Raw genomic sequence first — 72,089 nt, 5'->3', positions numbered from 1 at the left:
GGGTTAGGAGGGGAGAGAGAGGCTAGGAAGAGGGTGAAAAGTGGCCGCCACCAACTCCAAGCCTGAGCAAGGAGCCGACGGCTAAGATTGTAGAAAATTTAGGGTTTGGTTTTGGGAAGGAAAGTCGGGAATAGAGCGGGATTGCAAGACATCAATTTACTCACACGAGTTAAGTCGATAAAGAGTCAAAGATTTAGGAAGTAGTGGGATCTGCTAAGTCTGTCACATCACTCATAATGTCTCTAAATTTAGAGAAACAGACAAAAATACCTCATTTTCTTAATCTTGGGATAGAAATAAGATACATTGGTCATGCACAAGCCATTCACACCATGCACAAAATCAAAATTACTAAAATACCGATATACAGAAACTAAAAACCATCAGCTTATTGCATCACTTATCTCATTTGGAATAGAAGGATGTCGAAAGAGCTCTGGGTTTCTGGGTTAAGCTCAGATTTCGAAGAGAAAGAAGTCCAAAAAGAGGTGAGAAGAGTAAGTTGGGTTTTTAGTTGATTTCATACCTCTGATTTCGAACACATGAATGTCGAGAGAGAGATGAGAAGAGTAAGGTCATGGTTTTTAGGTTTTAGCTCAGATCTATGAGCTATGTGTGTTATTCTTCCATAAACATAATAAGTCGTTCCATCCTAAAAGATAGGATGTTTGTACCATATTTTCCGTTTGGCCGGAAAATTCCATTTTTTTCTGGCGACTACAACTTCAGCAGACATAGTAAGGTAGGGTGTTTAGTTCCAAGTTCCTTCATCAATGATTTATGGAATAACTGAGTTGTTTATAAGGTGAATTAATGCTTAGAAATTAAATTAGGGTTTGTATTTCATGTTGGGGCTTTGGGTTGTGGAATAAATTTTAAGTTTTGACATGCTACAAAACTGGGATGGAACAATTTTTGGTTCAAGTGTTCAATTGCAGAAATTTGTGAAATTTTTTCCTACATCTTAACATGAGAAGCAGGAATGTTCACTAGTTATGATGCACATATGTTGTGCTTCGAAATTTAGCAAGTATGACCACAACCTAGTTGGCATTAGCGAAAAACAAAATCAAGAAAAAGCTTAAAGGACTTTAGGGGTCATATGTATCCATGAAATAACGACAACGAGTATCATATTTTTCACGTGCATGGTTAAGCAATGGTTGATATACGTAACAAGACTTTTCAAACTATCACTGTAACCTTATATACGTAACAATTATGTTTTAAAGCGAAATGCAGCTCATTACTTGATCTCATTTTTTATGCATATCATGGTCATGTACTATACATATAATGTGCATGTGGTGTGCATATAGTGTATATGGTGCGTATTTACATGTTTTATACTCTTCGCATTAACGTAAACTAGGACATGGTAGGCACTGAAGATAACAAGGATACATAGTCCTTATGTGATTTATTATCATATAATAGTTAGCAATATTCGAAAAAAGAGCTGTGAGCTTTGGGTTTTTGGGTTGAGCTCAAATTTATGAGCAAGTCATGTGCATGTTATGTACCTACAATGTATAAGTGCGTATTTTGACTATTTTTTTCCTTTGATTCAGAGGCAAGCCCTTCAAATACAAAGAAAGCAAACGAGTTCGCTAAACAATTTCCTTTGATTTAGTTGGGTTCTTTCATGTCTTTGATTCAGTTGGTTCTTTCATGTCCAATCAAACTGCAATTTTCAAATCCTTGAAATATTTGAACCTAATCAAATTTGATACCAAATTCAAATTAATTAATCTTCGATTATTTATATAAAGTTGAATCCAATAAATTAAATCAAGTTGAAGATCACTTTGGTGCCGCGGAGCTTAAATGTTGCTCGATCGTAAGCCATTGCTACCTCTATCACCATGTTGAAGGTCCCCAGCCAGACCCAGGAGCTTCTGCGGTTCGGGTCCCAGATCTTCATCGTGTATTTGCCCTACAGCCTTTGTAAGACTCCCTGGTAGTGCTTCTTCTTCTATTTGTTTGAAATCACTTTCTAAACGATAGCCGATTTCTCATCGGCTTGGTCCGAGCTCGCGGACTGGATCCAAGATCAAGGTGGCGGGTTTTGAATTCGTTTGCTTCAGAATTTAAGGCTTTTTCTCAAATTCAAAGTACTAGCCACTGACTGGAGGCTTCGAATCGAACTCAAACGAATTTTGCGAGCTCAAATTTGTGGATTTGGGAGTTGTGAGGTCGATTACTTTGGTGGGGAGAGAGAGAGAGAGATAGAGCTTAGATGAAGAAGATAGGTGGGTTAGAGAGAGAGCTCTTGGATGAAGAAGATGGATGGATTAGGTTCTTCGAGCTATGAATTGGGTGAGAGAGATTTTCGGAGAAAGGTGCAAATGACCTATGGGTGGGAGGAAATTACCCATTTATATACGAGAGCAATTTGGTCATTTCAAGGTGTAAAAAAAATCACATTTAAGTGCTATTGTTGTGCATGGCATATGCATGCTCTATGCATATTCAAAAAATCCTATTTTGGTCCCAAGATTAAGAAAATTGGTCATTTTTGTCTATTTCCCTAATTTTGTGCACGGATAATACTTAGGCACTCGCTAACGAGTAGATTATACACTTACCTTTTGAGTTTAGCCCATAATATTTTGACACATGTTTTATTATTTAAAAAGAATAATAGACTTGTTAGGTAATTTGAAATAATACTTGGGTACTCACTAATGAGCACTCACTTTTTAATTTTATTCAATGATATTTTCACATATGTTTTATTGTTAAAAATAATAGACATGTTAAGTATTGCTTTTTTTTTTTCCTTACAAATTAAAAAAATGAGTATATGGACCTAGTTTCATATTGCTTTTTTTCACCAAAGCTGATTCACTTTATAGTTAATGACACACCCGACCTAGATCAGGGCATGCTGCCCGTCACGTGGAAGTGACGTAACCATGTGCACAGTGCAGAAGCTAATAAAATAATAATAATGTAAATAGTACGGACAAATAAAACTAGCTTACATAAAGTAATAAAAACAAGTGCAAGCGTAAGTGCGATGCTAAGTTCAGAGCATAAAGCCTAAATAGTCCAAGAGAAAATGACGCAACAAAAGTACACCCGAAGGTGGCCCTACGATGGTGATCATCTGTCAGATATGCCGGGAAAACCCTCAGGGAAGCCACCAAACGCGCTAGCCAACTAGAACCTGGAGGGGCGCAAAACAAAAGCGTGAGTGGGCAAAAACAAAGCTTTTCAAAAACCATTTAATAAATAAGTTCTAACCCCTCGCCGTAAAACCTGTATACTTCCCAGAAAATAGAGTATATATATATACAAATCATGCTCAAGGATATGTTATGCCAAGACCTCAAAATGAAATGCAAGTGCTCAGGTAATATCACGTCCAAATCATATAAACCGTCAGCCGGAGTCACCTAACGTGACATGTACGTCTGAATCTAGAGCTCAAATCTCAATCTGACTAACTGGACCCGCACACAAGTCGAAACCACCTAAAGTGGTCTGTACGACATGCCTGGGTGTAATATATATATATACGCTCAAGTGCTACGATCACGTGAAGGCTGGGCGAATAGTCGCAGGTCACCTACGAGTCGGAACCACCTAAAGTGGTCTGTACGACAGGGCTGTGCACCTAACTTGGATCCAAGCTGAGCGTGTGGTGCGGGAGGTGAACATCACGTGAAGGACTGTGCCCAACTCTGGGCGGGAGCACTAACACCGGGGGTGCAGGTTATGAGCTCTCTATGTATCTCAAATCACTACTGAACGTAAATATAAATCACCACTCACCTGGCACTTACCTGTGCGTCCGCAGCACCAATACACACACATATATAAATGCAAGTAACCATGCCTAACAAACGGCAATATAATATATGGCATATGACGAATAAACAATTCAAATCATTTTCTGGGAAAATATAAGTATATAGGTATATACGGAAAACCAAAAGCCCACTTACTAGTAAGTGGAAGGGTCGTAGCCCCCCTGCCTCGAGTGACCACGCTCGTCCTTGGCATAGGTATCACCTATATGCGAAACAACTACAAGAACGTTAATTTTAAAGCACATAACCAACCTTTAGAAATAACTTCTCATACAATGCTCAAATGGGGTGTATGAATACACCAACGTGATCTACTCAACCTCAGGAACATCCCCATATTTTTAAAATAATTTTTCACCGTCGCACGCGCCCCCACGCGCCGGCCACGCGCAGGCACGTGCCTGGCACACTGACGGCGTCAGTTGACGCCGTCAGGAATATTCCTTAATCCCTAACGGTAACCGTCAATGGCGTCAGGAATATTCCGTCAGATTTGACGGAATATTCCGTCGTCTTCTCCGGCGAGGCTCCGGCGCCGTCGCCGGCGCCGGAAAATCGTAAAAACTTCAAACCTTTGTAACTTCTTCGTTTTTCAACCAAATTTCACAAAATTGGTACCAAAATGAAGCTTACAACGAGAGGAACAAAATCATACTACTTTCAAGTGCTAAAATCCACGGAATCTCACTGGAAAATCACCCCAACTCCGGCCAACCTTGAAACTCGTGATCCCGACGTCCAAAACCTTCAAACGAACCACCCCGAGCCTCCTAGGGACCACACCAAGCTTCCTACAAGCTTGAAATTCCCAAAAACATGAGAAATTACGTGTGCATGAACAACATCCCGAGTTCGACGTTAAAACGAAGGTATTCTTACCTGAAATGGGTATGGTTGGACTCCTACGAGCCTCACGAGCATGGATATGTACTTTGTTCCTTCGATCTGTGACGATTTGGGTGGTTTGTGTGTGTGTTCGTACGTTGTATGGAAAATGGGATGGGAAAGGGAACTCGGGATAGGTGCAGGGATAGGGAGAAAAGGATGTGGAGTGTGGGAGAGTGTGTGTGGCCCAAAACATGCCAACAAAACCCAAAACATAACACAAAACATAAAGAAATCAAACCAGGGGTAAAATCGTCTTTTCATGCGTACGTTTTAAAATTTCTGGGACGGGCTGTCACAGTTAAGCAATAAAAAAGTATTTGGTAAAAATAAATTATTCTACTTCTTTCAAAAGCAATGGCCTCTAGACATCGACTTTTAAAACTAGCATGTAGGTTACTTTTAAAAATCACTTTAATAAAAAGCAAAGTTAAGCCTTTAATTAATATTTTTAATTCCTTTAATTCGCTCATTAATATTTAAAAAATGACATTATTTATTCTCATTAACATATTTTATCCTTCAAGAACAAAGTGATTACCACTACCTACCACTACAACCCTGACCTCTTACACCACCATTGTCATTACCACCGCCATTTACTACCACCAGCACCACACCACAATTGCGTCGTCGCCACCACCACCACAACTATAACCGCCACCATTATCACCACAATTAGAACTGCCACTACCATCATTGCCGCCATTGCCGCCATCGCCGCCATCGCCGCCACTGCCATCACAACAACAATCGCAACTATCACCATTGTCGCCGCCCACTAATTGTTACCTTTGCAATCTAACCACACACCCCTTTATTGGCACCACCACCATCATAACCATTGCCTACACCATTGTTGTCATCGTTATCGCCCACACTATCATGTCTATTTTTGTCATTATATACAAATATATCACCTTCACATTAATATTTACCAAATTTTTTTACACTGCTTTTTTTACACACGACACTTTTAAAAATACAATTTATCAAATGCTCAACTATTTTATTTTGTAGCTGATTATTCTTAAAACACAACATAAACATTTTTTTTTTTTTAAGAAAAAATAGCAATCTCAAACTGGCCCATAGAATACTCACTTGTGAATAACTAATATAATATTAATTCTTTTTGGGCTTTAAAAAATGAATTGTTATTAGCACTCCAAAAATCTCATTCTACACTCCAAATTTTCTATATTAGGAAAGAGAAAATACACTTGTGAGGAGTGTAGAATGAGATTTTTGGAGTACCAATAATACTTCCCTTAAAAAATAAGGAACACATGCAATCTTTTGATTGAATCAAATTAGAAAATGAGTATATAAGGTACTCACTAGTAAATATCTACGTATAATCATTCGTGCATTATTTTACTAAATTATTTTTAGCTACCCCCGTGGAACTCAATTTTAATATCATTTTATTTCTTGTAACTCAAAAGTTGCCACTTTACTTCTTGAAACTAAAAGTTCGTTTCACTTTGCCCCTTAAAACTCGATTTTGATCCCATTTTGCCTCTTGAAACTTCATAGTCGTCTCTATAAAACTCAAAATTCGCTTCACATTGCTAGTTAGATATGTTAATTTCTTATGTCGGTTTCATATGAGTGCGACAGGCTAATCAATTTTTTTTTTCATCTCTTCAATTTCTTTTAAATTTAATATTATCTGATTGTTGAATGTTAATGCATAATTAAAATTATTGCACATGTGGCACATTCTTATTGGGTATTTGGTCCCACATATGTTTTAAGATGCAACCTATAAGTTTTATGGAAAAGAAAGAGTTCACAAGTTAAAGTATAATGAATTTTGAGTTTAAGGGAATATAATAGTGAATTTTGAGTTACAAAAGATAAAATAAGATAAAAATAGAGTTCCAGAAAGTATAGCTAAAAATAAACCTCTACTAAATAATGTGGTACTATTTAAACTTATTCTTTAATTTAAGTTGAAATTTGATGAATAGTTTTTCTTTTGACAAAAATTTAATGAATATAGTTGTATAATTTGACACACAAATTTTCTGTACATAGCACTGCTCTTTTACGGTCCACATAGCAAAGATAATGATTTTTCATTCGCGAATCCAGATCCTCACCAGATTCTTTTTATGAGGATTTCATAAATCCGTGAATTGAATCCGTTTATCGTACATCATACGATCAAAAAATATTTTAAATATTTTTATTTAAAATTAAATACAAACAATACCTGACAAAAACTAGTGGTAGGTACAGTTCAATTCGGCCCAGTTCCACCCTCAAAATGGAACCGGAACCGGAAAATTTCAACAGTTTGGTTTGGTGCGGTTCTGCTTAAATTTTATTACTAAAACCATACGGTTTAGTTCATAACGGTTCCGGTTCGGGTCATTTCGGTTTACAATTCTAACCAAAATTATATATATGTTTTTTATAATTTTCTATTTCTGATACCAAACATATATTTCAACCACAAATTCAAGTAAATTTGAGTTTCTACTATTAGATCTACAAGATTTGTGATTGGAAGATAGAAAATGTGCATATAAATGTAAATCAAAAGATAGAAAGACTCATATCAAGACCAAAGTGTAGATCTTAAATTAAAACTAAAATGTACATAATGCATAATATATTGAAAAAGAATGGAAAAAAATAATGTAGGAGGAGAAAAATGATAAAACAACAAAGGAGGGGGCGAGAAGTGAAGAAAAATATTAGGCTTATGCACATGATCTTCTTGGAAAAATGTCTTATTTATATAAAAATAATAATAAAATAATAATTTCTATTAAAAGCTGTTCGGTTTTGTTCTATCGGTTCTTAATATTTTCAAACCGGAACCGGAACCGTTTGAAACGGTTCGGTTCAATATTTGTTCTAGTTTTGACTTTTTTGGTCAACGCGGTTTTTTATGATTTTTTTTTGTCACGGTTCGATTCAGTTTTTCGATTTGGTGGTTTTTATGTCTATCTTTAACAAAACTGACCGTACGATCTACGATAAACATATATAATTCATAGATCTCTAGAATTTTCTTCAAAAAGAGCCGAAGAGGATGCTGTTGGTTCATCCACCACTGTTTTGTGAGATGGGACCTACTAACGGACATCTACTATGCTGCCACGTCAGATCAAGTGACCCTTGATGTGGTCGCGTGAGCCAGTGGCTCTCGTGGGGTCCTTGCTGGTTGCTAGTGCAGATTGTGGGGGAGGGCATTGGATTCCCTACACCTCTCTTCTTTTCATGTTTTTTTACTATTTAGAATATTGGCCCTAATAAATTTGAAAATTATGCCAAATCACTCATCATTAATTGCATCTCAAATGCGCTCCACACATTTTCATTGATTTTCCAGAGGCATCTTATGTTTACAAAAAATCGTATAGAAAGATGTAATTTATCCAACATTAACCTACTTTATTTTATAATTGATTATTCACATCACACAAGTCTTCAGCTACTTAAGTTTATGAAAAATATCGAGCAATGTACTAATCAATGATGGTTAGGTTAAGAAAGCACAGCGAACTTGTTTAGTAAACAATAATGATTTCAGAGCATTTTAGTCCCTTCATATAACAATGTTCACATAAATAACGCAGGATGACGCGACTCAAGTTCTTTAACAGCATGTTTCAAAAACGTTTTGTCAATATTTAAAATACATCTAGGTTATCAAATGACGATAGACCTTCCTCTTCAACCCATTATGTCTACTTCATTGTGTTATACAAAGTGCATAAAATTGTTTCAGATGATGATATTCGAGTTTACTAAGAATGTACTACATCACGCATCCTACATACGATGAAGAAGTTTGTTCATGTTGTTGATCTTATCTGGCCGAATCACATTTTTCATGTAAAATGCCAACGAGGTTGGTTGATAGGTAATCATCGTTCTCTTCACTAGATCAAGACCTAAGTTTCAGTCCCGCTATCAGCAACCCCTTTTCGAGTGATTTGTAAAAATAAAAAATAAAAAGACTCAAATCCCATATGTAAGTCCTCAAGAGACTTGTGATATGCCATGACCCTCAAGATGAATAGCCTCCCCTCCCCCAAAACTTTTCCCGACCTCCACATTTTTCATGTAAAATATATGGAAAAAAACTTGCATTTTTAATTTTTAGAAAACAAGGTAAACATTAATTGGAGACTTATTTGGATCCAAGTAATTCAATGTTTTTATATCTGATGATTTATTTTATCATTATGTTCTTCTATGTAGGTTTGCATGAAGGGTAATTAGAGAGACTAAATATGTGTTGAGTAAAGTAAAATAATTTTAGTGTTGGGAGAATATAAAAAGTAAAGTGATTTTCTTTTTTATTCCTACGTTATGTTAAAAAGTGAATTTTCTTGCTTTTTTTTTGGGTACAAAGGAGGCCCAGGGGGGTCCTTCCATTGTCTTCATTATAAAAGCTTACCTTCCCATGAATAAAATGAGTGGTATAGTATGCTTACAAGCTCTTCGCGTCGCTTGTTTTAATTTGTTACATGATTCATGATTGGATTAAAAATAACTAATTTCAAAGATCATACGAGATTTGTCTACCATGGTAGAGTTCGCATTGAATGCAAGAGAGATCCATCATCAACTTGATATTCATCTATATCTTAATAGAGAATGATGAATTTTTCAATCTAACAGCTATAATTGCGTTCACATACAATTCGGGTTCAAATTGAAGTAAAGTCAAAATATATGCTAGTCGGGGGTGGGGGCCTAGCGCCTATGCGTCTAGCTAAGCGGGACCTAGGCGAGGTCTAGGCGGTTTTTTTTTCAATTTTAATTAAATTAATTATATAAAAATATAAATAAATGTCTACTTATTCTTTTAAAAAATTACATAATTATACAAGGATCAATGTTTTAAAAAAAGCACCCTGAGACATGCCTACACAGCTTTCGAGGCTGGACGGCCATGAAATCGCATTTGCCCAGTGGTAAGCGAAAACTCGCCTAAACACGGTTGAGGCGTGCCTAGCCGACTAAGGTGCTCTTCTAGGCGTTCGAATGGCGTCCTTTTTTCTTTTTGAAGTTGTAGAATCCAAAATTGTTGAGTTGTAGAGCTGGGGTGCCCAGCGAAGAAGAATGCGATGATGAGGGTTTTCTTTACGTGACTTTTCATTTTTTTATACTTTTTTCTTTTAAAATATAAATTGACCCCACTTTACTAACATTTATTAACCTACTACCTTTTTTTTTTTTTTTTTTTTTTTGTTCCTCTTTTATTTTTTATAGATATTTTTTTCCTCAAATGCAAGATAGATTGATAAGTATCTTTTTTTTCTATTATTATTTTTTTTAGGATAGATAAACATCTTTTCTCAAATTCTCATGATAACCTAGAATAAAAAAGGATAAACATCTTTTTGTTTTTATTATTGTTAACGTTATATTATTCTTTCGTTAAAAGAAACATTATATTATTCTTATTTCTCTTTTTTAAGACTACATACCCCACCTCAATATTATTCAAAACTATCATATACGTAATATATATATATATATATATATATATATATATATATATATTAAAAAATTTAGGTCTCGTTAGGCTTCGCCTCGGTGGAGTTATCCATGAATCGACTCTTCTTCGCCTTCGCCTTTTAAAATATTGATTGGGATACATAATGGCAAAATAAAATGACATATATATATTATAAAATATTAAAATATATTGAAAACATAATGAACAAACATATAATGAGTGTTCATCCACTTCAACAAGGCTCCTACAATTAATTGAAAAAATAAAATGCAAAATAAAAATTATCTATTTTCTCTCTGAGTGAGAGTTGCGACCTAGGCGGGTGCCTAAGCGGGTCTAGGTGGGCACCTAGGCGTGCTTTCATAATTTTTAAACGTCTGGGGATTAATTGAGGCGTTGATCACTGCCTAGCACCTAGGCAACGTTAGGTGGGATTTTTGTAATACCCCGTACTAAAAAAAACAAAATTATATATTTGTGTGCGTATGTGCGAAGTTATTTTTATGTAATGATTTTATTGGATTTCTATTTATACTCTATGTGTACAAGAACTTATACTTTTGATATGTAAACTAGTCTCAAGTAAATTCATTTTGCTACAAAATTATTTCAAAAACTAGCTAGTATTATTTCATGTTCATATGCAATTAGAGATATTTTTAGTTTGAATTAGAGAAAGGGATTATGATGAGTTTGGCTTGATTTTTCTCACAAAGGCACAATGATGTGTTGACAATCATTAGAGAGTAAAGCGTAGGTATTATTCATCACTCTAAAATAGAGGTGGAAGTCTACATAAGGTGAGTTGGCAAGTTTGTAATCATTAGGAGTCAATGATTAGTGATTATTCACCACTCTAGAATGTGGAGGTGAGAAGTCTATAGCTTATACGTGTGTCTAAGTGCATGAGTTGGCAATATTTTGTGGTTTTAAAGTGTTGATTCACTAGTCTAGAAAAAATCTTAATCATTTGGTTGCAATATTCTCTATTCAATTTTGTTCCAAATCTTCCAATGAGGTGAGAACATATGGATTTGAAATGCAAGTGCAGATGTGTTCCAATATCTCCTTGACATCTAGAAGTAGCAGCCTTGATATGATTCCATTCTCTATAAATGAAGGAGAAGAGCTAAGATAAGAACACACGGGAAAAAGTAACAAAATCAGAATGTGATTGTTTACTTACTAGTTTTATTTTACCATCTGCTTTTTTACCCTTCCAGCAAGAGCTATGAAAACACACCATCGATCAATTAAAAAAAAAGTAACTTGTGCAAGTCATTCACCGTGAACTACAACTGAAAGAAAGACAACATTAGGAAGGAAAGGAACCAACAATGGATACTCTTGGTGATCATGTCAACCTCACCAATAGGAGCCATGGCTGACGATGACAATGTTGGGGTTAAGACTCGTACAACCGAGCAAGCTATATTCCAATAGAATTGCTCTATTGAACCCGAATGGGGTTATGCATCAATATCACCTAGAGACATAGAGTAAAATGGTAAAGTAATATTTCTCAATTATATTGTTGTGTGATATTATTATTTTATTAAAAAAAAAATTATTATTTTATATTGTTGTGTGATTTTTTTTTTTTTTTTTTGATTTCAAAAAAAAAATTATTATTATTTTATTATTGATAATGTAATATAATTTTGGCTACTAACTATTTTGATTAGTATTGTAGATTCTATGGTTATTATAAAGCATAATAATTGATACATGGCATACACATAAGCATTAATGCAAAGCAAGAAAAAAAAGTTGTGATGTGTCAAGTGCTCACTTGTGTAAAGTGTTTGAGTTGTTAAGATATTCAAAGGCTAAAGAATTAATGTTCTAAAAATTGGCCTAGGCGGCCGCATAGGCACTGGACGGTGGGCTTCCGTGATGATTTTGGATAAAACATTCAATAAATCGGAAAGGATCTAGGTGGCCAACTAGACGAAGCTAGGCAGTGCTAGGCTGCGCTAGTCTTTCCTTGTCTCTTCGCTCTGTGTCTGTGCAAACTGCAGACTTGACTAGTGCAAGCGTGCGGCAGGGTTGAGTGACGTGACTGTGAAGTACCAGCTACTGAATGAGGAACTCGACTCGTTGATCCCTGTCACCACCGAAAAGGACGTCGACAACATGATGGAGGAGTACGACCGCATCGCACAAAATCAAAACTCAAAGTTGGTGCGACTCCATCTCTTTCCCAGAACTTCTGTGTATGAAAATGGAGAATTACCATGGTGGCTTAGAGGGAGTGAGAGGGAGATGTGCGGATGAGAGATGGAGGGTTAGAGGGAGTTGTTTTGATTTGTTGTTTTTCAAAAGAGAAGAAGATGAAGGGTTAGAAACGGAGAACTCGAGGTGAGAGATAAAGACTAGGCAGCAGGGAAAATCAGGAAGGAGGAAAAAATGCCTAGTTTTGTGTGAAAACCCACTAGCCTCATAACAAAAAAGCATAAACAATAATACCCACTGTCCACTAATAAATATATTATATAAATTATTCAGTAATATTTTATTATTTGTTCTATTCTACAACAACACTATATTATATTCTTATAATATAATATTTTATTATTTTTTCTTCTTAAGACCAAATTATATTATTCTCTTGCATCATACATGTATATCTTTTTCAAAAATAACATGTTACTCAATGTTTATTTATCTATTATATAGTAAATTTAACTAATTTATATAATATATATAATTATTTTAATCAAATCCGCCTATGCTTCTTAGGTCGCCTAGGCACTAGATCCTTACCCGCTGCCCGATTAGCGCCTAGCGCTTTTTAGAATCTTGTGGAGAATGCCTTAAATATATAATAATGAAATCTTGTATATGTCAAGCGTCGGGAGAAGGGCTTGAATATACCATTTGGTGCCAAGGGAAGTGCCTATATAATAAAGTGGAAATTGAGAATTTAATTCTGAAAATTGGGTTTAAGAGATGAACGGGAGTTAACTCATATTCTAAGGTATTCGGAGCCAAGTGGTATAACCATGGTATGAGACGTGCAGGCTTGGATGTCGTTGGTATGTGTTAGTGGGATTAGAAGGGAGTGAGTACATTCATCCATCTCATTTGCATATATTTCATGCATTTGAAAGAATTGTTACAATTTAATTATTATTTAATGGGTAGTTTTTGTTGTGAATTAATTTGTGCACTATTGTTATTCCGTTGCGTATTCGATAGATTTTATGTAAGATTTTGTTATGTGATATATGGTGTAATCGTTATAATTTAATTTAATTTTCCACCATATCTTGGTTGTAGAATTTATTTTTATAGCTAAGATGTGGCTCACACCCTAACTCGTTAATAGTCTTTATTCGCGGGTAGAGGTGTGACAATTTTTTTAACACTGGTAGTAAAGTTTGAATATGTTTCCTATTAATTCCCTACTTGCGGACAACTCAACTATAAGGGTGTAGTCAAATTAGGGTTTGATAAGATTTTAATAAACTTCAAAATCCGGGTATAGTCAATTAGATTTTAAAAATGGATTTTAAGGGACTTTGAAATCATAGTGTAGTCAAATTAGAATTTAAAAAGATTTTGAAGAATACATCAAAATTCAGGAGTAGATAATTTGAATTTTAAAGAATACATCTAAATTTAAGTGTAGTGAAAATGTCAAAGATTTGTTAGAATTTTAATAAGTGAAGGATTTGGATGGATTTGTAGGTGGGTGGTATATATACATGTTTGGACCCAAAATTACACAATCGGCCCGAACGATCGAGGCTATTGAGTGAATGAAGTTCTAAGCCATTAGGTGTCTGAGTCAGGATAGTTTTAGTTATTGTTAAGGGATAATGTTGTGATTTTTATCATAATAATTATCTCTTAATAATATATTGAATTATCTAGAGCACAATTGGGTGATAAAGTCATGGTGATCTGATACGATGCCGTGTGAATTAATACTAGTGCAATCTCGTGGATAGATGGCATGATTATCATGAATGAAGTTAGGAGTATGGCAGACTATCTTCCATGCATTTATACAAATACAATGGAGATAAAGATGAGATCGTATTATCATTGGAATTTGGTCAAAGATAGCTGGCTTAGATAAAGATGATCTGATAACCATTGTTGGTTGGTCAACAAGGTGGAGGAAATTGGGTTACTCATCCAGCACGGGGTAACTTGCCTAGATAATTAGCCAATAAAGGTGCTGTTTATTTTATGAACCCATGCACGTGGAAATATGGGATAAAAGATGGCATATGCCATTTTATCCCGTCGTGATTTCACCTGATGACACGGTAATTGAGATTGGGATAAAAGATGGTTGTGATTTAATCAAAGATGGTTGGATGTTCACGGCTTGGATTCTACAACACGTCTATGAGTTTGAGTTGCAATTGAATTCTACAAATACCATCAGGCTGTGAGCAGAGACTTCACTATAAATACAAGAGGTCGTACAACATGGAAGGGACCTCCAATTCAACACACAAATGCCCTGCGCAAAACCTCTCAAAACATCTTGAGATTTTTTATTTTCTTTTTCTCGCCAACACATCTTCAGTTTGGATAAACAGCACTGTGAAGGCAACCGGCGAACATCTTCAGTTTGGATAAACAGCACTGTTGCCGTAGAATCAGCCGTTCTCGAAGCACCTTCAGTTTGGATAAACAGCACTGCATCGAGGCCGGCTGGTTATCTATCCAAGTCTCGGTCGAGAAGGATTTTCGAATCCTTATTGACAGAGGTCATCTCATTAGCCTTCTGGGCAAAGTGAGGTGTTACCAGGTTACTACATTCGGCACCATAAGAGCCGAATTTGATATTGAACTTCGCAAAATTAGTAGCCTTGTCTTCAGGCTATAGAACCCAGAGACCGAGAGTGTTCCTTCCTCGGTCGCAATCGCAAGATAGAGAAGTCAACGACGCGCTCAACGCGACATCAACAAATTTTACTCCTCGGCCAAGCTCGGCCGACGAGTTGGCACGCCCCGCATTCAACCAAATGACGTAGTTAGCTTATTAGTTACTCGGCCTGCGCGCCACGTAGGTTTTGTAATTTTTAGAGTCAACAATACCAAAGGCAATCAAGACTCCAACCCTTGCCCAACATTTCTAAGAAATTCAATACTCACTTAAAATTTCATAGAAAATAATTTAACAAATAGCTTCACCTTTTCGTACCAAAGCTAGGGCTTTATGTATCGAATTTTCTTCGGTACTATCAGCTTTTGGTGCTTTAGCCATCGGAAGGCACTCTCTTTGGAAGCCATTGAAAGGCACACGAGAGAGGAAAATGGGCAGAGGAAGAAATAGATTTCTTGAATTTTTGTTAGTTGAAGTGATGAAATCACTCTTTTTTATTTAATTTTTTGACATAAAAATTATTTTTTTTTCTAAAAATCCTAAAAAATCTATGGAAGACGTCCATACAAATCCATAGAATATTTATATGGAAATCTATATAAATTTGCCAAAATCTATGTAGAATTGTAGAGTATATTAAAATTCTTTAAGATCTATCACTTAAAAAAAACATCTATTAAAATAATTTGAAATTCAAATTTACTACACCCGTAAGTCCATTGCATACAGTACACCCAAATGCTCTTCAAAACTTTGCGTTCTGTTGAGGACTGTCTTCCTCTTCATAACCTCCTCTTTTACGAATGAAAGGCAAAGCTTGGCACCTTTCACGTGGCTTTACTGCTTAACTTGCGTCCTAAATTTGGAAATAAAGAGAGAAGGACTACAGATATTTAAATAACTGTGGTTCTTTTTAAGAGCAGAGGTTAAAATAAAACTACCGCCCACGTAACATGTCCTAAGCCAATTCGACAAGTTCACAGTGTCCCCGAACACGGATGAGGATTTTCTTCTGTCCTTTTTGTGAGGATCTTCTCCGAATTGTGTTTGTGAGAATCTTAGAGATCAATTCATCTTAATCGTTCATCGTGCATTATGCGGTCAGCTTTCGTTAAATACTATTTGTGTTTAATTTTAAATAAAAAATTCAAAATAATTTCTGATTGCAGAATGACTAATGAATGGATATGGTAAACTTATCCCTAAGATCCTTACAAAGAGAATCCAGATAGAATCTTGTTCCCCCAAACACATGTAACATAGGTCCCCTTCATATGATATTAAAACGCATTCCCATGTTAGATGATCGATGAATTTAGACTTTATGAAACTGTATTAACATTAATAGCCAATTCGGGTGTTATAATGGACTTGTTCACGTAGCGAGTGGTTTGGTTGGCTTATCCATAGCGAATGGACTTGTGTAAGGCCAGTATAGCCCAAGATGCCTTGTGCAGATATCTTTGTGTCCATTTCAATCCTATCCTGGAAAGTGTATAATTTTCCTTCACTGGAACTTGCAGTTTTTCAATTTAAGAACTTTGGAGTTTCTTTCTTCTAATATTGCACTCATCTTTTGAAGTAACAAGTTATCAGAGGCAAAATTCGAACAGTCCTACGTACATACGACTTCATAGGAGCGATCAACTACACAAAATTCGAACAGTCCTATGTATATAGGATTTCATACAAGATTTTCTTGGAACGGTGGAATTTTTTCCACTATCCTTACCAGTGAACTAATGGCAACTGCAATGAGGAAGTTCAGGCGTAAAGCTAGTTATCGACCGTGGCACCTGCACTTCACCCGGGATTTGTAATACTACCTTCCTGGAAATGTGAGAAACAAGGTTAGTCATAAAGCACACAAATAGAGACCGAAACTGGAAAGACCAAATGTGTGCTGCTGCACATGCAGTAGAGGCAGAATGAACGATTAGAGGCATCCAGACCAGACCTGTGGAAGCACCACTTGCATGGTGGCTCCTTAGAAGTACATCATGGTCTTGTTAACCAGTGGTAGCGCTGCCCCATCTTTTCGAGCTCCCAACACCTTTAGACTGAAAATTCCAGACAAGGCACCAGTTATGTTCACGAGACTTAACTCAATTGCGTAACGTGATAGACTCAACATATCAATTGTTCATTATGCATTGGAATAGATGAAGCAAATTAACAGAACTCCTTCAACTACCCTAAGTATAATGCACGGGGCATGGTCTATAGAACTCGGTGTCTTCCTCACAACCACTGGTGAAACTTCACCGATAAGCAATAGACAGGACACAAGTGTACATTGCAAATTTATAAATTCAAAGAATTTGATTAGTTTTACCACAGATGTCGCAGCACCAGTTTAATTATATGAAGTAGTGACAAACCAGACACTAATAAACAAAATGATGCGGTCGTATAATCATGTACAGAGATTTCTACTTGTAACTACAAACTATATCTTAGTTTCTGCTGTACTGACAACGTTGTACTCTTAAAACCTTGAGCCAAGACCCTGAATTAACCAACAAGTTTTGGTCATTTAGAAACAGCCCCACTTGCACATCAACCTTCAGGTTTGTCTTCTACATTGTTCTCTGTTTTTGTGGCATTGAAACAACATATTGGCAGGATTTCGAGGACGCCGAAATCGCTACTATTAGCTCTAAGCAACCCTTGGCGCATGAAAAGGTGCAAATTAGGGAGCATGCACCCCGCACCTTCTGCATGCCCATCATATTCAACAACTCCAATAACTCATAAAGATAATTGAATAATATCCTAAACCCTAACCAAGTTAGGTTACGACATTTTCGGACAGTTTGACATGTTAGGTTATAATATCATCCCGATATATGTACAATATGAACAAATTAATCGTCTTCGAGTAACCTCCTAGGCTAATACATTTAATTTTTTTTTCCCCTAATTATATATGAAATCAAAAACACATCTCGTGTATGTAACATGAATAATGTTACCTCGTATAAGGCAAGGGGCAGAATATGATGACGTAGTCGGCGGAGGCGCACGTGTAAGTGCTAGTCTTGTCGTCGTACGCGTAGCTATACGAGCGTGGGCAAGTATGCTTGAAAAACAGCGAGTACGCCGACGGTTGACACGTGTCGGGCGTAGCGTACCCCTCGCTACAACAAAACTGTGGATCCCCAAACGCCTCGCACGCGCTCCTACACGCCACGCTCCCCCATCCTCCCTCACGCACCCTCAGCGCCCTGGGGCACTTGCGGTTCAAGTCCACAAGGCACCCAGTCGGGCTGCACCCCCCTCTTGTTCCTCCACGCGGCACCACCAGCATCGGCAGGTTGTACCCGTCCACCAAGCTGACGTCATAAAAATCCAACCCGTCGGCACCGTTGAGCGTGAACTCGGCCAACGTAGCCGGCGGTTTAGCGCCGCCTCCGGCACACTCGATTTTTCCCGAGCCGCAGTCGGCTGTGACGCAGGAGAAGTTACCGGGCGAGTATTCGGTGCACAGAGTCCGAGCCCAGATCCGACCCGACCAAGAGTTGGGTACGGAGAGGGTCCGGGACTTGCCGGGCTTGAGCGCAAAGCCAGTGGGGGAGAGAGGCGCCGAATTGGCGCCGGAAAGTATTCCGGGCCATACTTGGTAGCGGCACTTGTTGACTAGCTTGAAAGAAGCTGAGTTCACTTCTGCAAGAACCAAAAAAATTTAGAGAAAAAATGAAATTTTGAGAAATGGGTTTTGATTTTCCGGGAAATATAAGAATTGGGTGGGAGAGATAATTTGAATTTAGAGATTTACCTGAGAAGAAAGAGAGTGCGAGAAGTGTGAGGAGAGAGGCAGAGAGTTGAGGACGATCCATTGAAGAAGAATGCCAAAGAAGCTTACTTTTCTTGAGAGAAGACTAGAAGCTTAGAAGGATTTTTCTTTTGCTTTTTGTGGTTTTTGGGTTAAACCAGTGGGGGAAAGCGGCACCGTGTTGGCGCCAAATTTTACCGGTCAAATTTTACTCGACCTTTTTCCATTGCACCCGTCAACTGTCTCCAATGCCTTTGTTGGGAGAGATTTGTATGAATATGGAACGGAACGTCAAGCCAAGCCGATGGTGTCTCAAGTAGAGTCTATGGAACGCCAAGAAATAGTTGAGGATATTATTTGAGACACTTGCACTTTAGCATTATTGATTTATACAAGCCATTGTTTATCCGGTTGATTAATTGAATTGAGAGGAAACTCTAGTGTGTACTGGTCCAACCAGGCTGTGTACATTTGGCATTGTCTGGGACCCGGAAAAGGAAAAAGAAAAAAAAGGAGAGAAATGCAGTGGCGACAGAAGCAAGCATGAAGCGGCACATGGCGTGAGTGTGATGCTACGAGAGGATTTTGTGTACTTCAATTATTATGGTAGGGCCTTTCTGTAATCTACATTTATCTCAATTACTTTTTTTTTTTTCAACGAACCCTCAATTACTATACATGCCACGTTCTTTTCATTCAATGCCCAATAAATAAATAATAATAATAATCATAATAAATATATGTCCGTAACTTGTCATCAGTTGTTTCTCTTAAAAAAAAAAAAAAAATACAAGTCCCTTTGTGTAAGTGGTTTAAGATCAATATCAATAATCAATGATTCTCTTTCAAGGCTTGCTTGGTAATGTTCTTTGTTTTTTTTTGGGTGAAACTAGAATATTCATTATTAGAGCAAAAGCCAGATGTACAAGGAAAGCCTACAGTAAAGGCAAGCAAGCTGCAAATAAAAAAGATAAAAGGTAGTGAATGAGGTTACATTTGCTAAGACGTTGCAACTAAAGCAAACACGTCATCCCCCAACACCACCAAAACAAAATAAGCATTACGGAGGATAGGGTAAATCATCTTTGTTAAGCACATGAACCAATCAAGATGGACGTCGATTGACCCAAGTGTTTTCGCACATCTCCAAATTACTTAGCAATGCCAAGCAATCTGCCGTCTAATTGGCCGATCTTACAGTCCAAGACCAGCGACAGTCTTGGAAAGAATCCCTAAGCATCTTGATTTTCACCAAGATCGGGCATCCTTCCCAACTGCCATTTGTTATATCCCCCATTAAGGGATTGATTACCTCCAAAGAGTTGGACTCGAAGATGACCTGTTCATAAGCAAATTCAATAGCCAACTCACAACCATAGAGCAAAACCAACGCCTTCATAACCGCTACTCTTGGTGCCAAGATGGTGAGCTTCCTTGTAGCCATGAAGCAATCCTCGTGGTCACGAACAATCACGGCAGAACATCCACTACCATTGGTAAGGAACTAGCTGGCATCCACATTGACCTTCAGGAAGGCCTCGTCGGGGGAAGGGGGCACCACCAAGAAGGAGCCTGAGTGGTGCTCATGGACGCCTGGGGGGGGGGGGTGCAACGGAATAGAACGATAGGCTTCCTAGAATGCAATAAGGTTGTGAGAGATACAAAGCACAACTTGGTTAGGAGTAATGGACTTATTATTGAAGATATCATTGCATCTTGCCTTCCAAATCTTCCAACATGTAAAGGCAATGATAGATAGCAGTCTATCCTTGTTTGGCATTTGACTATAATTCGAATTAACCATTGTTTAGAGCTAACCAACAAAGAATGTGCCCTGGTGTCTATCAATTTGAAGGCTAAGAGGCCCACCAAACTAGATAGGCTCCACCCAAGGGCAAAAGAGGAAAAGTTATGCCACTGACTCGTCATAGGATTTGCAGATAGGACACAACGAGGAGGGAGACGATCGGCGCATGAATAATCCCTCTATAGTTGCTAGTGCCTTATAGAGCGCCCGCCAAAAAAAAAAAAAATTAAAAAAAAAAAGGTCTGATCTTAGGTGGGGCTTGGATTTTCTAGATACCATTCCAAACCCAACCATGAATAATGCTGATGGGTGATGTTTGGTGTTCACTGAGGGCAGTGTTCTTAGAATGGATCCAGTGGTAATCGGAACAGATCGAGAAGATACCACGACGATCAGCTATCCAAATTAGATGATCACGGTGAAAAGAGTCTCCAGTATGGGTATCCAGAATGGTATTCATCTCAGTATTAGTTATAAACAATCATAAGAATTCAATATCCCAAGTCTGAGTGGTCTGGCAGATGAGTGAGGAAACTCGAGTATTAGGAGTAACATGCCCATTATATTGGGGGATGGGGCGACAAGGAAAGAGGGCAATAAGCCACCTATCCAACCAAACCCGATTGTCCTTACCATCCATAATCTGCCAATGCATCTCCGCTAAAATAACGTTGGGGCCCACAATGAGGCTCAACCAAGCCCAAGAAGCACGATAACATTTCTTAGCATCAAGGAAAGTCGAGTGGGGGAAATATGTAGCTTTCAAAATCTGAGCCTAAATGGGACTTGAGGTTTTGGATAAGTCTCCAACATTGCTTTGCTAGCAACGCATCATTGAAATCCTGAAAATTCCTAAATCCCATTCCATCCTTCTTTTAGGGCAGCCCCAATTTGCACTAACTAATTCAATGGATCCGTCTTTCCCCCTTGCTATCCCCACCAAAACCCAGCAATAAGAGAGTCTAGTTCTTTACACAGTGATACAAGAAATTTAAATAGGTTCATTGGATAAGAAAGAATAGCCTGTATCACTGATTTGATGAACACCTCATTCCCAGCAAGCGAGAGAGAGCCCTACTTCCATCCCTTGATTTTGCCAAGGACTCACCCCTTAATGTAAGCTAGCCCCTGCCCTTTTGATTTTCCCCAAATAGATGAAAATCCCAGGTAGACCCCGAGGTCGATCATGGAGGGAATTCCCAAGATGGCTCAAAGCTGAGTTCAGGTGTCAGACGAGACATTGGTGCCAAAGTACACAATAGATTTTTGCAAGCTTATTTGTTAACCTGAGGCAAGGCAGTAGGAATTTAGGATTTGTACCAGGCTTCTCACAATTTTTTTGGTTGGCCTAGAGGAAGATGAGAGTATCATATGCGAAGAAAATATGAAAAATAGAGGGGCCATGAGGGTTCATTTGTATATCATTGAGAGACTCACTCGTCATTACATCTTGGATAAGTCTAGACAGTATATCGCCAATCAGGAGAAAAAAGTAAGGAGATAGGGGGTCTCATTGGCAGATACCCGAGAGGAAGATAACTTATTTCCCAACTGCCCATAACGATAACTGCAAACTTCACTGTTGAGACGCAGTTCATGATGAGGTTTGTTCACTCTCGACAAGATCCCATTTTTTGACATAACCGCCTCTAGGAAATTCCACTCTACTTGATCATATACCTTGTGTATATCGAGTGTGATACCCAGCTTAAACTTCCTTTTTACCTTTCTAAGCTTGAGAAAGTGGAAGAACTCATGAACAATTCCAATGTTATCCTGAATTTGCTTATCCTCTACAAAGGCATTCTGCATAGGTGAGATTAACGTAGATATCAAAGACTTTGGAGACGATCTTAAATGAGTAATTGCAGAGATTGGTTGGGTGAAATTGATACACAGATTCTAGGCACAACACATTGGGGACAAGGACCAAGTGCATAGAGTTTAGCTAGCTCGTATTGCCCATCCAGACATATAGTCTTTCACCAACCCGTTAACCTCATTCACTATTATCTCCTGAAAAGAATGATAAAAAACCCCTGAAACCCATTAGGGCCAGGTGCTTTTAACCCCCCCCCATCTGGTAGATAGTAACTTTAATCTCTTTTTCTAACACCAGCCTAGTAAGTTCGCCGTTCATAGTCTCGGATACAGAGGGTAGGACGCAATCAAGGACGGTACCCTAATCCCTATGCCCATCCAACGTAAATAAGGTTTTAAAGTTATCCTCCACCAGGTTGGCAATCCATTGCGAGTAGTAATGACTCGTCCCAAATTTTTACGAATTTCAGAATAAGGGTAAATTGGTAATTTCAAGTTAGGAGATATTATTTTGTGTTTGTTTTTTTTTGGGCTTGTTTAGTGTGCCAGTAAAGGCCCACCCCTGCTTTTTGGTACCCGGCTCTCTCCCTCTATTCTTCTCTGTAAACAAAGAACATACTACCACCACCACTCGCCATTCTGGCAAGCACCTTTGCCAACCACCACCACCTTAAGACTTTCTCATTCACGATCTCAAACCCAGGCCAAAGCTGCAACACTCGACAGTGGTACAAACCACTGTTCACTTTCCTCCCTGACAAACCCCCAACGATGTCTCGCCACTCTTGATGTTGGTAATTCCCTAGAACATTTTAGAATGTATTTTAGGGTTTGATTAAGGTAGGTTTTAAGTCGTCTTCACTTGTTAGATATAGAAATCCGGGGATCCTAAACCCAGTTTTTGATGAGGGATTCTGTGACTTGCAAGCCGTTTTCTGGCCACAACGCATCTCCAAATTGGTATGAATCTCTTCTTCTCATTCTAAGCTTCATTTCTATAGCTAGAACGCTGAAAATGGTGAAGAAATGAGTTCGAACGAAGTTCTAGAACCTCTACCCAGATTCCAAACGACCCATGGCCTGAAACCAGGTTGACCCGACCCGTAATCCAAAATCGGATATAAAACCGAGCAACCGGCCTAACCCAGAACCCAAAACCTAGATTCGACCCGGATCCGACCTGATCATGACCCAATTCCCAGATTTTGAAGGTCGGCATGTAGGTGCGGGTGGAGGGTTGTCATGGCTGACATATAGAGCACATGTGCCACTGCTGAAAGTACTGTGGACGGTGGCGTTAGTGACTTTCCGGCCAATTTTTTCGGTGTGTGGGGGAACTTGAGGTCATTCTTTATGATTTTTTACGTCCTGAATCCGATAACGACGTCTATTTTCCCAAACTCAATCATTTTAATAGAGTTTTATTAATTGGTCTCTTTTAGGTGCGTTTGTTGTGACGACCTCATCCTCTCTAGTTTGAGCGGCTTTTCGGTGACAGAGTATTTGTGACTGGACCTCTTCCAAAATGCATGTTTTAATTACTAGAAAAACATGATTTTATGACTACGTTTTATGAAACGCTTTATGAAATATCATGCTATATCGAATTTACATTATTGAGATATTTTATAAATATGATTTATGATATGATGTTTGAGCTATTGAGCTCCGATGAGATATATTTTGGAAAGATTATGTTCATGATTTTCTGTGCTTATTTAGTGGTTATTCATACTATGTGCCTACGGGCAGAAGATTTATATATGCCTTCGTGTGAAACCCTATTCCAAATTTAGTGTATTTTCATATTAACGGACTTATGAAATTACCTTTTTACCCTTGAGTTGACTTTGTTTGACCGTCTCGTCAAAATGCGTAGTCTTAATTCAATTAATTTATTCTTATTGAATTTATCACCATGAACATGTAGGTGCGAACAAATTTGGATTTGGATTTATAACGAAGATTTTACGTTCGAACGTCGAACGTTTTCGGATATTTTGTGGTTCATAGTGCACGTTCTTAAATTGCGAACCAAGGGGACCCACATGGAGATTTTTGTCCTCTATCCCCTTACTGAATCCGAATCCCCTTCTACTTTTTGGATTTCCTCCTAACTCTCCTTCTCGTTTTAGCTGCCACATGGCAACTCCCATTCCCCATTTTTTTTCTCTCATTCTCTCTTCTCTTCCCCTCAAGTACATTCTCTCTCATTCTCGTAGATCTCTCTTTCACTCTTCTCTCTCCCCCGAGGACACACCCACCCACAAAGGCAACGACACCATACTTCACCATTACCTCACTCCGTGCTCTCTTTCTCCCTCATCCTCTGTGAAGCACAGAGAACTCAAGAAGCTCTTCGGCGAGCCGCATGGCTTTTGAGCCAAACTCTGACCAGCTTCGGTGACGACGAGGAACCACGAAGGTACGAACCTCTTCCTCTCATTCGTAGCTTCATTCTAGGGTTAGATCATCAAGTCTAGTGAAGTATCGGAGTCGATCGGAGCTCAGGAAGCTCCGATCTTTTCCCTCGCCGAAATAGGGTCAAACCCTACCAACCATCCAAGTCTGGCCCAATTTGTTGGGACATAGAACCAGCCCAATTGGCCAACCCAACTGGCCAACCTAACCTATTAACCCAATAGCCCAACCCATTAAACCTAAAACCCAAAACCAGGCATTTGGGCCACAGAACATGGGCCCAGGCCCAACTCAGAGAAACCCTTTGGCCTAGAACCATGAAACCCAAGCCCAAGCCCAGAACTGGACTGACCCAAACCCAGAACCAAGTTGACATGTGAACCTACGCGTGGGAACGCGTGAAGGGCTGCATGTGCCGGCGCATGGAGTAGACGTGCCTCCGCTAGAGGTACTATACTCCGCCGCCATCTACGGCGGCGCCGATGACTTTTCCAGCCAACTTTCTGGCGACCCATCTCGGCTCGTGGCCGTTGGGGCTGCCACCTTGGGGCAGCACATGAGAGTGCATGAGGGTACCATAGGTGCCCCTTTATGTTTTTCGACTTCCTGAATCCGTTTATGATGTTCGTTTTTTGAAATTCAATCGTTATAGTAGAGTTTTATTAATTAGACCCTTTATGTGCTTAGGTGCATTTACTAGTGACATTTTCGTCCCTCTTATTTCACATGGCTCTTCGATGACGGAGTATTTGTAAGTGGACCCCTTCTAAAATATATATTTTACTATTAGAAATGCATACATGAAAAACATGATTTAATGGTTCTGTTTTATGAAACGTTTATGAGTAAATTAGATTTACACTTTATGAAATATTATGCTTTATTGAATATTTTGGAATTCCATACTTTATCGATTTTTATGTTATTTGTAGTATATATGATGGATGACGATATCCTATGAAGATGTTTTAAGATATGATGTTTGAGTTACTGAGCTCCGTTGAGATATATGTACTTATGTTCGAAAATATTATGTTCAACGATTTTTGTGCTTATCTAGTGGTCACTATATGCTTTCGGGTGCTGTAGGAGCCTATGGGCGATTGATATCTATATATGCCTTCGGGCGGGTGTTGTAGGAGCCTACAGGCGATTGATACTTATATATGCCTTTGGGTGGATGCTATAGGAACCTACGGGTGAATGAAAGCCATCGAGCAAATGAAGTTCTATATGCCTTCGGGCGAAGGAAGAGTTCTATATGCCTACGGACGATACTGATACCAGTGTTTAGCACACTATATATGATATATGTTCTTGACAGGTTTTATGGCATGCTAGAGTTTTCGGTAAGCCTACTACTTATTATGCTATATGAGTTTTCATAAACTTTGGGGGTTAGTACATTGTTGAATAATTATGTTAGTACTACTTATATATCAACTTGGTCAACTCATGTTTGTTTTGTGCCCCTTTAAGACATAGGAACAAGGCATACAATCCGAGCTACGAGGCATTCCCTTACCAGTGATATTGTGCCATCCTCTTTGTTTGTCACATCACATGTAATAACACTTTCTGTCACATATTCCGCTTGTATTCTGAACTAGATGTATGCTCTAAACATGTCATGCATTATCACTATCATTTTATTGACAGCTGAATAATATTATTATATCATTTTGGTAAGGTTTGTATATTAATATTACATTACGTAGTTATGCGCAAAATTTATATCCATGTTTCACATGTTCTCGGTATATGCATTCATTAAATGGCTTGCGTCACCCTCGAGTGTTGGCCAGCACGTGGCCATCCCACTGTTCCTCAGACATCGGGATCGGGACGTGTCACTTCGGGCGGGTGATGTAGAGCTTACGGGCGGAAGATTTATATATGCCTTCGGGCGGATGATGTAGGGCCTTCGGGCGGGTGAAGTAGGGCCTACGGGTGAAAGATTTATATATGCCTTCGAGCGAGCGATATAGGGCCTTCGGGTGAATGATATTTATATATGCCTTTGGGCGGGTGATGTGTGGCTTTCGGGCGATTATGAAACCACTACTAAGCACACTATATATGATATATGTTTTACGAAGGTTTTATGGCATGCTAAGGTTTTCGGAAAACCTATCACTTATTATCTATATGAGTTTTCTAAAACTAGGGGTTAGTACGTTTGAAGAATAATTGTTTTAGTATTACATATATTTCCACTCATGCTTTGTTTTGCACCCCTTTCAAGACTTAGAATCAAGGCGTACAATCTCGGCGTCAAGGCAATCCCACATTGGTATCTTCAAGTCCTCTCGGTGTAAGACCCATTCCTTTGTTTGTACATTTTCATAATATTCTTTCTACAATATTCTTGATTAGTTGTATGCTTTGAAATGTTCCCACATTTGCATATTCATTATTAGTAAAATTTACGTGTTTTATTTTACGTTCATTCTTTCTTCATATTTGTACATGCATGTTAATATGGCTTTGTCACATGCGAGTGTCGCTAACATGTGCCTACCCTGGTGTTTGGAGTGTTTAAATGTATAACTAATCTCCTCTAATTAGCTAGATTTAAGTCCTAACCTGATTTGAATAAGATAAGATAGGATAATGTTCGAGATAGGAAAGGATAAGGTTGGTTAGGATAGGATAAGATAAGGTTGGATAAGGTTCCTTATTTCTTGCTATTTCCTTATCTTCTTTGCATTAGAACTTCTTTCTCCAGATTTGTAGCCTTTCCTAGCCCTTCTTGAGTTCAATTTCGTCCATCCATTTTGCTCCAAAGTTAAGCTATCTAATCCATGCCCAAAACTGCTCCATTTAGCTTCACAATGCACTTTTTTGCTCCTTTTGCCATTAGGACCTAAAAACATACAAAAATAGCTTAAAAGACTAAAATAAATGGTAATTAACTAACTAAATGCAAGGAAACAACATAACCAAGTAGCATAAATATGCTCCTATCAAATATCGGGGTTGGGCGTGTCACGAGCCTTTTACCCATACACCGTTACCATCTTTAATTTTTTTTTCTACCTTATTTTGTCGCCGGCGTTGTAGGGTAGAACGATGGAATAAGGTAGTATTAGCATTTCCTTCTTGAACCCACCACATTCTAAAGCATTGCTGCCAATACTATTCCTCATGCTCCTGAGCATGTCAACACGGTTGGTCACGGTAGCAATCTCATCCTGATTATCCTCCCAATTTTCTTGCAAGGCATTGAGCTATTCTACCATGTGTTCAATTTCTAGTCCCCACTTTTTAAATTTCTTTTTACTCCATTTGACAAGTTGAGATCTACAGGCAGTTAGCTTTTTCTACCACGTTTCCCTTCAATTCCCAAGGCTACTTAAGTTCCAGCACCTCTTGACAATATATTTGCATTCTTCATCTTTGGCCCAGAAAGCCTTATAGCTGAACAACCATTTTCCTAAATGCACGCTAGGTTCACATTGGACAATGAGTAGGCAATGGTTCGAGCCCATCATGATCCTGTGAGTAACCAAGGTATTTGGCCAGAGTTCTTGCCATCTATTGTTTGCAATTGCTCTATCCAGCTGTTATTCAATGAGGTCACCATTTCGAGTTCCATGCTAGGTGAACTCTAGGCCTTTGAAGCCCAAGTCCATTAGCTCAATTTTGTTCATAAAATTCTGGAGGTAGCATAGACGGTTGTATAGAACTTCCGCACTTTCCTCGGCCGCCCCCCTCCCCAATTTCTCATGATCCTAGATAAACTCATTGAAATCACCCCCACACAGGCAGAGTATGTTAGTTAGGCTGAAGGCATTATCCATCCAATTCCAAAACTCAGCCTTTTCTGCACGATAGGATGTAACATACACCCAGGTAACATGCACCCAAAAATTTGAGTCATTCATACGGATGCAAGCATCAATAATATGCTGGAGGAGAATAGAATGTTAACTTTCAGAAAGACATCCCACCACATACTAAGACCTCATGCTCTTCCAATTCGAGTGACATTAAAACCTTCTAATCTATGATCTTTCTTTTTTTATCTCAGATACAAAGATCATAGAGGGTCTATACTTCCAGATTAGCCCATGAAGGGCGCAAACTACCCTGTCCAACCTAAGACCACGACAGTTCCATAAGGTCGCGTTTGGTACGTGGGACGGGACGGAACAGAGTGGGACGAAGCGTTCTGTCCCACGTTTGGTGTGCCTAAAATGAGTGGAACGCGCTGTTCCACGGAACAAGTTTTGGATGATTTTTTGTTCCACCTCCCCCACTAAAACGGGTTGTTCCACGTCCGTGGGACAGAAATTTCCAATATTTTAAGACAAAAATGCCCCTTGTCTTTTTCAAAATTTACAACATCAAAATCATATAACAAACCCTAAAAACTATCTTCTCTTCTTCTTAGTTGTTCCTCTTCACCTCTGCATCCCTCTCCCCTTCACAACCTTCCTGCTCATCTTCTTCTGTGTAGCCTCATAACCTTCCTCCTCGTCCTCTTTCGTGTAGCAGCTCTGCGAACTTAGTGGTCCTCAAGTCTTTCTCTCTCTCTCTCCTCTGTATTTTTGGGTAACTTGAATGTTTAAATTGGTGATCACAAAATCAAGATTTGTTTGTCAGTTACAGTATTAATAAGTGCCTGATTTCATTTGTAAACTAATTCTGTTTACAATAAATCCAAGTTGTTTGATGGGAAATCTGGTAAGAGGCTGAAAGTGATAGCCTTTCTGCTTTTAGCCAAGAGTACATGATTTCTTATGCCATTGTGTTCATCGGATTAATCCAGAGAAGAGTACATGGCCTTCCTACACGCCGACACGGCTTGGACATGGGGCAGGGGCCTTTTGTAAAATATTTTGGGAGTAGTTTTGGAAATATTGAATGTAAAAAAAAAAAAGGAGTCCCCGACCTCAACCTAACTTCAGTCATCTTTCTCTCTAATATCCCCCTCCCTCTTCAATTCTTTTTTTCTCTTCAGTTCCTTAGTCACTTGGTTCTAGCATCTAGCACGAGTACTTCCCTATATTATAAATTGATATATGTAATGCTGTTATATTATAGTTGTTGTGTCCTAGTTGTGTCAATCTGTGCAACATAGCCTTTGACACTGATTATTCAAAATGTTTCATTATTAAATTGCAACAATTTTTATGTAAGGCAATATTAGTATTGAGTTCTACTTCAGTTTGCTTTCCTTGAAAGAAGTTTCCTTGGCTTGTAATTTTTCTGGAAGCCTACTTACATAAAGCACACATGGAACTACAAATGCAAAAATTGATGCCTGTCTAATGTAAAAGTAGAAAAAAGCACAATACAGCCACATCATAGACACTAGTCCTGGATGACCTAAGAACCATTCTTCAGAGTAAGAAGCCTATTTAACGCACCAACAGGCAACCATGCCAAAACAAAAGACAAAGGACAAGCTAATGAATTACTGAAAGACTCATACGAAACCTCATACTGCAATGCTCAAAAGTTGTCACATAACACTGCCAAAGTCGCAAAAATTTCTAATGAAAAGCTACATTAAATCCACTAACCATCAACTTTACTTCACAAGAAAAAACCAGTAATAATCCAAAATGTGCTAAATCACTTTCCCTTAGCTATATATATATATACATGAAACATATACATGTATATATGAAATTTCACCCATACATCTAACAGATTAATACATATGGATATAGTAACCCTTTTACTGGTAATTGCCCCTTCTGCTCTAATCAAATGAACCATAACCCGAAAAAATAAAATCATTTTCTTTCCAACAAATTACACAAACTCTTTAGTTTCTGGAAATGTTTCCTTTGAACCAAGAACCTCTTTTGTTAACACAAACTCCACAAAGCTGGTTGACTGTACTTTGTCTTTCTTTTCAAAATTGTTAAAAAGGAATTGGTATTGAAGACACTTTTAAGGGAAGATGATTACCATTAAACCGTAATATTATGTGACTATTGAAAAGAAAAGAAAAACTAAAAAAAACAAAATGAAAAAATGATTTGATGCCTCACACCTAATAAACAACAGATTGAGACATTATGTGGCTCTAAGTAACACTAAATGAGTGCTTGAAATGGACAAATATATATATTTTTGTAGGGTTTTTTGTTTTTTACTAACCCCATGATCTCTTGTCAACCAATATCTCATGTCAACTATTTTCTTATGCAATCAATATCTTATTTGTTCTAAAAAACTTAAGGTTTGTTATCTATAATAGGCTTATCAAGAGTCAACCAAAGAAAAGCGGCGTGCTCAAATTGCTCAAGGTTTCACTCCATCTCCCTTCTATTTTTCTTCCTTCCCATTTCTTGTGGAAGTTCTCAAAATTTTATTATTGGTTTTATGTGTTCATAATTCTTTAGATGGATGGAAACGTGAATAGAATTTGAAGTTAGAGAAAATTTGATATGTTGTTGAGTAGACCATTACCCTTGTAAAAAGTGTGGGACCTTGTTGTCATATTTCTCACTGAGCATTTGAGTTCATGATGATCATATGGCTCAATGGTTTCAAGCTAAGAAAGCAACGTCCATAAACATTATATATTATTACTTCCTTTTAATTTCAATGACTTACTTCATTAGTCTAAACCAAACCCTCCAAGTGAACTATTTTGCGTTGTATAGGTTGTTGGTCCTTGCTTTTTATTATACATTACATTATCATTATTACCAAGTCCAAGTATCTAAAATGAATTTAGCGTATGTTGATGCTCCACTCATTCATGTGTTGTTTTTTTGCATGTGAAGGTATGGATGAATATGAGACTCAATTCTTTGTTCTTTTGAACATTTGGATTATAATGGCACAAGTCTTTTACTATGAATGCACAATTGTTGAGGTATAGACAACAACAAAGGAGACAACGGGAAATAGCTAGTTTAGAGTAGAGGACATTTGTTAGACTTCATGTTAGGAGAGATGAAATAAATTGTATCACGCGATTGAGTGATACTAACTGTTTGTGGGAGCTACGAATGGATAGGAATGCATTTGCAATTTTATGTGATTTACTACAAACTCGTGGTGGATTGGTAGATGATGGTCATGTTACAATAGAGGAGCAAGTAGCTACTTTTGTTAACATATTAGCCCACCACAATAAAAATAGGTCAATGCAAGTTAGATTTATTAGGTCTGGTGAAACTATTAGTCACTATGTCAGTAGAGTATTGCGTGCATTGCTCAGTTTGCAAGATGTGTTGTTTGCAAAACCAACCCCTATCCCAGAGGATTGCACGGAATCGAGATGGAAATGCTTTAAGGTAATAATCATAGTAAAATCATTAATAACATAATTATTTGTAATTGCTAATTAATATAAGTTTTTCTTTTGTCTAGGGTTGCTTAGGAGTGCTAGATGGAACATACATAGGGGTCACTGTGCCTGATGTCGATAGACCAAGATATAGAACAAGGAAGGGTCATATAGCAACTAATGTGTTAGGCGTATGCACACACGACCTCAAATTCGTATATGTGTAATCCGGTTGGGAGGGATCAGCTACTGATTCGAGAGTTTTTGGTGACGCTGTTACTACAGCTAATGGCCTCAAGGTCCCAACTGGTAAGATAGACAAGCACCTAGTATTTTTCCTTACCTTTGTTGGCCAACAACTAAAATTTATTATCAACTAATATAGGTACATATTATTTGGTTGATTCCGGATATATGAATGGTGAGGGTTTTTTGGCACCGTATAGAGGCACTAGATACCATTTGCAAGAGTGGGAAGACAATTCACGTGAATCTAGGAATCATGAAGAATATTTTAATATGAAACACTCACGTGCTAGGAATGTCATTGAGAGATGTTTTGGCCTCCTCAAACGACATTGGGCTATCTTACGAAGTCATTCCCACTATCCAATCAAGATTCAGGGACGAATAATCACTGCATGTAGTTTACTTCATAATTTTATCAGAATGTATATGGCAATTGATCCTGAAGAAAATGCAAGGCTTGCATTTGATGAATTACCTATAGGGGAAGATTTACTAGAAGTATTAGCCTACATTGAAACCGTTGAGTCAAGCCAAATATGGACTCAATGGATGGATGATCTTGTAAGAGAATTATATGATGAGTGGAGAGGAAGGAGGGCTTGAAAATTGGTTAACATGGTCGTTGTTGTAATTGTCTTTTATTGAGATGTGGACTCAATGCAGTTGTTGTAATTGGCTTGAATATTCGTAACATCAAGACTATTGAGATGTTTGTTATTGTAATATGGTAATTGGGAGTTATCTAGATTTTATGGCTTATTTGATATGTTTATTTGTGTTACTAAATTTTAATAAATTTTAAAATTAGGGTGTAGTTAGTTAGGATTTTGAAAGAGGATTTTATAAGACCTCTGAGGATTTTATGGCTTCTTGCATTCCTATTGTTGTTCTCTTCCACGTAGTTGTACTCAGTCCTGCAAACCTAGTGCTAAAACCTCTGAGGTTGATAAACCTAAGCTTTGGGCAAACCCTAATTTATATCTGTTTTCTGTGAAATTGGTTTTCAATTTGTAAAAGATCTATGCATTTTTAGGGAAATTTGACTCATCGTAGAAGCTTTTCTGCAAAACCCCATTCGTTAATTTGGTGGCTTTCAATTTGTATAGCTAATAAATAATTTTGATTTGGTAATTGATTAGTACAACTAATATAAATTTAGTCATTGTCATTTGATTGTGTTTCTAATTTAAAGATTTCAATGGAAACAACAACACATGAATGTGGTTTTCTATTCATTATATCTATGTTTATTTGTGTTACTTATGTAATATATGGCTTCTTTGATAGATTATATGGCCACCTCACGTAATTGGATTGATCATGAGGAAGATGTACTACTTACCATCCTCGAGGAGAAGGTTGCTGATGGTGTTAGGTGTGAGACCGGGAGTTTTAAGGCTGGTACTTTTGTAACGGTTGCCTCCAAGATGAGGGAACAAATTCCTGGCATTAATATAGAGCCGAAGCATATACAAAACAAATTGAAGCGTCTGAAAGAAAAGTATTCGTCAGCATATGACATGATGAATACATCTGGATTTGGTTGGGATGATGAGAAAAAATATGTTGTTGTGGATATTGACGAAATACTATAGGAATGGGTGAAGGTAAATTTTTTTTCTTATTCTTTATCAATTAGTTGTTTTGAAAGTCTTAACCTTGATTTCTTTAGGTTCTTATTGTAGAAACATCCCAATGCATCTTGCAAACCAAATAAGCCATTCCCGTTGTATCCACGGCTATGTACGGTGTTTGGGAGAGACCGAGCCACGGGTAGCATTGCTGAATCAGCAGCAGATGCAATTGAAAATATGGGTTTGGAAAGTGAGGATTATGAGACTTCTGAGATGCCTCCGCTTTCACCTACCCCATCTCCTTCTGTTGCTACGTCTAGTGCTTCTCAACTTGTTAGGAAGAGGAAGAGGAGCAGGAATGATGGTGATGCAAATATTGTATCTATTATTAGTGAAGGTTGGAATAAAGCTGTTACTGAAATGAAAAAATTAGGTGAAAGTTTTACTTTTAGAGAAGCAAAAGCTAGACTACCTTCTGAGCTTCAGGCCATGGGTCTCCCATACGATCAGGTGTTAAGAATTTCAATGAGCTTAGTGAAAGATACCGATCTGATGGGTATTTGGACTACCTTGGATGACTCACAGAAGCCAGATTTTATTAAAGTGTTTATGGAGAGCCTTTGAGCATTTGTGGTTTTAGTATGGGGAACTTTATCAACTTCTAGTGTTTTCATTATTGCTTTAGCAAGACATTATTTGTTTTTTAAGTCAGGACGAATGTTTGATTTCGGATATTTCATGTTTAAGTTATGCATATTTCATTTTCTTTGTTTAAGTTCTAAATGTTTAAACCCTAAAACGTTTACGATATGCATGATCATTAAACTTATATATTTTTCAACATTTGTCATGTGCTCTTATGTGGTTTGCCTTGTTCCTGCAATGGGGAATATTTAGAGGGGTGTCCTTCTAAACAAGGCCAATTTTAATGTTTGTAGAACCTGAACTCCCTGAACAACAACCTACAATTGAAAGGGCCAAAATTAGGGACTAAAAATTGAATTGGGGTGTGGGTTTTGCAATTTGCACAATAAAATTTGATGGGTTTGTGTGAAAATTCGAATGAAGGTGTAGAAAACGAGAAAAATTACAAATTTTAAAGGGGTTTGCATGTGAAACACAACATATACCTATTAAAATTTGGACCAAGAAAAACAAATAATGGATAATAGTGTTCAAATTTGATTAACTTATAAAAAATATATATATATAAAAAAAAAAAGAAAAAAAAAAGAGTTGTGCCGTTCCGCCCATAAAATTGTACTAAACAACAGACGGAACATGGGTATTTTAGTCATTTTAATCTTTTGGTTCCGTTCCGTCCATGTGCTACCAAACGCAGGACGGAACAACCGTTTTGTTCCGTCCTGCGCGTACCAAACATAACATAGAACATCCATTCCGTCCCGTCCCGTCCCTTCTGCGTACCAAACGCTCCCTAAGAGGTGTATTATGGTGGACCTGCAGTTGTTGAAGGCCAGCCGCCAACACTTCAGAGGGATCATCCCCTTTTTTGAGCTTGCATCTCCTTCTTTTCTACTCTCTCAATGTCTTCAAGATATTCCCAATACTCTTGGCACTCAATGGAAACCTCCTGTAAATTTTCCTCCGCATAAATGGCACGCTCGCCTTTCAGGCACATTTCTCTTATGCTCATATTTCGGATGCTCTATTTCCCTTTCTCAGATTAGTTACCCAGATCACCATTTTTTTTTATTTTTTTCTTGGCTGATAAAGTAACTTCAGGCACCTTTGTCTCAGAGCCCCTCTTGTTTCCTAAACTCATGAGTCTCATGTGTTTCCATTGTAGTTGAGCCAGAAGCTGGGTTGGGAATATTCCCCTCTTGATTTATTGTTTCGGATAGAAGGTCTTGATTGACGATGTTGCCCATCAGTAGTGAGGCTTTCTTGGTTACAAGACTTGGCTGGTGGATGAGTTTCTCCTAGATCTCCTACATTTTCATGGATGGCCCAATGTCCTGTTGGATTGGTAACCCAACCAAGTAGGTGGGTTGGTGGTGCAATTACCTTAGGCTTATGAGGAGTTGGCTATTCAAGCAAAGCAGATTATTATTCATTATCCATTGGATAGATTACCTTACATTTCCCATGCTTCTGATGTTTTTGCTTTATCCTGTTCTCTGCACATTCTTTGTACTGTGTGCCTCCTCTTGGTCATTGGGCCTCCTCACATGCCCAGCTTTCTCCAACCTCATATTTGCGTCCATGTTGCGGACTCGCTACTGCGAGTCGTCTTTCACCACCAATCTCACAACACCAGCCAACCTCCGCTCATTCGGGTTAATAGTTGTTGTTCTAGGGGCTTCCTAAATATCATGAATAGACACCGTTTTGGTCCGTTCTCCATACGCAGCAGCACCGCCCTTGTTAGGTTCAAACGAGCATTCTGTGTCAGTATGCCTGATTCTACCACATCGATAACAAAAGTCTTGCAATCTTTCATACCGAAACTCGATCTAGGTATGTTTGTATTGTTCCCTTGGCAGCCAACAACTTGCAGTCAAGGGTTTGATGGTATTGACTATAACTTTCACCCTCAAGAAACCACGAGCCATGGAAAGGTCCTCCATTTCCTCAAAGTACACAATCTCCTTGGCCAGGCGCTTGATATTCGATTCTGTACTTAGGTTCAGAGGGGTTCCCTTTATTTAAATCCAAAGGGGAACCTGATCCATTTGGATTTCTTCTAGAGTAAGTTCATCTGACCATCTCTTCACTGAGAAATTTTGCTTCATGACCGCCCAAGGTACCTGAGTAAGGATCTTGTTCGTCGTGTTCTCATCCGAGACAATAATGATGAATGTGTTGTCTCTGACCCATTTTATTTATACCTCTCCCAACTCTCTCCATAAGGATCTTAAGATATTCCTGACCCCCATTTGTTTAGGGGTCTACCAATCAGAGCAACACTCACCAGTTTGACCCCGTACTATTTTGTTGTTATCTCCGTGGATTCTTCCAATTTGACCCCCTGACCCCCCATTTTTAAAATTTTGTTTTGAAAAAGAACAAGGAAAAATGAATAAGAGAAACGAGCGAAGAAACATACCTGAATAATTAACAGAGATGAAAGGGATATGGATTGGAGAATTGTAGCCCTACCAGTTTAATACCCAAATTTAACCCTAAAATCAAATTGGGGAAAGATGAATTGGTATATTAAAAACCTTTGACATCCATAGTCCAAGATCGAATACCTAACTCTCGAATTTCTTAACCCATGACACTACAAGATAGGAGAAGAAGAGAAAATGGAAGAAGATGGAAGGATTACCTATATTTTTGCCCTACTGTTTGAGCATCTTTCTCGGAAACCAAATAAGGGATGTCCGAGGTGAAATTGGCAAAGCTATTGGAAGCACAATCGTGATTCGCAAACACCTAGTCCTGGAGGTTGGAAGCACAATCGCTTGCAAGCATCGTGCACTACAGTTGAAGAATTTGAGAAATGGGTAGACCAGCAGAGAGACAAAGTGACGACGGCTTGTTTTGTTTATGAAATTAGGGTAAGAGGCTGCAGGGCACGGGTTAGACTTAATCTAAGTTCTTTTATTTTTTTATTTTTTTAATTAGTTTTTCCTTCTTACACTTGTTCTTGTTTTAAAATGTGAACTTGTTGTACATGTGTCATTCTACAATACTCCCCACTATAGTTATATGACATATATGCTTAATTTGTTTTTAAATTTTGGACTTGTTGGATACTATTTTTGCATTTGATCATTCTTTATTATCTTATCCATGGATTTCATACAAGTATAATTTTTTGTAAGTGTCAATATGCACTTATTTACAAGATATATAAGAAATTTACCTAAATCCGTCTAGGCTGCCTAGACGTCCACCTAGACCCTGCCTAGCTGCCCGACTAGCGCCTAACGTTTTTTAGAACCTTGGATTCTTCCGGATGAACCACCAGGTCATCCACTTACTGTTGAGCCATTTGTCCTCTGCTTCTCTTTGTTGAACTCTTTCCCTTTTTGGTCTTGTGGTTTGTAACGATAGTGGGCTCTTAATCAGATTTTTGATTTGTTATGTTTGATTATGTATCTCCTTTTGGCCTTCTCGGTTGTGATATGTGGGGTAGTTAGCAAATTTCTTGTAGTCTGATTCGCATGTTGGTCGAAGTTATTTCCAGATCTATTGGTGGTTGAGGCTAGATTCGTTTCAATAACTGACCAAGGAGGTTGGGGGTAATTACTCATTCGAATCTTTCTCAAATCATCCTCCCATCGTTTGCAACACCAGGTTAGAGTCCATCCAATCCACTAGGGTGTGAAACACGTAATAAATAGATAGAATGGGTCCCAGACTACAAGTTTCTCTTCCTTGCTCCCATTGTGACCCCATCCTAGGCACCAACACCAAAGGTTGCAGAAAAGCATTTCGGATTAGGGATTATTAGGGTATAAAGGACACATAAACAGGTGGGTTAACACCATCTTTTGTGAGTAAAATGTATTGACTGAAGTATTTCTAAAAATTGCAAAACTCGTGACATTAACATATTGTCCATATCGGCGTCAGGTTAGTACGATTTTCCTGCTACTGATTTTAAAAATAACTTCCACTCCTTCATGCTTTTCCACTATTTCTCTTGTTCTATCCTAAATTGTGAATGAAGGGACATAATTAAACAAACTGAGAATATGACAACAAAATAGAAGTGCAAAAATCTTTTCCCTACTAAAAAAGTGGTCAGAGTGGAGTAGTTCTAATTGGAATAAACTGTCATTTTATTTCTGAAATTGTCATACAATTCTCAATTTATTCGTTATACTTATTTTTCAGTAAATTAAGGTCACAAACTACATTAAAATACTCATGCGGACAACTGTCTCATTTTTTGAGATTCCTTATTCCAGTGATCCAATTATTATATTTTGGGCTGCAAGGGAAATGGACAATGTTCTTCCACAAACCTTATGCATCTATGTTAAAAACCACAAGCAACATCATATTCAAACTATAATTGTGCAGAAAATTGTTATACTTTAGGCAAGGAAAAACAAACTAAGGCAATTACTTTGCTTAGATGCATTCCAAAAATAATAGATCCAACATACAATTATACTTTTCATTCCGTTTTTCATGAGTTGTACAATATTGTCAAATTGCAGCTTTAACCTGTGTTACTAAAGTTGTACACATTTTCTTTAATGATAGAATTCTTTGGCCCTAAAAATTGGTCTCAGGAAGGAGGGCCACAAAGCCAATCTAGCATTATTGTGTTTTGTGACATATATGTTCTTCAAATCAATTATTTTGCAGCAATAAATATAAAATTTGACCCACTTCTTGTATTTTGCTAATGGGGTTGACCACATTTCAATTGATTCTTTAGCACAAAACTAAGGACCCATTCGTTCTAATTGAATTTCAGGTCAATGTAGGGTTCCAAAAAGCCAAGTAATTCTCTGATGAGCACAAAAAAACACCCTACAAACTGTTCATGAACATATCAAGAAAAAAAGAAGAGCAAAAGTTTGACCAATTATTGAGTTTTAATCATTGGTAAGGATAAAGCAGTATGTAAGAGCTTACTTAAGCATATATTTCCCTCAGTAGAAAAAAAAAATGTCTTTAACTTGAACAAATTAATACACCCACAAATTCTAAGTTAAGTTTAAAAAGAAAACCATGTTCATGTGTTTTCAGTTCATAGAGATACAACGTCTACGAATTAATGGGTTAATAACGTAGTTGGAGAGGATTTCAGACTGTTAGATAACATAATATATTTGTGTTGTTGGATTGTGAATACGTAAGTAAACTTGTTGTTTGATTTAAGTAAATGAATCTAATAAATATAATGGAGATCTTAACAAAAAGAATTGATGGGTAAAATGATGATTCATCATAATTAGTCAGCATTACTGGTTAATCTCAATGATATGGCTTTTGTGTTTTGGTCCCCCACCTTATTTAGACTCCAAAACATTAATGTATGGAAACAAAATTCATAGCAACTAACATGCTTTGTCTCTAGATTTGTCACACAAAGTAACGTTTCAAGAGATGAAAATTTCGGAGACAAAATTAAAAGGGATAACCATGCTTTGTGCCTTTGTCTTGGTTTTAGCCTTCTCGTCGTACTATAGCTTTATGAATATTAGAATTCAATTGTCTTGATTTGCAGTGTTGTTCAAGACCAAACTACGCAACTAGCAACTTAAGAATTGGGTAGGGATTTTGACAGACGCAGAGGTTAGCTTTTGGCACTCCCATTGCGAGAGAATCATAACTATAGTTATAAATTACTTAATTTGGAGTGTTAAAAGTTAAATTAAGAGTATAAAAATCAGTACCCTGACGTATTGATAGTACTTTTACAAATAGTGAATGCTAAAGATAATGGAGCAAACACGGCAATCTCATAGAGATCAATTTATGAATTCGGTAATATACGTAATAATCGTTGACCTGTACGACTATATCATAATGGGCACAATTTGATGGAGTTATTTCTTTGTTGATTTCACATAACAAAACTACAATGGCGACCTAACTAGGGCATCATTTTGCTCTGAAGTTGCTTTCAAACATTCTACCAAACCAGTACTAGACTGCTAGTATTACTGATCTGAAGGGGAGTGCTAACCCTTGATATATATACATATATCTATCTGGTATCTGCCTGCGGTACTTTAGATCTCATATCATATGATAAACAGTGATACCACCAAGGGGTCTGGATGATAAGATGTAATATGTGAGAATAAGCATGCATGTATAATATGCAGAATCATATGGTGCTGAGGGCTCAGTCAAAGGAGACACAAGTCACAGGGAATGTTTCTGGTTATAGAGACTAGGAAGCATGCCCAAACAAAGAATGGGATGTACGTGGGTGCCCAACAAAACCCATGAATATGTTGCCCTGCATCCAAACAAAACTTTTTACACCTGATGAATTCGTGGTGATTTCTTAAAATCATTAGCACTACTGCATAAATGGGTTTATAATCCTAATTATTTAAATAAGGACAAACTCATCATCATGCTTCATCATCATTAGGTGGAAGATAATCATGTAATCTCTCTGGGTGACTTTGTTGTTCGAATTCAAAAACCCTATCAATCTTCACACTGCTTTGAAAAAGGTGAAAAAGTGGAGGAAAATATATACGTTCTTGGTGTAATATTATTACCGATAGTTACCCAAATGTTTGTCATCTGGTTAAAACGGTGAACTATATATATAATATACTGGACCTTTTACTCCTTTTTATTTTTCATTTATTTGATTAATCTAGCCTTTTCCTTTTGTTTTTGTTAAGAATTATTGTAGCATGGTTTAGGAAGGCTGTCTATTTCAATTCACATGTTTGTGTTAATGGGGAAATTAGAGGACGGTCAAAGAATCACATTGACGTATCAAATCTGATATATGTTAATACATATGCTAAAATCCTTTGCTGCTAGGTTAGCCAGCAATTTGGTAGGTCACGGGGTGTAATATATGCCTAATTTTTCTTATATTTTCAACTAAATAAAAAGGGATCTAGTTGTTACGTAGTTCCTCTTGCAAGTACAAAGAGCTGAAAAATAAAATAAAATCTTATATATAGTTAGAGTTCAGACAAATTATAAATGAAGGCTTTGCATTATTTCCATCAAATACTTTACATATTATGTTGCTATTAATCATATAAATTCAAATAACTGTGGTTATTAATGATCATTTTGTTTAGTTATATTTGTTATTACGATGTTGGAGAAGATTCTCGGTTTAAATCTTTTAGCCGACAATTGTTGAATAACTAAATTAAAATACGTGATAAAACTAGCTAGCTATTAATCTAGAAATACTTCTCATCCTAATGTTGAAATAAGTCACAAATTTTAATCCCTACAATCACATTACGAAAATGCAGCAGCAAGGAGTGATAATATGAAAGGAGATGCTATTTCCAAGCGCATGCACATGATGCAGCAAGCAAAACTGTGGAGACTGGTGTTTTATATTGGCCACATATTTTGTCCACAATGTGAATTCTAGTGAAAATAATAAGGAACCATGTGAAAGGCTGTGGAGTGAGTAAATAAGTAAGATTTTTTCTGTTGCAAGGCGGTGAGATTTTCGATTGGAATTTGGGCTTTGTTTTTTACAGCAGCAGCGGTGGTGGTGGGAGCGGGAGTGGGAGTGGGGAGGTTCTGTTCTCGAGTCCACCACACCAAAAAGCAATTGAGGGAGGAGGAGATTTTGAGGTTGGCAAATACAATAGATAGCAAAAGCCATGTGAAAAAAGCAGCTTTTCTTCTTCTTGTAAAGTGACCACGCCCGTTTGGCTGCAATCATGTGGTCTACTTTGTTATAATTTCCCCCCTTCACTGTTTCCCTTGCCCTGTGTCCCCCTCCCTCCTAAGCACCTTGTTCTTCTACAGAAATTATGAAAAAAAAATTAACACGACTTGCATTTTTTGGTTTTACTATATTACCCTTGACCAAACTAAATCTTTGCTTGTTTTAATTTCCTTCCAAAAACACTCCTAAAATGTAAAAATATGCATGCATAGATTCATTACGGAGCACATTCCACGCAAAAGAGAAAGCCAATGTAATTTGTACACATCCCTTGTTTGTTATAGGGCTACATAATTCTTCACTTGGATGCGTCTGTTATTCTACATATAGGAATTTTTTTACATGTAACTTGGTCCCTATTGCCTTTCTCGATCATGTGATGACATATGCAGAAAAAAGTGACATCAAACCTATATATGTAAGCGCAACTTGCCATTTTTATAAATAACATATGCATGTTTTTATGTACATTTTATACATGATATCACATTATCATCTAAAATTCATTTGCAAGACAAATACAATAACAATTCTCTTAAAAAATTGCAACGAGACACTATATTTAGAGAAAATCTTGCCTACCACAAATTTATGACATCTTTATCTTTATCTTTATTCACGCTATGTGTCACAGAACGAGAATATGAATATGAACGTATTTTTCGTAAAAGAAATTTTATTATCTTTAGGATCCAATCAAGAATGCCATTGTAAAGATTATGTATACTTTTATCTAAAAGAAATTGTGTGGCATGAAGGTGATTATGGATAGTAAATAAGGTGATTATGTAACTAAACAAGTGTAATAATCATCCAGCCAGCTCGGGAAGCGGGTAGACCCGCTCGTGCGGACAAGCCATTCACGCTCCACATAATTAATTAGTTTACAAACAAAATTCTAATTAACATCACATATTAATTTAATATTATGAACTAAACAACAAAAATTCCCCTAATTTTAATTACCAAAAAGGGCCCGAGAACCATCAGGTTTCGTCAGAGCCACCCACAAACCCCCAAAAGGGATTTACTCTCTTCTCAAAAATGGAGGCCGGTTGTCTGCCTTCCTATTTGGATGTCTTTCTCATCTTTTCTTATTTTATACGATCACGATTAAGTTACGTTAATATTTTATATTTTTATTATTTTTTGTCTTATTATTTTTATAAAAAAATTAATATAAAATATTAACATGTTTTAACCGTGACTGCACAAATAAGAAAAGATAGAAAAGGCGTCTAGCCCCTCAAAAATACCCCCCTCACAAAGACAGAGATAGAGAGAGGAGAGAGAGGGGAGAGAAAGAGAGAGAAAGGGGGGGGGGGAGACTTTCTCAGGCTTCCGAGAACCAGAACCCACCTCGTGCCTTGTATATATATACCCCTCTCCTCACTCAACTTCGCCACCATTCAAATCAAAACCCACCACATTTCTGTGTTGAACAAATTAAGACAACCAGATTTTAGTTCAACCCATTTGAGTAAAGGAGGGAACTTTAGCAATGGAGTCATCAGATAAGGCGGTGGAAACAGTGATAGTAGGAAATTATGTAGAAATGGAGGCAGATGGGAAGGCCAAGAGCTTCAAGAGCAAGCTCTCCAAGTTCTTATGGGATGGTGGGTCTGCTTATGATGCTTGGTTCAGCTGTGCTTCCAATCAGGTTTGTGAAAAGTCTGTGTTTTTGAAGAAAAAAAGTTGTCTTTTTTTTTTGTTTTGTTTGGTAAGTAATTGTGTTAATGTCTGTATGGGTTTTTGTTATGTGTTTTGCAGGTGGCTCAAGTTCTGCTTACTTTGCCGTACTCATTCTCGCAGCTGGGAATGCTCTCTGGGATTCTCTTCCAGCTTTTCTATGGCTTGTTGGGCAGTTGGACTGCTTACCTGATTAGCACACTCTATATTGAATACAGAACCAGAAAAGAAAGAGAAAAAATTGATTTCAGAAACCATGTCATCCAGGCAAGAACTTCATCTCACTCTCTAATTATAAATGTCAACAATAACGCGTCGTGTAATCGTTTATGTTATGTTGCTAGATTGTGAATCTTTACGACATTTTCCACGCAACCCATGTTTTTTTTTTTTTTGCCAAATTCTGACATGGGTTTTGTTATTTGGTGATTAGTGGTTTGAAGTTCTTGATGGATTGCTTGGGAAACACTGGAGGAACGTGGGTTTGGCATTTAACTGCACATTTCTTCTATTTGGATCTGTCATTCAACTCATAGCTTGTGCAAGGTACCTAAGCATCTCTAACCCCTATCTTTAACTCCATCTCCATTTTTAAATCAAATTTTCCAATAAAAAATAAGTGAAAAGTAATAAATATCTGGTCCTTTTTCAATTTCCATGCAACTGTGGGCATCTTTCTAAATGTTGTTGTTAATTTGCAGTAATATATATTACATAAATGATAATCTGGACAAGAGGACTTGGACTTACATCTTCGGAGCTTGCTGTGCCACCACTGTCTTTATCCCTTCATTTCACAACTACAGAGTTTGGTCATTTTTGGGTCTTGTTATGACCACTTACACTGCTTGGTACCTCACCATTGCCTCCTTCCTCCATGGCCAGGTAAATAAATTTGTTAACTTTAATCACCTAATTACCCTACAAAATCTCCATACATGTTCATTGTTCATGGTAATTTCTGTGTTGTAAAACTGTAAAAAAAACTTATGATAGGTTGAGGGAGTGAAGCACTCTGGTCCGACTAAGCTGGTGCTATACTTCACCGGGGCCACAAACATTCTATACACCTTCGGGGGACATGCTGTTACTGTGTAAGACGCAAGCCTCAGATTTAGAATATTGGCTTCTATTTTTCTGCATTTTAATTTATGTTTACACATTTAATTAAACCTTAATTTTCAACATCAATCCAGACCAGGACAAACTTGAAATGCAGTATACAATTTACACTATTTTTCAAATGTTGAGAAAAGAAAAACCCATGTTTTTTTTGTTAATTACAAAATTACACATGCTTATGTAATTTTTTAAAATTTTGAATACTGTTCATGGGACAAAAATAAGCAGAGAACAAGGGGCTTAACGTCATTTAAAAGTGACTAAACCTTCTGTTGTTGGGGACATGATCTAACCAGGGTATCTAATGATCAATCCTTTTCAAGAAAAATCAGATCTTCTTGTTTCCCCTGCTTGTACTCTCCCCAGTATTTACAACTATTTTTCAGAAAATTCCCATGATGCCCTCATTTCTTGTAGAAAATTATTATTACTTGCTGAAGATGATGATTTAATTTGATTAATTTTGGTGGGGGAAATTGAAATTGCAGGGAGATCATGCATGCTATGTGGAAACCTCAGAAGTTCAAGGCCATATATTTATTTGCTACCCTGTATGTGCTGACACTGACCCTTCCCTCTGCATCAGCAGTGTATTGGGCATTTGGAGACTTGCTTCTTAACCACTCCAACGCTTTCTCTCTCCTCCCTAAATCTCCCTTCAGAGACATGGCTGTCATTTTAATGCTCATCCACCAGGCATGTACACATATACTTAACTCGTTACGCTCTTCAATCACACTTATGTTGTAAATCCGACTCATTGTAGTTTAGATTCACAGTATTAGACGGTCCCTATAATTTTTTTATTGATTTGTGTAATCTAAACTGTGGGTTTTATTGTGTGTTTGCAGTTTATAACATTTGGGTTTGCATGCACACCACTATACTTTGTGTGGGAGAAAGCCATTGGCATGCATGAATGCAAGAGCTTGTGCAAGAGAGCAGCAGCAAGACTGCCTGTGGTGATCCCCATCTGGTTCTTGGCCATCATCTTCCCATTCTTTGGACCAATCAATTCCACCGTTGGATCACTCCTAGTCAGCTTCACAGTCTACATCATCCCAGCCCTGGCCCACATTTTCACTTACAGATCAGCTGCTGCAAGAGAGGTACCCCATTACACCCTCACACGTGCTCATGAATTTACAAATTTACCATCATAACTGCATTGCATAGCGTATATTTTGTCCAAATCTGCAACGCCAGATGGAAAGCCTGAATCAAGTACTTTTATCAGTCTCTGTGTATTGAGTCATAAATTTTGACCAAACAAAAATATAAATTCATTAATCAACAAGATAATCATTAAAAGAATAAAATTTTAATTAAAAAAAGAGAGAAAAAAGAACAGAGGGGTAGCGTGTGGTCACAGTCTAGCAGACCAGACCCGGCTCTCCCTCCTTAATATTTTAACCTGTAAATTGTATGATCCTTTTGGATAACTGGGGAATTCATTATTTTTCTACTTTCAATTGATTAATCCAACAGAAAAAGCAATAAATATCAATATCAATATATGTATGTATGTATGCACAGTTCAGAAAAAGCACAAGATTCTTGCCGCATCAATTGGAATATCGATTTCGTACCTGATACAGAGTTGTATTGATATTTGATGCTCCTTTATCTGCGGAGGACTCTAAAAATCACCAACTGGGTTTAACTTTTTATTGATAGTTGATGCATTATATGTGCCGTACTCTCTGCGTGTAGTTAAATACTCAGATGCCAACTGTATGTGAAACCCTTTGTGTTAAAGCGGAGAAATTCTTTCCTAGGGTAGAATTTCTCCAGAAATAATTCCCTAGGGTAAAACTTCTCGAGAAATTCTAAAGAGATTATTTCAAAAGTAGAATTCTTCATAAATTTTCTGTTACCTCATGTTTTTGACACAATGTTTATTATGTTGACACGAAAATTAACATTAAACTGTGAAGTGGCAGAGAATCTAGTAGAGAGCTCCACTTTAAGAGTCTCTTTAGCATTTCTCAAATTTCTTTGTTGGTTTCTGGTATCAATTACAGTATATGATTTATGGCAATGTTGTGTTCAGGGTCTACAGCAATAAACTTGTGAACCTTAATTGTTGGTCTATGCTGATATATATATTGATCATGTGTTGACAACGTGACATGTTTAGGGTTTACAGTCATAAATCACTAAACTTGGATAATGCCTCTATATTTTTCTAATATCGACCATATATTGGAAATTAGGTAGTCTAAATTGATATATTATACCAGCCAATCGTGCCCATTTTGTGTATAAATTGTGTATACAATGTTTGTATGTATACACTTTGAATTTGTATACAAGAATTTTTTGACATGGTAGGCTTAACTATGATAGAGCAACTTGTTTTTTGCAATGGATTTGTTGTTTTAATCACAATGTGACTGATGGTTTTGTGATGAATGGTTGTGATGATGCAGAATGCAGTGGAGAGCCCACCGAGATTCCTAGGAGGATGGATAGGATCATACACAATCAATGTGTTTGTGGTGGTGTGGGTGTTTGTGGTCGGGTTTGGATTCGGGGGGTGGGCGAGCATTACAAACTTTGTGCACCAGATCGACACATTTGGCCTCTTCACCAAGTGTTACCAATGCCCTCCGCCGCTGCCGCCCATGGTCTTCAACACAACTTCCGCTCCTCCTCCTCTCCGCCACCCTCTGCCTCGCAATCACTCCCATACCCCTTGATTTATGCACTCCCACTTTTGGTTACTCCACGCCCGGTAGTAAGCCCAAATGGACACAACAACAAAGATGTGGAGTTGAATGAAAACCCATCAAGGGAAGGAAGAAAAATGCTTGTGGCCTATATTACGATTTCCACACCTTCAAAGTAGACACCCCCTATTTTTGTCTTTAAATTTTCTGCCTTTGTTCTTTGGGGTTTAGGGTCATTGCCATGAGTCAAGAAAAAGGGGCAACAAATGTATGAAATATTTTGTTGTTAAATTCGTAATCTTCGTTATACAATGTTCAAATGGTTGTCCTTCACCTCTCCAATGTGTTTAAATATGGGTCACTTGATACTTTTTTTTTTTTTTTTTTTTTTTTTTTATTACATCGATATTTTTACACTAAGAGTAGGGGGAATTCGGCCAAGTCACACAATGGGTAGCCTAATTTGATATTGAATTCGTCATCCACGAGATTCGAACTTAAGACCTCTCACTTCTAAGCGAAAATGAATATCATCAGACCGTAATATTGAGTAGCAAATAGTAGTAGTTCACTCAATCGAATGTTGCAAGAGGTCTGTCAAATGGTTCAAAGCATTCTTTGTATACATCTGAACTTACGTGTTTGATTTTATTCTCGCCGGAATATTGCCTCGTAATGGAATAACGAAATTAACCTAGTGTCACAATGTGAAAAGATGATAATCATGGATGCCAATTATGAAAGTGAAATACATACCAAGGCTATCAGTAGGGCACCTTCACAAATTGTCATGCATGACTACACTTTGTTACTCTTTTCTTCAAAACAGAATAATTTTTATTTTTTTTATTTTTATCTTTATTTTTGAGAAAATCAAAACAGAATAAGTTGAAAAATGTGAAGCAGTACAAGTGGAAGAAGTATAATGATCAAACCCCACCCCACATTTTTCCTCTAATAAATAACATGAATTAAAGTATTTACTGTAATTATTAATTTAAACATTGCTCCATTCTGCCCAATATTCATAAGTACACAATAAATTGAGGCAAATAATGCAAGATTATAATTACGTAACAACCTTGCTTCATCGAGTGTACTTTACAACCATGAACCAATGCCATACATTATCGATAGTGTTCTTTTGTCAAACATATATTGTCATGAAATTACTTAGAATTCGAGACTAATCAAACATTCAATAAGAGTCAACTTAATTATGGTTTAGATTCACAATACTATCGAATCCTAAACCATAATGACGATCATGAATAATATGTTGTTCTTTTGCGATACTTGCATATGCTGTCGTGAAATGCTTACATTCGGAGACTTACCACACCTTCTAGCAATAATCAATCCAATCCAAATTCACACTATTAACGACCGATTTCCTTTGATTGTTTCACTCAACAACTTAGCTTGTGTGTATGTGGATTGTCCTCTTGGAGCTCATGAAATTAACCTCTTAGATTCTGTTGTACAGTTTCCAGCACATCACTTTTGGTTTTAAATTTCCTGGAATTCCAAATCCAATGCCTCCCACTTTACTCAGACCTTGAAAACGAAAATTCATCGAGTAAAAGCACATTGCATGCAGCATGCAAGCTATCCATAAGGTACAGAATATTGCTGAAACAGCTGATAGCTAGCTTCTCTCTCTCTCTCTCTCTCTCTCTCTCTCTACACTAAAATCTGCGTTAATTCCCAGCTCCCAGCAGTTTCCATGATTACGAAAGAAAGCCTAATCTGCCAAGAACAAAGACAAAACCCTAACGAGCAATACAGAGAAAAGGAACAAGAAAAATAAGAAGTGTGCCTGACGTAAGGGAATGTATGATACAACTGATAAGGCTGCATGCATTGCAGCTTTTTTTTTTTTGGTTGTGGAGACGAAATAATATTGGATTGGTGGGTGTGGTGTGGGAATCTAATAATCGAAAAACCCTGATCACAGAGAGAAGTGTCGGAGAAGAGAGAGCTACAAAGTTCACTTTTTTGAGAGACCATATATATACAAAAACTTTAGATTAGCATGCGGCCGGCCCCTCATGAAAAACAAATGCTTTGCACCTTTTTTTGGTCTCTCTTTGCATGGTTTTGTTCTTGCTTTATTCGCTAGAGAACAAGACAATGATTCAATCTGGAAGACAAGCCTTGTGATATATATAAGTGTCGATTATTGGTGGAATTTGATCCGCAGCTTTTCTAATGTCATTAGTTATATATATATATGGTTGCCACTGATCCAACAAAAAGTTTGTGATATTTTCTGTTAAGTTTATTACTTATAATCAAAGCATTTCTTCTCTTGTTAGGACCACAATACAAATGGATGAGAGTTATTTTCCCCACTGGAGATGGACATTTGATACTAAATTTTTTTTTTTGTTTTGTTGAAAAAATAAATAAATAAAATTTTGTATTAATTATAAAATAGTAAAATCAGAGAAAAAAAAAAGTTTGGTAGGAGCGCCATGTGACCAGGCTTGAGGAATCACCCAATAATAAGATACCACGTTGTCAAACTAAGGAGTTATGATATAATCTCAAAGACACTTTGGCTAAAAGAACCAAGAAAACATCACTACCAATAAGAAACCTTTCAAAAATTTAAAGGAGAAATCTTATCCTTTTTTTTTTTTTTTAAGGGGTTTTAGAGATAAGGACTTATTAAAGATGATTTTTAGAATATAACTTGCAAGGTTTTTAACATTTAAAAAAGATCCTTCATTTTAATGCAACATGACATGTCACCTATAATAATACCACATATTTTACCACAATTTACATGGTTGCCATCTTAATTTTTTAGAATGTAACCTACACTTCCTGATTTCAGAAACGTAATAGAAGGGGTGTGAAAACATTCATATCACATAATTGAAAACAAGACATGAAAGTATGTTACAAGTGCACATGTAATCAATGAAAATTTTCAAAATTTAAAGTGGCAACTGTCACAACAGTATTTTAGGTATTGTTACCTTCTACAACTCCATAAAAATATGTTTGAAGCTACAATAAAAAGAGAAATTATTGTTCGGCTTCACGATTTGCTACCTTCATCGGAACCCAAGAATCACTTGTAAGCTACGGTTTGTATTTTAATTGTTTTAATCAACAATGTTGTTGTTGTCGTCTTAATCATAAGCTATATGGTGTGGAAAATGCATGTAGCTCTCATAATCAACACACTAGTTGATACTTGTGTTGCTTGTTGGTACAATTGGTATGTTTAGGTTAGATAGTTTTCATTGTTTTAGCAAGAATAGATTATTTTGCAATGCACACCATGTGTTTGTTGAAAGCCTATGTGGTAAATTTTCATTTGGTGGTTTTGTTTTTAATTTAGGTATGGCCAATTAGGTCCGATCGATTTGGTACAATCAATTAGGTACATAGGATGTGAAGCACAGATGGAAACATTGTAAGTAGAATAGGACATGATGTGAAGGTGGGGGGGTGAAATCTCATTGAAAAATAGTTTAATGTACATCGTAGCTAGGTAGGGATTTAGGATATGGCCTAACGTATTTGCTAGCTGTGAAGTGCCATCATTTTTTTGAATTTTTATATGGTCATTTAGGTCCGGTTGATTCGGTATGATCAGTTGGGTATGTTACTTAGGATAGATTCAATCGTTTCGGTACAGTCAATAAGGTATGGAAAACTTATGTTTGATTCCAAACAACACCTGATGACTTATATTTGATTCTGAACAATACTAGATTAACCATTGCTACAATTGAAAAACTTATATATGTTTGCTCAGTTCTATGAGCTTGACAATGATTTTTACAACAATGGGTTGCCTTCAAATCCAACACCAATCAACAATCCCAGATTGGATTACGGGTTCAAAAGTGTGGAAATTGCCAATCAATATCACAACAACTGTAGGTGCAGTTGACGATGAGTAATAAAACTAAAATCACCAAAAAAAAAAAAACATAGTTCTATCGATTTCGAGTTCAATATATAGAAAAGAAGTGCGAACATCATCATCAGCAGAGAAGGAGGAAAAAACTTCATTGCCTCCAAAGATGGGGAATTCCATTGTAACCAAAAGAGGAGAGATGTGAAGAATCAATAAATACAAAACATTAAAACATTGATGTGTACCTAAGGGTAACTAGGGAAACTAAAAATACAATAATTCTATAAAAGATGATTAAATATGACATGGAATACTATAATCTGACGTGGAGGACTGTTTTTAGTTTTTAATCTTCCATACGGTATTACTAAAAAAATAATCTTATTTAGGGATTAAAATGAAGTTTTCTATTTTTTTTAATTTGTCATAAACTAAAATTTTAAGCAATTTGTCATACCAACTTTTCGAAATCATGAATTTATCATCTCTTCCTAACTCCGTTAAGTTTTCCATCCAGTATAAATCATGTGTCTCGCACATGACTTGTGTTTAGGGTTATTTCGGTCATTCCAATACCTTACTTCCCTTTTATTAAGTTGTATTCGACAAAAAACTCTAAGGTTTCTAAAGAAACAAAAGGGTGTACTGAATCCGAATGATTTTTTTTATTTGATTCTTTGTTTCATTCGAAAGATTTTGAACATAATTAGGCAACGAAAAAAATATTTTTGATGTGATAGCATTGAAATGATCATGCAATGTACTCTCTTTTGATTGCTCAAAATATGTAATGATAAACAAGTGGGAGTTTACATTTTAGCATGTCACGAAGACAATTTCATATGGGCTCTATAAATGAGAAACAAGTTACGTTTTTTGTGATAAATGAAGTTGTAAATGCATATGCGCTAAAGAAAAATAAAAAGAATTTAAGTGTTTGTACTAAAGAAAAGCAAAAAGCTTGTGAAAAGATATTAAAATGACCTAAATAACCTTGAACACAAGTCATGTGCGAGGCACATGACTAAATTGGATGGAAAACTTATTGGAGTTAAGGTGAGATGACAAATTAATGATTTTGTAAAGTTGGTATGACGAATTGCTTAAAATTTTAGTTTATATGACAAATTGAAAAATATGAACAAGTTCATATGACATTTTAAAAATTTTCCCCTTCATTAATTGAAACCTCTTATTCCTTTTCAATGATCCTTTGGTTTCTATCTACATCATATTTTCAAAAATAGTAGTCACTTAATACTACGATCTAGTAGTATTCCTCTTCACTTATAAGTAAGAGGTCTTAGATTTGATTCTCGCCAAAGGTGAATTTGAACCACATTATTGATAACCCATTGCGAGGTTGAACCCACTCCCCCACTCCGTTAGTGTAGATAATAATGCAGCGGATTTGGTCAGGCAAGAACACCGAACACCTACAAGCCACCATTTTTTAGGGTGATGCGTTGCCAGTGACGAAGCTAGGATTTCTTGTGAGGAAGGGCCTCACAAAGAAGAAAAAACGAATAGTGGTTACAAAATTACAAATGCAAAACATCATAATATTACATCCAAATAATTAAGTAGTCAAAATTAACATATCCATAGATAATTTTATCTATTCATGGTAATCATAATTATCCTCAACGAATTTCATATTTTGAGACCGTATGATGTCATCTATACTATTGAAAAAATTATTAAACTCAATAGAGAGAATTACTAAAAATTTGCAAACCCTAAAGCTCAAGTAAAAGGTAGGATAGAATAGAAACAAATGTTTTTATAGAGGATAATAGAGTTTTAGAAATCTTACTGTTCTTTATTCAATAAATTTGAGATTTGGAATGGTTAAATAGATGAAATTCAAGAAGAATAGGGGAATAACTTTGCCAGTGCATAAGTGAAAGACAATTTTTTTTTAATTAAAAGTGAATGATGGGTTTAATCTAAATGTTATTGATTTGTGATAAATGATGATTTAAAATATTATACTTAATTTTGGGATGGAATTTATTGGATTAAAAATAGATAATGATTGGATTTGTCTAAAGTGTTGAGAAGGGTTGCAAAGCAAGGTGTAATACTAATCTTATTTTTACAAGTGAAGGTAGGCCTAGGACTACTCTAGTCCTAGTATGCCTCTGCCAGTGTTCGCTGCTTGTCATAGCAGCCCTCAAACATGATGGTCAGGATGATTTTTCGCTGTTTAGAAATATATTACACGACAACGTAACGATGATTAAATCGTTGCCCCAGTGGAAGATTGAATTTAGTGAACAGGAGACCAATAAAGTTGCGCGTAGGTTAGCACGGATGACTCTGAATTGTGTAAATCCTATTCTTTGGTTTTAAGAACCTCCTTATGTAATTTTGGGCATTCTCTTTGAGGATAGTAACTCTTAATTTGTTTGGTGCGGGATACTCTTTATCCCTTAGACCAGGTTAAAATCCTCGACAAGGTTTTTATCAAGACCCTTTGCATGCACTCTATCCTCATTGATTTGTACGTATTTCTCCCATTAATGAATATCGTACCTATTTCTAAATTAAAAAAAATTAAAAAAAAAATCAATAATAGTAGACCATGTTAAAATCCTCGACAAGGTTTTTATCAAGACCCTTTGTGACACACCCCGATCGAGATCAGGGCATGCTGGCCGTCACGTGGAAGTGACGTAGCCATGTGCACAGTGCGAAAGCTAATAAAATAATAATGGAAAATAGTAATACGAATAAATAAAAACTAGTTTTACATAAAGTAATAACAAGTGCAATGTAAGTGTGACGCCTAGTTCAGAGCATAAAGCCTAAAGCAGTCCAAATGAAAAAGACACAACGATAGTACACCCGAAGGTGGTCCTACGCTGGTGATCGTCTGTCAGAAATGCCAGGAAAGTCCTCAGGGGAAAACCACCAAACCTGCTAGTCAACTAGAACCTGGAGGGGCGCAAAACAAAAGCGTGAATGGGCAAAAACAAAGCTTTTCGAAAACCATTTAACAAATAAGTTCTAACCCCTCGCCGTAAAACCTGTATACTTCCCAGAAAATAGATATACGCATATATATATATATATATATATATATATATATATATACACACACCAACCATGCTCAAGAATATGCCATGCCAAAACCTCAAAATGAAATGCAAGTACTCGGGTATAAATCATATCAATAACATATAATCTGGCAGCCGGAGTCACCTAACGTGACCTGTACGGCTGCATCTAGAGCTCAAATCTCAATCTCACTAACTGGACCTGCACACGAGTCGGAACCACCTAAAGTGGTCTGTACGACAGGCATGGGTGTAATATATATATACGCTCAAGTGCTACGATCACGCGAAGGCTGGGCGAATAATCGCGGGTCACCTACGAGTCGGAACCACCTAGAGTGGTCTGTACGACAGGACTGTGCACCTAACTTAGATCCAAGCTGAGCGTGTGGTGCGGGAGGTGAACATCACGTGAAGGACTGTGCCCTACTCTGGGCGGGAGCACTAACACCGGGGGTGCAGGTTATGAGCTCTCTAAGCATCTCGAATCACTACTGAATGTAAACATGAATAACTCTTACCTGGCACTTACATGTGCGTCCACAACACCAGATATGCATATGTATATATATATATATATATATATATATATATATATTTAAACGATAGTATACTCGGAATGATCGAATCCAGTCTTTACAACGGACCTATCCATTTTGATTGTTTTCCCGATCTCACAATAAGTCTTTCAGATCCACATGTTTTAAAAGCTCTTACTCTTAATATCAAAACCTCCGGGTACCAAGTCCTGGAAGGAACACAACCTTTGACACTTATTTTTAGAATTTATTACAAAGTCACTGGCACAAACATGAATTTTCAAGCTTTGAACAAAAGTCCTCGCGACCACACTCTTTTGATCCAAACAACCCAAGAAAGCGCAAACATAAGAGTACCAAGAACCATTAGGTGGTCAGACATCAGTCTCCCCTCAGATTGGTGTTTAATTAATGAAAGTAAGCCGGTTTCCGTCCAAAACAGTCTTGTTAACCTTGACAACATTGAACAATATTTTGACGGCACTGTAAAAATCAATTTTGATAGACCAGCAAGAAAATCTTGTGAATCAGTACATTCACATAAATCCTTTACTCCTAGCAGACAGTCTTTTTCTGGATCCACGTTAACCGATAGACTGGGTCGAGATCAAGATTTGATCAAATCGTTAGTAAACAAAAAGTTAAAAGAGCAGGAAGTTGCACAACAAGATTTGATCAATGATTTGCTCAAATTAAAGTCTGTCGACACTTCTTCACAAGTTGCACATCCTGTTTATCACCCTCCAAACCAAGAAGAACCCACTTCTCCAACTGCTTCTAATTTTGAAACAACATCGGTGAATCATCAATTACTTGTTTTAAACAAACCACATAAAATCCAATGGAGGAAGCTTAAAGCTGACATCGCTTCTGAGGAAAACATCCCCAGAAGAAATATTTTTAGAAAAAAGTATTGTGATGAAGAAAAGCTAGCCATTTATGCTAAATGGAAAGCTTTTGTAGAACAATACCAATTTGAAATATCTTTATTTGATTTTATTGATAAACATTATGAATCCAAAAATAAAGTTACGGTTGTTACCTAAGAAAATTGGGTTAAGGAAGACAAAACTTTGATTTCTTCCAGTCATCCTCCCAAAGAAACTATTTTGATTTCCACCGGTAATACCAACATTCCTGCAACCCCTTTCAAAATTCCAAAAGAAGATTCTGGTTTTAAACCTGTCATTGAACAGAATAATTTTACAAACCAAAGTCTTCATACTATTGGAAAACAGTTAGACAAAATTAAAACCAAAATCGACAAATTGTCTCAACCAAAATCTTCTCAAAAAGAAAAACCTTTAGTAAATTTCACTGATACTTCTTCAAGTTCCACTGCTTTAAAATCTATGACTACTTTACAAAAAATTGATCATATGCTCACTGAGCTCAAAAAAAAAAAAGTTGTTAATGTTTTCCAAAACAATGATGTTTCTGTCGAAGAAGAAAACACATCTGATCCAGATTCTTCTCAGGACACGGAAACTAGTTCTGCTATTCAAAATATTGAAAATGTTTTTCAAAACATTGATCTTCAACCAACTCTTGATTTAAAACGTATTCGTACTCATCCGGTCAACCCTATTTCTCTTACAAAAAATTGGTATCCCAGGCCAACTCCTCCTGACCTTCAATTTGAAGAACGAAATATTCAAAATCAATTTTCAGTCTCTGCTGACAAACTTTATGAATGGAATATAGACGGCTTGTCAGAACAAGAACTTTTGAACAAACTTCAACACATGTCCATGGTTGCTAATAGCTATATTTCAAATCACAATTTTACACAGACACAAATCGTTGATCTGCTCGTCACTGGCTTCACTGGAATGCTTCATTCTTGGTGGGAGAAGCACTTAACTTCTCAGTCCAGAGATGAAATACGCTTTGCGGTCAAAAAAGATGAGGAAGGACTTCCCATCTTTGACGAAACGATAGGACAAGGAATACCCGACGGAGTAAATACTTTACTTTATACGATTATAGAACACTTTATAGGAACACCCAGTAACGTTACTACCCGTATTCACGACCAACTGAGTAATTTAAGGTGTCCAACCTTAAGTGATTTCAGATAGTATAAAGATGTTTTCATATCCAGAGTTATGCTTCGGGAAGATAGTAATCAACCATTTTGAAAAGAAAAATTTATCAATGGTTTACCAAATCTTTTTGCTCACAAAATCCGAAATGTTTTAGTGAACGAAGAAGGTGTCATACCTTATCATACCCTTACTTATGGTAACATAGTTAATGTTATACAAAAGGAAGGATTGAAAATGTGTATTGACATGAAGATTTCAAAACAAGTTAATAAAGATAAATCTATTGCTAAATACGAACTTGGAACATTTTGTGAACAATATGGTTTACCTCCGATTGCTCCTTCGAGTAAAAAGAAAAAAGCCCAACAAACCAGCAAATTTTCTAAATATCAATCCAGATTTTATAAAAACAAAAGACCTTCCAACAAACCTTTTCAAACAAATAAATTTTATGAAAAACCATCTCCAAACAAAAAACCTTTTCAAAAGCCTAAAAAGGATTTTCAAAATAAAAAAGGAAAATGCTACAAATGTGGCAAATTTGGTCACTATGCAAATGAATGTAGAGTTAAAAAGGCTATTAACCAACTAAAAATCTCTGAAGAAGAGAAGATTCAACTTATTCAGGCTTTAGAAATTAGAAATACCGACTCTAGTCAATCTGCTAAAAATCCCGATTTTTCCGTCTCCGACTCTAGCATTTCTAGCGACGTCTCCTCGCCAAACATTAAGTTTGGGTGCACGGACACTTGTTGTAATAAAATTTCAATGCTTAACAAGCAAGAAGAACAAGAAGATTTTTAATGGAATTAATTAGTAAAGTCGATGTCCCTGATTTAAAATCTTTTTATTTGAAAAAACTCAAAAATTTAATTTCTCTTCATGAACCTGGCACTAGCCAAACTTCTTCTCAAAAGATTTCTCTCAGTACCACTTTGGAACGTTTTAATAAACCCAAAAAGGAGATCACCCTCAAAGATCTGCAAAAAGAAGTTAATCAAATCAAATCGGAAATTAAGTTTTTAAAATCCGAAAATACCGAAATTCGTTCACAACTCAGTAGAGTACGTACGCAAGAGCTCGTCCAAAAACAAGATGGTTCTTCCTCAAATTCCGATTCCGACGCTCACTCAGCTAAATCTTCTTCTTCAAAAGAACTTGTTTTAAGTCTTTTAGACAAAATAAGAATTCGAAAATGGTATTCTGAAGTTACGATAGTTGCATTATTAGTTGTTATATATATATAACATAGCTCGCAGGCATCCTGAATAATATATGTATTACAAGTGTTTGGAAAATAATCTTTGTCCTTTGCGGATTAGCAGAGAGATATCTTGCTGAGTAAAAAACTTATGCTTCTTCTGAAGATGAATCCTTCTTATATAGAGCCAGGAGAATGATTGAGGCTTGTAAAAATAGATCCGGGAATCCCGCTGTCCTCTGAAGAAAGCTGGCAAAGCTGGCTGAATGATGAAAGGTGACTGTGTAATCACGTTGTTTCTCTTCCAAAAGTTGAATGAATAGTGAAGATGCTTTGATTCTTTTACAAAAGCTAGATGAACAGTGACCTTTTTGTTTTTCACTATTAAAGAATAATGCCTTGTCTTTTGCGGAAGAGATGATAGCAGCTACTGCTGAAGATGTTGTTGGGCTGACACAATCACATGGGCAAATAAAGCAGTTTCAAAAATCGAACGGATCTTGTGCGTCTTGAAGGTCCTCTTGATCAGCCCAATTGGCGGGAGGCTGAGACCCTGCATCAGAAGCGTCAAAGTCCGAACCTGAACCTTTTCTTTTCTGTAGCATTGTTGCTTCAGCCATGAGCTGTTGAGCCAAGTCCAGAAGCTGGGAGGACTTATCAGATTTCTCTTTTTTCTTTGAGCTGGAGGACTTAGAAGGTTTTTCTTTGAGGGAAGATGACGGACTAATGTCTGATAGGGATTGAATTGGCTCCTGGATTTTTAGCAACTCAGGAAATTGCTGATGAACTGGCAAAGCTTGTGAGGACGAAGTTGAAACTTTGATTGGCAGTGCCTAAGAAGATGCCTGGGGAAATTCCATTTTTACAAGATCAATAAATTTTTCATTGCATTAATTTATCCTTTCAAAGTTCATCATAACTGCATTTCTACCAAGGTTTTTGGCCAAAAAATTACTTTTGAATTTTGCATGGAAACAGATCTTAAAAAGTTAAAACAACTTCAAAAAGATAATGTTTCAAAAACCCTCAACCAGATTACTGCAAAATCCCAGCAAATTGCATTTTTACAAGACGAAATTAGACACAAAAGAATTGAAGAACAGCTCACAAATAAAGTTTTATTAGATTCTATTCGCCAGTTTTCTGATAAGCTTACTAAAGAAATTTGTTCCGATCTTCCAAATGCTTTTTGGCACAGAAAACAACATATTGTTAAACTACCTTATATTAAAGATTTTATTGAGTCAAAAATCCCCACAAAAGCACGACCAATTCAAATGAACCAAGAAGTTTTAGAGTTTTGTAAAACCGAAATTAATCAACTTTTGGAAAAATGAATTATCCGTAAAAGCAAATCTCCATGGTCTTGCCCTGCTTTTTATGTCCAGAAAAATGCAGAATTAGAACACGGCGTTCCACGATTAGTTATTAACTACAAACCTTTAAATGATGTTTTAGAATGGATCCGATATCCAATTCCTAACAAAAGAGATTTGATAAAGAGACTTTCTCAAGCAACTGTTTTTTCCAAATTTGATATGAAATCAGGCTTTTGGCAAATCCAAATTCATGAATCTGACAAGTACAAAACTGCTTTTGTAACTCCTTTCGGACACTATAAATGGAATGTAATGCCCTTCGGCTTGAAAAACGCACCAAGTGAATTTCTCTGGTTAGTACCCATTCTTCAAGCCGAAGGGCATTACATTCCACTCATAGTGTCCGAAAGGAGTTACAAAAGCAGTTTTGTACTTGTCAGATTCATGAATTTGGATTTGCCAAAAGCCTGATTTCATATCAAATTTGGAAAAAACAGTTGCTTGAGAAAGTCTCTTTATCAAATCTCTTTTGTTAGGAATTGGATATCGGATCCATTCTAAAACATCATTTAAAGGTTTGTAGTTAATAACTAATCGTGGAACGCCGCGTTCTAATTCTGCATTTTTCTGGACATAAAAAGCAGGGCAAGACCATGGAGATTTGCTTTTACGGATAATTCATTTTTCCAAAAGTTGATTAATTTCGGTTTTACAAAACTCTAAAACTTCTTGGTTCATTTGAATTGGTCGTGCTTTTGTGGGGATTTTTGACTCAATAAAATCTTTAATATAAGGTAGTTTAACAATATGTTGTTTTCTGTGCCAAAAAGCATTTGGAAGATCGGAACAAATTTCTTTAGTAAGCTTATCAGAAAACTGGCGAATAGAATCTAATAAAACTTTATTTGTGAGCTGTTCTTCAATTCTTTTGTGTCTAATTTCGTCTTGTAAAAATGCAATTTGCTGGGATTTTGCAGTAATCTGGTTGAGGGTTTTTGAAACATTATCTTTTTGAAGTTGTTTTAACTTTTTAAGATCTGTTTCCATGCAAAATTCAAAAGTAATTTTTTGGCCAAAAACCTTGGTAGAAATGCAGTTATGATGAACTTTGAAAGGATAAATTAATGCAATGAAAAATTTATTGATCTTGTAAAAATGGAATTTCCCCAGGCATCTTCTCAGGCACTACCAATCAAAGTTTCAACTTCGTCCTCACAAGCTTTGCCAGTTCATCAGCAATTTCCTGAGTTGCTAAAAACCCAGGAGCCAATTCAATCCCTATCAGACATTAGTCCGTCATCTTCCCTCAAAGGAAAACCTTCTAAGTCCTCCAGCTCAAAGAAAAAGGAGAAATCTGATAAGTCCTCCCAGCTTCTGGACTTGGCTCAACAACTCATGGCTGAAGCAGCAATGCTACAGAAAAGAAAAGGTTCAGGTTCGGACTCTGACGCTTCTGATGCAGGGTCTCAGCCTCCCGCCAATTGGGCTGATCAAGAGGACCTTCAAGACGCACAAGATCCGTTCGATTTTTGAAACTGCTTTATTTGCCCATGTGATTGTGTCAACCCAACAACATCTTCAGCAGTAGCTGCTATCATCTCTTCCGCAAAAGACAAGGTATTATTCTTCAATAGTGAAAAACAAAAATGTCACTGTTCATCTAGCTTTTGTAAAAGAATCAAAGCATCTTCACTATTCATTTAACTTTTGTAAAAGAATCAAAGCATCTTCACTATTCATTCAACTTTTGGAAGAGAAACAACGTGATTACACAGTCACCTTTCATCATTCAGCCAGCTTTGCCAGCTTTCTTCAGAGGACAGCGGGATTCCCGGATCTATTTTTACAAGCCTCAATCATTCTCCTGGCTCTATATAAGAAGGACTCATCTTCAGAAGAAGCATAAGTTTTTAACTCAGCAAGATATCTCTCTGCTAATCCGCAAAGGACAGAGATTATTTTCCAAACACTTGTAATACATATATTATTCAGGATGCCTGCGAGCTATGTTATATATATATATATATATATATATATATAACAACTAATAATGCAACTAACGATGCATAAACAACGGTAATATAATGTATGGCATATAACGAATAAACATTTCAATCAATTTCTGGGAAAATATATGTATATAGGTATATACAGAAAACCAAAAGCCCACTCACTGGTATGTGGAAGGGTCATAGCCCCCCTGCCTCGAGTGACCACGCTCGTCCTCGGGATAGGTATCACCTATATGCGAAACAACTACAAAAACGTTAATTTTAAAACACATAACCAACCTTTAGAAATAACTTCTCATACAAAGCTCAAATGGGGTGTATCAATACACCAACGTGATCTACTCAACCTCAGGAACATCCCCATATTTTTAAAATAATTTTTCACCGCCGTACGCGCCCCCACGCGTCGGCCAAGGCACGGCCACACGCAGGCACGTGCCTGACACGCTGACGGCGTCAGTTGACGCCATTAGGAATATTCCGTTATTCCTAACGGATTCCGTTAACGGTGTCAGGAATATTCTGTCGTCTTCTCCGGCGAGCCTCCAGCGCCGTCGCCGGCGCCGGAAAATCGGGAAAAATTCAAACTTTGATATCTTCTTCGTTTTTCAACCAAATTTCACAAAATTGGTACCAAAATGAAGCTTACAACGAGAGGAACACAATCATACTACTTTCAAGGGCTAAAATCCACAAAATCTCACCTGCAAAATCACCTTAACTCCGGCCAACCTCGAAACTCGTGATCCCGATGTCCAAAACCTTCAAACGAACCACCCCAAGCCTCCTAGGGACCTCACCAAGCTTCCTACAAGCTTGAAATTCCCTAAAACGTGAGAAATCACGTGTGCATGAACAGTACCCAAAATCAGGCATCTTAGTTCAACGTGAAAACGAAGGTATTCTTACCTGAAATGGGTATGGTTGGACTCCTACAAGCCTCACGAGTCTGAATATGTGCTTGGATTCTTCGGTGTGTGGAGGTTTGATGGGTGTGTGGGTGTGTCCGTACGTTTCAAAGGAAATGGGAAGGGAATGGGGACTCGGGACAGATGCAGGGAAAGGGACAAAAGGGTGTGGAGTGTGGGAGTATGTGTGTGGCTCAAAACATGCCAACAAAACCCAAAACATGGCACGAAACGTAATGAAATGGAACTAGGGGTAAAATCATCTTTTCACGCGTACGTTTTTAAAATTTCTCGGGACGGGCTGTTACACTTTGCATGCACCCTATCCTCATCAATTTGTACGTATTTCTCCCATTAATGAATATCATACCTATTTCTAAGAAAAAAAACAAATCGATAATAGTATATTTACATGTCAACATATTTAAATTTTTTTAATAATTTTCAAAACATTGCATTTGTTATATTTATATATATGGCTAAATTCGATATCATATATTTCTATTTATAATTTGCAACCATTTTTTAATTTGCAACTTTTAATCTGTACCAATTATCTTTTTAGTTTTAATGTGTACCATATATTTAATTCCTTTTTGTGCCCATATTTTTAAACTTTTATTTGTATCCTTAATTTTTAAAATATTTTATTTGTCCTAATAATTTTAAATTTTGATTTGCATACTAAATCAGGTCGGGGGTGCATTTTGTGGTTAACATTTTTCATTTTCGACATTGAGATTGGTATAGATTTTTTTTTAACAAAAATGAGATTGGTACATTCTTTTGACATGGAAAACGTGTATGGCTTGGTACATTTTTTTTGACATTGAGAACTATATATACAGGTGAAATTAATTGTTTTTTATCCCACGAATTGTGGGTTTTAAGTAATATTCTACATTTTTAATAGGAAACAAAAAAAAAAAAAAAAAAAAAAAAAGGATATCCCATAAAATGGGAAGTTATAAAATTTAAAATTTGTAACTCTCATAATAAGTTAATACAAAAATACATTACATTAATATTAATATGTTGAGGGATAGAAGTCAAAGAATTGTGATAAAAAACCGAAAATCAATAAAATTTCAATTAAAAAATAATAGTGAGTAGAGACTGCATTCAAAATGTCATATACTTTTAATACTATTATACCCTAGAAGCCTCGAGTCAAGCTTTCTTTTCTTGAAAAGTTGAAGCTCCCAGACCCTCCAAACAAATGATATTTAATAGATTACGAAAAAAATGCCGCCATGGTGTCCACACGAATTCAAAATAAATTCAAAACTGAAAATGATATAAAAACCTTTTAAATTACAAAAGTACATGCCATGATGTCGACACTAATTGATATAATGGTGATTTGGTGAATCCCTCGACTCAAATACCCGGGATTAAAAGACACCTTAATCTCTATATGTATAGTGTCCCTGCTCTCTACAACATCTCGATTGGTGCCTTGTAACCCCTTGGAAGTCATGCCTGTCTTGTTCTTCTTCTTATGCAGGTAAGTGAAACTTTAGGTATTTTGCATGTATGCTGTGATCCTAAATCCATGTTGTTGCTCTTTGGTTATGTCTTACGAGTAGGTGACCTATATTTCGTCGCATTTTTATTTCGGTTCTACCCTTATCACCTTCTTCTTCTCCAGCATATTTACATAAACTCATCCAACTTTGAAATTTCTACACTAAAATAACGAAATTTGTAGAGCCTGAAAGAGCGAAAAAACTGTAAATTTATATATTTAAAGTGTCGCATAGGTTAGTAAAGTCGTGTTTAAAGTATCACATATTTAGGAATGCGAATGAAGTAATTTATTAGACCTTTATGTTCGTCTGTCTCTTTTTACGAATTCGTAGAAAGCATAAGAAAGCCCAGCCCAGCCATATTAGTGCTTCACTACCAAACCCATCTATCAATATGCACTGCTCCATTAAACCGGGTCCACATTGAAATTGACAACTTATTTAACTTGTGGGTTCATGTCGGCTCTAAAGCACACGTCAACCTTAATCCAGTCAAAACACACCACTAATCTATCTTCTTTAGTGTCTGTTTCTTATTTAATTATCCTCCACATACTCCCAAATTTCTGAACTACATAAATTAAATCCATCACCAACACCACAAACTTCCAAGTTCACTTGCGGAGCTTATAAAACCCAAAAAAGCCGAAACTCTGATTTATTATTCAAGGTAATAATTATTGCTTCTCGGATTTGGATCCCTTCCGGAACTTTAGTATGAGGATCCTATGAATCAAATCATCGGAGCCGTTCACCACACATCCTACGATCGCAAATCATTTGAATTTTTAATCCGATCTACATGGCATAATGATTTTCCGACGTCGCGAGATATGTTGTGAGTGGCTACGGTGACTTGATCCTTAGGATCCTCACAACGAAAATCCGGAGGAGATCCAAATCCTACCCTCAACTTCATTTCTTCAAATTCTAAACACCAAGGGAAGATGGCAGAGGAAGGCGAGAGTCTAAAACCTGGTATTTTGTCTTCTCAAGAATTAGGCATATTTGTCGAGTTTTTTCAGACTTGAGTTTTTGAGAATTCACATGCCAAACAAGAATTTCCACTAATGCGGAGGAACGCATATATAAAAATAATCCCAACACATAATTTTTGGACTCGTTATTTGTAGGTTGAAATTTGAATGAAAGAAATGGATGCTACGTGCTAACTTCGAATGCGAAATAATCTAAAACATTTTGTAATTGGAAGAAAGTTTATCCCCTTCATTCCGCATGAAAAATTGGTACGACTTGGAGGTTTTGAAAATAAAAAATCCACCGCATCTTAGATGCCAATCGCTATCTAAATCAAGCCTTTGCCGCAAGTCACGGATTTTGTGCTTTGTGTAAGTTTCTGCCAAATTTAATTCGGAACAAATCACCTCCTCCTTGGCGTGAGTTGGTTCAGAACCAATTAAATGTGCAACGCATTGAGTAAGATGCTTTTCCACTCACCTACCTCAAACCAGATGACCCAACCAACCACAACATACATTATAACACAAATGCGTTGAGGGAGGCCCACAATCCCTAAATGGTACGTTCTGTAAATGGCCATCCCTTCCCAGGTGCATTATTGTCCCTTCCCAAACATATTAGGCCAACTGAAATTTCCCAAATCAGATAAACCCTAACAATCCATGGCAATTGGCGAAGAAACAAATCAACATTATCCCAAAGCAAGCCGATAACATTAAGGAGGAGCAGAGTATATTAATGTGTATGAATCAACATCCAACCACTAACCACAGATCCACATTTTCTGCCAGAATTAACACCAAATCCTCACTAAAAAACTTGACCCAAAAGAAAAAGAAGAAAAATTACTACACCAAAAGGAATCATCATCCCCTTCATGTTGAATTCATAGATTGAAATCAAAGGACATGACCCATAGAACCGAATACTTCCAAACACTCAAAACGAGTTTTTCATTCTTAGAAACCACGACTCGATTAAGCAAAAACCAAACAGACCACCACCACAAGCACAGAGACGGTGAAATGGAAATCACGGGTTTAACCCCTGTTCGGGCACTCCCTTGCGAAATGGCCCGACTCACCACACTGATAGCAGCCTCCAGAAGCACCTCCGCCTCCTCCACCGCCACGTCCGCCACCGCCATAGCCGCCTCCTCCGCTGCCGTAGCCGCCACCTCCCTGAGAGCAGTCCCTAGCCATGTGTCCGGATTCGCCACACTTGAAGCAGGCACCACCGCCACCTCCGTAGCCCCCGCCACCACCTCCGTAACCACCGCCGCCCGATCCGTAGCTTCCACCTCCATACCCACCGCCTCCACGGCCACCTCTACCCCCACCGCTACGTCCACCAGAACCACCGTTAAAGCCGTAACCTCCGCCACCGCCTCCGCCTCCGCGGCCTCGTCCACCACCACCGCCACCGCCACCCCGGCTACCCTGAACGGGACCCTCCTCTGGGCCAGTCACGTCGACAGCCTTGGTTCGGCCACCGGCATCCTCCTCGATGGTGTACTCGACCGTCTCGCCGTCTCCGAGAGTGCGGAAACCTTCGGATCGGATGGAGGACTGGTGGACGAACAGATCCTCGCCGCCGTCGTTGGGGGTTATGAAGCCGAACCCCTTCTGGTCATTGAACCACTTGACGGTGCCGCTCAGTCTCTCACTCATCTTTCTCTCTCAATCGCAAATCTCAAAACCCTAACCCTAGAAATTCCCCTCTCTCACAACCACTGTGGGTCTTTGGGCCTCAGGGTTTGACAGCTACTTATACATCCAATTCGAGTGAAAGGGTCCGACTGCCACGTGGTGACCTAGAGAACCCCAGCGACGGCTCCCTTATGCCCTCACTCCATCCTACGGCTGGGATATTTCTTATTTGTACGGATTTATGTGGGCCGCTGGATTGGGCCTTGGAATGGATACGATGTAATACGAATAGTCCATTCACAGTGTCATTTTCGTCTTTTCAGCGCTAACCAAAATATCTTCCCTCTTCTTTCCTCCATGTAGTTGTTGTTATTTACCTTTAAGCCCGAGGTGGAGGGGGCACTTTCGGGAATGTGGAACAATGGCGCTTGGTTTCAAGCAAAAATATCCAATAATTAAGTCAGTTTGTTGAGAAATATGGCAGTGAAATTACGTTTGGGCTCCCGGGTTCGCATGAAAAAACGAGCTTTTCCTTTTCTGGTGAGGGGAGTGCTGCGGTCAAACAGTCAAATTGACGGTCAAAGCACCTGCAGGTAGAGTCTTATCTGCTGCGCCATGTGAGCCTGCGCAACTCTCTTGTCTTTCCAACGAATAGGGTTCGTACCTGCAAGATTAAATGGATGCTATCAATCAATTAGGTTAAATATTTTTATTTTAAATTAAATATGAATAATATCTAACTAAAATTGACCGCACAATATGCGATAAACGAACACGATTTGAGGATCTTCAAGATTCTCACAAAGAGGATCCGGAGCTATCAATTTTCTCTAAGTGAGTGGGAGACACCTCTAATTCTAATAATACAACTTATATATTTTGACAAGGTCGGTCCAGAGATTTTTGAGGCACGGAAAGACGCTAAAAAATGTGCCCTCATTTCGTATAAAAAAATTATTTGTTTTTACACGTAAGACATCGATAAAATTATAGAAAAGCATTTCAAATTCAATAATTTAGAAACACGAAAAAACTAATTTATTTTGTATCGAAAGAGACTTCAGGTTTACAAGTGTTTTTGCATAAATCGTGAGGTGTTTTTTTTGGTTATTTACTAACCTCGTCAATATAAGACTAAAGAAATAATGACATTTTCGAGTCTTTAAGAATATGTATAAATAATGAATGGGCACCAAATTAAACATTTTGACGACACATCATATGATTTGCAAATTTGGTCTAAAAATTTAGTCTACGCATTATCCTTTGTTGAAGATTAGACTTGAATTTGAACGAATGTTTAAAAATAGCAACCCACATAGTTACTAGCTAGTAATTAAGAATAAATTAAAACCAAACAAAAATTCGTAAATATTGAAAAAAAAAAAAAAACATTCACATAACATTTCGAACTTTGGACCTCTCGTCAATTTTAAATACAAAAACCATTGCTTCTAATTAAACTTTTGATCATTTAGCCAAATTTTATCAATTTATACTGTTATGAAAATAAATTTGTAAAAATTGGAATAAATAAGCACACATGGTGTTTTGAACCCAAAACCTCTTCATTAATTTCAAACAACAAAATCAACGGTTCTAGTTAAATCTATTTGTCATTAAGCCAAATTTTATAAATTTACACTCTTATGAAAACGTATATAAATATATCACACTAATAATTTTGGTGCCCCTAAATTTTTTTGGGCCTCGGACGGTCGCCCTGACAGCACTGGGCCTGGACCGGCCGTGATTTTGATTCTAATTTTATACTTTAAGGTAAATATTATTTTACACTTTCAAGTTTTGATGCAATTGTAATCTCTTATTTTTTGTTTAAAATACTATAATATGATATATGAACTTATATTTTAGTTTTGATATTATACATTCATTAATTAATTCGTCAATTTTGCTAAACACTAATGTGGCAACTACGACTTCCACTTTCTTATTTCATGTGGCTATCAAAATTTTTCCACATAAAAACAAGCAATAATTTGTTGTGCCAACATTTTTTAAACATTTTTCACAGGAAACTAGGTATCGACCTTTTTTCCAAGATTATGGCAAGGCCAACTCAGACCACGTCCTTTCCAACCTCACCTCTACTTGCGACCTTGTCGACCAACGCCAAGGTCTGCAAGCTCAACCTCGTCCATTCTTGCATCAAGTTTAGCTCCTCCGAATCGTCAAGCACGAGAATTGCATTGAAAATGTCAACCAGACCCTCGACGCCCAGGACTACAAGTCCGCCTGATAAGGATTGTAATTTTGGGTTTTCGGCTTAATTGTTGAGGTTAGAAGTTTAAGTTTCTATTGTAGCTATTTCTATTTTTAGTAATTAGTTATAAGGGAATTCTCCAGCTGGCGCTCTTTGTGTGATGTTGGTTTAAATAGAGCAATAGCTCTCTTGCTTTGGGAACGGTTATTTGAATATTTGAATAGAAAATAGAATATACATGAGGCTTTTGCTTTATCTTCTACCTCTCGCACTTCTTCCATTGTTTCATAGGTTAAGGTTGAGAGAGGTAATCGATTTGAGTCTTATCATTGGTATCACCCAAATCCGATCTTGGTTTCCCTTACTGTTTTATGCCCCGCCACACCCACAACACAAGATTTTCCTTCATGGATGCTTGCATTAAAGCTTCAGAGGCTTCTATCGCTGCCCTTTCTGATACTCTGGAATCGAAACTCTCCATCTTTTTCGATCAATTTCGCTGGGATATGGCTTTCTCCAGGGGTGGTGTTGGATCCCCTTTGGCCTATGCTCCGGTTGCTCGTAGTGTTTTACCTGATTTTGCCGATCATGCTAAGGTCGAATTTCATAGGTCCCCTCGCCGTGATTTATATGACGGTCCCATCACCAACAATGGTAGTCGAGGATTAAGTTTCCCAGTTTTTTTCTTGGTAAGGATCCTTTGGCCTTGATTTACCGTGCCGAGCAGTTTTTTGCTTATTACTCTACTCCGGAGCATTAGAAAGTCGTAACGATATCCTTCCATCTTGACGGCGAGGCTTTTTAATGGTTCCGTTGGCAAGACTGCTTACTGACCACTCCATGATGGGACGTTTTCATACGTGCTCTCTATCGTAAATTTGGCCCTTCCGAGTTTGAAGATAGTGCTAAAGCACTCTTTTAACTTTTCCAATCAGGTACTCTTAAGGATTACATATCTGAATTTCGCCGTTTGGCAAATCGCACACCAGATTTAGGGCCTATATTATTGAAGAGTTGTTTTCTAGGTGGTTTGAAAAAAGAGTTGAAATATGATGTGAAGTTGTTACATCCAAACATTGTTCATGATGTCATAGCCATTACAGTCCAATTGGATGCCAAATTCACCAATCTTAAGGGTGGGGTGTCTAAGCCTTCTCCACCTCTCAGATTCCACACTCCTAACCCCATACCTTCATCCCCGGTGTTGTTTAAACCTACTAACTTCCCAGTCAAGAAATTGACTCCAGAGGAAATACAGAAGAAGAGGGAGCACGGCAAGTGTTGGTTTTGTGACGACAAATGGACTAGGGGTCATAGGTGTATTCATAAGCAACTATTGATGTTAGATTTGGTTAGTGTGGATGAAGGGGAAGTTGAGCCACCTTTAGCCGATACTTTGCCAGAGATACAACATATGGAACTGAGCAAATGCGCATTCTATGGTACCAATGCTAAGCAAATCGTGCAAACTATGAAAGTTGAGGGTAGCGTTAATGGTCAACTTGTTACAATACTCTTGGACTCGGGCAGCATACACAATTTCATAGATTCTTGATTACTTTAAAAGTTGGGATAGGCAACATACCCCACTCGACCTTTTGAAGTCATGATTGTAGATGGAGAAATAGTAAGTAGCTCGGGTTGCTGTACTAATAATACTTTAAATATTGGTGGATACACTTATGCAGTAGATTTATTTGCCTTACCATTAGGTGGTTGTGATTTGGTTTTCGGGGTTCACTGGCTTTCTTCTTTAAGTCCAGTTTTATGGGATTTCCAATTAATGACCCTACAATTCTCTAAGGAGGGTTATCTATACAAGTTGGTGCATAGTCCCACTACTGCACCTTTCATTCAAGAGATGTCCATGTAGCAATTGGATAAGGAAATTTTCAATTCCAACCTGGGGCTCTTCTTGTACTCGATGGAGCATGACAAACTAAAGGCTTGTAGCTTGAATTCTAAGCAGCTTCAGCAACTACACAGGTTTTCGGGCAATTTGAGGAAGTTTTTATCTTGCCAACAAGCTACTACCTAGCAGGGATCATGACCATAAAATCTTTTGGCCCATAGGGCCCTCACCTCACTTATCATCTCCCTCTCTTCCACGTGGTGTTTTCTTCCCCACAATTTTAAGGACTCTCTCTCTTGGCTCTCATCTCTCTCTCATACTTTCTCTTTCTCTATACACTCTCTCGTCCCTCAACTCTGTCACTTTCTCCCTCTCACCGACACCACCACCCTGCCTCACCAATGGTGAGCACCACCTTCATAGATTCTTTCCCTAATAATTGATGACTGACTCATGAACCCAGATCATACTGAAATCCTTCGTTTTCCTTCTCTCCCTCGCTGCATAGTAACGTCGTTATGCAAAAACCTAATCCGACGAAGGTAAGGCCTGAAACTTTCCTAAAAATTTTTAGATCGTGCCTAGGAGTACATTTGGTTGTTTTTGAAACATTTTGGTGTTGTTTGGATGTAGAAATCTCTTGGAAGAAATTTTCCCAGTTTTCTAGCAGAACTATGTTGCTTTGCAGGCTTTTTCCGACCAACTATGGCCACAGCTTGGTCCTACTTAAGTATATTTCAAATCCTTATCTCTCTACCTTCATTTTGGATATTAAATCTTTGAAAATGGTTATGTTTTGAACCCAAAATGGAGTCGGGGAAATTTCCTAACCAAAATTCTCATATCTGACCTTATTCTTCGTTGGGTCCGGCGGTGCAACTCCAAGCCCAAATGGGTTGACTCGATCCAAGAAGAAAGAGAAATGGATGCAACTTGGATCTGGATCTGAACCCGGGATCCGGCCCAACCCATTTCCAAAATGGATCCAAAATATTCTTGGAATATTCTCTGGAATATTCCTTGCATTGACTTTTCTCAAATTTCTCTTTAAAACCCTCCTAAGCTAATTTCAGCACCTCGAGTCCGTTTTTGACATCCATTTAGTGAAATTCCAAAGTTTTAACG

The 72,089-nt window shown here is 37.3% G+C and overlaps 3 protein-coding genes across 3 annotated transcripts; 1 reads left to right on the top strand and 2 right to left on the bottom strand.

Annotated features, from left to right (window-relative positions):
• Nucleotides 1-16,566: 16,566 nt before the first annotated feature.
• LOC137729531 (thaumatin-like protein 1b) lies at nucleotides 16,567-19,252 on the bottom strand. Its single transcript, XM_068468506.2, has 4 exons — nucleotides 18,822-19,252; nucleotides 18,019-18,709; nucleotides 17,001-17,103; nucleotides 16,567-16,873 (listed from the first exon to the last, which is right to left on the bottom strand). Exons 1-3 carry the CDS (start codon nucleotides 18,880-18,882, stop codon nucleotides 17,031-17,033), a joined length of 825 nt encoding a protein of 274 aa, XP_068324607.1. The 5' UTR covers nucleotides 18,883-19,252; the 3' UTR covers nucleotides 16,567-16,873; nucleotides 17,001-17,030.
• Nucleotides 19,253-43,544: 24,292 nt separating this feature from the next.
• LOC137728656 (auxin transporter-like protein 2) lies at nucleotides 43,545-48,093 on the top strand. The gene is made up of 8 exons (XM_068467382.2): nucleotides 43,545-43,937; nucleotides 44,048-44,233; nucleotides 44,400-44,512; nucleotides 44,668-44,851; nucleotides 44,963-45,060; nucleotides 45,577-45,784; nucleotides 45,940-46,197; nucleotides 47,521-48,093. Exons 1-8 carry the CDS (start codon nucleotides 43,779-43,781, stop codon nucleotides 47,788-47,790), a joined length of 1,476 nt encoding a protein of 491 aa, XP_068323483.2. The 5' UTR covers nucleotides 43,545-43,778; the 3' UTR covers nucleotides 47,791-48,093.
• A 17,856-nt stretch (nucleotides 48,094-65,949) lies between these two features.
• On the bottom strand, nucleotides 65,950-66,990 carry LOC137728657 (glycine-rich protein 2). Its single transcript, XM_068467383.2, has one exon. It carries the CDS (start codon nucleotides 66,907-66,909, stop codon nucleotides 66,280-66,282), a length of 630 nt encoding a protein of 209 aa, XP_068323484.2. The 5' UTR covers nucleotides 66,910-66,990; the 3' UTR covers nucleotides 65,950-66,279.
• Between the last annotated feature and the right edge of the window lie 5,099 nt (nucleotides 66,991-72,089).

This window comes from Pyrus communis, chromosome 10 (genome assembly GCF_041283825.1).
Source record: "Pyrus communis isolate YQ-2024b chromosome 10, ASM4128382v1, whole genome shotgun sequence".
In the NCBI taxonomy this organism is placed as follows: Eukaryota; Viridiplantae; Streptophyta; class Magnoliopsida; order Rosales; family Rosaceae; genus Pyrus; species Pyrus communis.
Note: the sequence above shows the minus strand (reverse complement) of the source record. Positions and strands in the feature narration are given on the sequence as shown.

What these genes read in the sequence shown, in the direction of transcription:
- LOC137728656 (XM_068467382.2), top strand. Translation starts at nt 43,779, where the DNA reads ATGGAGTCATCAGATAAGGCGGTGGAAACAGTGATAGTAGGAAATTAT. An exon ending in TTTTAATGCTCATCCACCAG is followed by an intron (nt 45,785 to 45,939) that starts GCATGTACACAT and finishes GTGTGTTTGCAG; the next exon opens with TTTATAACATTTGGGTTTGC. An exon ending in GATCAGCTGCTGCAAGAGAG is followed by an intron (nt 46,198 to 47,520) that starts GTACCCCATTAC and finishes GTGATGATGCAG; the next exon opens with AATGCAGTGGAGAGCCCACC.
- LOC137729531 (XM_068468506.2), bottom strand. Translation starts at nt 18,882, where the DNA reads ATGGATCGTCCTCAACTCTCTGCCTCTCTCCTCACACTTCTCGCACTC. An exon ending in CGCACTCTCTTTCTTCTCAG is followed by an intron (nt 18,710 to 18,821) that starts GTAAATCTCTAA and finishes TGGTTCTTGCAG; the next exon opens with AAGTGAACTCAGCTTCTTTC. An exon ending in TGCCCCTTGCCTTATACGAG is followed by an intron (nt 17,104 to 18,018) that starts GTAACATTATTC and finishes TGGAATTTTCAG; the next exon opens with TCTAAAGGTGTTGGGAGCTC.
- LOC137728657 (XM_068467383.2), bottom strand. Translation starts at nt 66,909, where the DNA reads ATGAGTGAGAGACTGAGCGGCACCGTCAAGTGGTTCAATGACCAGAAG.